At 44.0% G+C, this 72,089-nt stretch overlaps 1 protein-coding gene across 1 annotated transcript; it reads right to left on the reverse strand.

Moving 5' to 3' along the window:
* Window positions 1-9,440: 9,440 nt before the first annotated feature.
* On the reverse strand, window positions 9,441-54,148 carry LOC308160418 (polyhomeotic-like protein 2; the record flags this gene model as incomplete). Its single annotated transcript, XM_080534333.1, has 14 exons — window positions 9,441-9,595; window positions 9,934-10,220; window positions 12,513-12,653; window positions 19,164-19,272; window positions 21,603-21,732; window positions 22,380-22,585; window positions 26,124-26,286; window positions 26,778-27,217; window positions 40,731-40,759; window positions 41,237-41,432; window positions 41,590-41,931; window positions 48,608-48,899; window positions 49,037-49,126; window positions 53,966-54,148. The coding sequence occupies 14 exons, from the start codon at window positions 54,146-54,148 to the stop codon at window positions 9,441-9,443; spliced, it is 2,763 nt and encodes a 920-aa protein (XP_080390459.1).
* Between the last annotated feature and the right edge of the window lie 17,941 nt (window positions 54,149-72,089).

Here is a 72,089-nt window from a genome sequence, read left to right on the forward strand (position 1 = left end):
TTTAAAGGGAGGCCAAAGGAAAATCCCAAACCTAACATGTATAATAGCTTTGGAGCAAAGGCACACAGCAGCCAGAGCAGCTCCCAGTGCTACACATGTGGTGCCGTGCCACACCCCAAACTGGAGTGTCCGGCCAATGAGGTGAAGTGTCATTCCTGTGGAAAAACGGGTCACTACAAGCGTGTGTGCCTTGCAGGTAAAGCTGTGCACGGTATTGAAGAAGAGGAGGAGGGCTGGTTCCTTGGTTCTGTGACGTCAGATGCTGATCCATGGATTGTAGAAATAGAAGTAATCAAATCAAATCAAATCAAATCAAATTTTATTTGTATAGCGCATTTCTTACAAGATGCAACTCAATGCGCTTCACATAATGAACATTCTCAATCAATCAATCAATCAATCAATCAATCAATACTGACAGAGCCGCAAGCAGGCAAAAGTAAAAACCTGTACACTATGTAGCCAGGAAAATTCCCTTGCAGCCCTCTACACATAGAGCGACTACTAGCCAGTTTGCCTACCAGCACCCAGCGGTTAGATCTGGGTCAATTATGACACCAAGATTCCTAGCCTGACACTTAGTGTTAAGAGCTAGTGTTTTCAAGTGTGCAGAAAATTTCTCTCTCCCAGTTTTCTCGCCAATGATCAATACCTCTGTTTTTTCTTGATTGAGTTGGAGAAAATGTTGTGTCATCCAAATATTAATATCAGCAATACAATCGATCATCTTGTAGTCGCTGGGAGTTACTGAGATATAAAGCTGAGTGTCGTCAGCATAGCTGTGGTAGCTAATGGACAAACAGGTCACCTTCAAGCTCGATACTGGAGCCGATGTCACTGTTGTGTCACAGGCTGTTTTTGCTAACATGTTTTCTAACACACAGCCACCCGTTCTCCACAAAGCAGAGAAACCTTTGTTTGATCCAGGACAAATGCCGCTGGACGTGGCAGGGTTCACCAAGCTGCAGCTGGGGAGAGGGGGCAAGCAGATCACGGAGAAGGTCTATGTGGTGAATAACCTGAGCACGCCTTTGCTTGGGAGGCCAGACATCTTAGCCCTGGGCTTACTCCTCCGTGTCAACAGCGTCGACATGGAGACCCTCAAGACGACCTACCCCAAGCTGTGCAGTGGCCTAGGTGAGGTACAGCAAGCATACACCATAAAACTCAAACCGGGTGCCATTTTCCTTGAAAACCCCCAGGAGGATTCCGCTGCCTATGATGGGGAAAGTCAGAGATGAGCTCCAGCACATGGAGAACCTGGGTCTCATCAGCCGCGTGGAAGAGCCAACCGACTGGTGCGCCGCCATGGTGGTTTTCCCCAAAAAGGACGGTAAATCAGTGCGTCTATGTGTGGATCTGACCGGCTTGAACGAGTTTGTATGCAGGGAAAAGTACATTCTGCCGTCGATAGAGCAGAGCCTCGGGATGCTTGCCGGAGCAAAGGTGTTCAGCAAACTGGACGCAAACATGGGGTTTTGGCAGGTTCCACTTGCAGCAGAATCAGCCAAGTACACTACGTTCATCACCCCATTCGGAAGGTTTCATTTCAACCGCCTTCCTTTCGGAATCGCCTCAGCACCCGAACATTTTCAGTGCATGATGGCGGAGGTAACCGAGGGGCTGGAAGGTGTGATATGCCACATCGATGACCTGCTGGTGTGGGGGCGGGATCAGGATTCTTGACTTCACGCAGTACTGAAAAGGGTGGAAAGCGCCCACATCCCGCGACAGCATTCAGAACACTGAAGGTAGCCCTGTCCTCTCCTCCAGTGCTGGCGGTCTATGATCAAAAGAGAGACACCAAAGTGTCAGCCGACGCATCCTCGTTCGGCTTGGGAGGTGTTCTGCTCCAGAGGTGGGGGGTTGAATGGAAGCCTGTGGCTTACGCGTCTCGGTCCCTCACTCCCACAGAACAACGATACGCACAGATCGAGAAGGAGGCCCTGGGCCTCACATGGGCCTGCGAACGGTTCCAGGACTTCCTCATAGGAAAACACTTCTGCCTGGAGACCATAAACCCCTTCTCAGCTTACTGGGAGGCCAAGCCCTGGATCTTCTGCCGCCAAGAATCCAGCGTTTCAGGATGCGGTTGATGCACAACTCATACTCTATCGTGCACGTGCCAGGAAAATCGCGCTCCCCAGTGAGAAGATCCATGTCTACATCAGAAGAGGAGCTAATGGAGAGCACCAATATATATGTGGACTGTGTAATGGACAATCTACCCGTTGGTGCCTCATACTGTATATGGAAAACCTGAAGAAGGAGCTAAATGCTGACAGTGTCTGCTCACGTGTTATGATGCTGTGCACAGAGGGATGGCCTGACCACGCAATCCAGGAACCTGTGCTGAAGAGCTACTGGCGAGAGCAAGCTACGCTCACAGTGGAAGACGGTCTACTGCTGAAAGGCACACGACTGGTGATACCTTCAGTAATGAGGAACGACATGCTGGCCAGACTCCACGAAGGACACCAAGGTGTTGTGAAGTGCAAGGAGTGCGCCCGCCAGTCTGTGTGGTGGCCTGGACTCAGCCAACAGGTGAATGAAATGGTGCTCAATTGCAGGGCATGCATTCAGGAGCGACAGAATCCCCGAGAACCTCTCATGCCGTCAGAGTGCCCTGAAAGACCATGGCAGAAGTTGGGGGCCGACCTGTTCGTCCTGGAAAAAGAGACATACCTACTCGTCGTCGATTACTTCTCCAGGTATGTTGAGATTGCCCAATTGTCTCACACCAGGTCCACTGACATTATTGTACATCTGAAGTCCATGTTTGCCCGCCATGGCATCCCGGAGGTCCTGATGTCGGATAATGGGCCTCAGTTTTCTGGTCAAGCCTTCACCTCCTTTGCTGCTGCGTACGGGTTCAGACACATCACCAGCAGCCCAAGATTTCCACAGAGTAATGGTGAAGCAGAAAGGGCAGTCCAGACTATGAAAAACCTCCTGAAAAAAGCGAGCGACCCCTACCTGGCTCTACTCGACTACCGAGCCACACCCCTTCAGAGTGGGTACAGCCCAGCCCAGCTCCTCATGGGCCGACATCTGCGCACCACGGTGCCAGTGCTGCCCTCTCGACTGGTCCCTGCACTACCGGACAGTGACGCGTTCACACAGAAAGAGGAGGTGAAAGGGAGGTCGGATGCGGTAAACTACAACCGGCGACACCGTGCAAGACCCCTCTGTGACCTGTCATCGGGAGAGCAGGTATGGGTCACGGATGCTAAGACGTTGGGAACAGTGCTCCGAAACCACTCTACTCCGAGGTCCTACCTGGTGGGCCTGCCCAGGGGGTAGTGAGACGCAACCGACAGCATCTGATACCCCTACACACACCTGCACAAGACAGGGGCTCCCCGCCGCAGCAACAAGCCTCGGAGCCGGCCCCAGACCTGACCCCTGGGCAGGCTCCCATGTCACTTGCAGTCGGAACACAGGCCCCACCTGCAGAGACTCCCACGCTCAGAACAAGGGGGGGGGGGGGGAGCAGTGAAAACCTAGGAGGTTTGACATGTGAACTGAGAAATGTGAACGAGTGTTTGTATAAGTTGTTTACCCCAAAAAAGGTACAAAAAAACTGTATATGGGTAATGTTACTGTTGTATCTAAAGAAAAGTTATTCCATGTTATGTTGGATGGGGTCTAGTTTGAGCACTTTTAGTAGCCCTTGAGATTTATGGATCACAAACCGCTATAGTTATAACTTATGTTCAGGATTTAGACAGGGACAGACCTTTACAACACAAGAGGCAGAATAATCCTCTATGGTCTGACGAGGCAAAGGCAGTCTACCCTTTGTCTCTAGAAAGGGGAGATGTGGTATTATGTTAGTTAGAACATAATGATAATAATTATATGGTGTGACGCTTATGCTGTAGACCAATGGGAATGAGTTGGGAATAGAGGAGAGCATGCGCAGTGGGAGAGCGGCAGTGATGGATTGAATGGTGGAACTGATGGTTAATAAAGTACCAGATATTAGTTAACAGTTGTCTCACGCGTTTATATTAGCAAACACGACACATAGCAAGACACTTGCAGCTCTCGTTGTTGACGAGACAGACGCGGTGATAGCTAGTTCTACCTTTGCTGAAAACGCAACAGGGCAGTTATAGCTATCTTGTATTAGTTGAATCACTGAGATCTGTGATGAGGTATGTGGTTGTCACTGGTTTGCTGGCGAAATATTCATAACTTGGCTGTCATTGAGCGCATTGCTTGACATTTATTGATGTCCTGACGAGATCGGACAGAAGACATTGGATTGTATTAACAGTAGCCTACATGATAATGTGGAAAGATTTTGAACTGGCACATTTGTTGTGTGTGTCTGATGTGTAGTGGGTTATTGTCTATAAAAAGTCTGTAAGTGTTAAATTACTCAAACTGTAGGCCCTACTATGACATTCAAATACTGTATGTTGCATGGCTTAAAGTGGGAAAAAATCCTGTGCCTGAAACTTTTTCTTGGGGAGGGGGGTCACAGTTTGAGATATTGGGAGAGCGGGTACAGAAGACAGCTTCTTGTCTCAATGTTTAAATGCATTAATACTATTTTATAGTCAATACAAAATATATGTCTCAATGTTAAAATGCATTAATACTGTTTTATACTCAATACAAAATAAAATCATATAGATGTCTTTAAAAGAACAAACTGATTAAATCACTTAAGGCCAAACTGATTGCATCACTTATTAAGCCACTATCACTATAACAATAGATCTACATCAAGTAGAATACTGATGACTAGTGACCAGTCAAGACCATTGGATTCCAGGATATCTTTGAGCTCCTGCATGAGGGCTGACGAGTTGGCGATGTTTACTTTCCTGCTGGCTAGGTGTTGTGTTGTTACTTTGGCCAGATCATCATCAAAAAATCGAACAAGGACATTGAGGATTTTGTCCATGTTAAGATTAGTAGCTTCGTCGATATTCATTGAAAACGTTGCTTTTTTAAGCTTTTCACACAGCCGTTTTTTAAATTCCGGGGCAAGGCCATGGGCCTCATTTATAGAACGTGCTTAGATTAAATGTTGACCGTGTCGTACTCAGAAATCCACGTCAACGTAGTGATTTATACAATTTCAACGTGAGTCGATTTGAACGTGGAAACGATCAAATCTCTACGTCGTGTTTTTGACTTGCATACGCAAATCACCTACGGTTATGCAGTTATTACAGCCATGTGAGACGCTCTGCCTACTGTCATTCATGCAAGTGGCTCGTAATAAAATTAACGATGTTGTTATCAGCCGAGAAAACGAGTTTAATTCAAGATTGAAAGGGAACTAATGTTTATGATTGTATTTCAGTCTTTCTTTATATCCCTCCGGAGCTGTCTATCTCTCTTCAACATGCCTATATATACGCGCTCCAGAACGGACCTTGCCTGGCCACCCGCTAAATGATACTGGATTTCGAGTTGAGTCGGGATGAGGGGGAATGGCACCCCCCCTGAAATAAAAACAGTCCAAATCATCCCCCGTCTAAAACTGCCATCCCCCCTTTCCATCCCTTATGTCATTTTATCAATGAACGTGGTATTACTGCCCTCTCCCGCTTCCAGACACACGCCTACCCTATAATATAGTATTAACGCCCTGTGATAGCGACTGAATGAAGCCAAGTGCTATAATATAATATAATACAGACAGTACATAGCCTAATATATAATAATTATATTATTATATATTATGTACTGTCTGTATTATATTATAGCACTTGGCTTCATTCAGCCGCTATCACAGGGCGTTAATACAAACCTCATTCACCTGCGTTCAATTACAAGTATGTTTGGTATTTATAGAAGGAAGCACGTACGCAAGTTGAAATCATCTCAGCTCGTTTTATAAATGATGCTTACGACGGTTTAGAAAAATGTGCTTACGTCAAAGTCAAAGATGAATATACGTACGTATATATATATATAGGCCTACTATAATATATATATATATATATATATATATATATATATATATATATATATATATATATATATATATATATATACACTATACTGCCGTAGACGAGTTTCTTTGAGCACGGCGTACAGAAACAAGCACCCGGCTCCCTCAGTTTGAGGCACCACGTCCCATAAGGCTTCCCGTCACTACTCTCTATCCATGCCCAGCGCCATTTATTCCTTACTCTTCGTTCTAGTATAGCTGTGTCTTCGCCAGGTTTAATAAACTTGGCTTCCATTTTAATAGACTCTTACTAAAGTTAGCTAGATAGCGAACTGCTAAAAGCGAACGCCTCTACAAGCTAACATTACACTCATTCAAACTTCTTAAGGCCCGCCCCACTACTCTGCCTCCGATTGGCTAGAAGTCGTTGGTTGGCTTGAGCAATGTGATACCATTGGTAGGCGGAACTGTCTCTTTGCTGAAGATGACTTTAAATTACGATGTAAACAAATAGCATGTGATTAAAAAAAAATGCTCAAAATTCCCCCGCGCCGGAAATCGGGCACCGTGCCGGAGAACTTTAAGCCCTGATGTTGTGTAGAGCCTCTAACGTTATGAGTAGTTTTGGTATTTGATTGATGACTTGTAAATATTTTCCTGCAGCCTTATGTTCCTCAAGGAACGCAGAGGACCAAGTAAGTAAGTCAATATTTCCTACTCATCCAACCTATGTGCTCTCTTTGACTGCCAGCCATGTTCAGAGCGGAGAGCTCCACACTGCCAGACTTTTGGGGCATTTTCGCTGAACTTTGAAGACCCACCAAATATTGACTTTTCGGACGACATAAACATTGAACATATCTACCAAAACTTAAGACTCTCTTCTTTCATCAGAAAAAGAAAGTTTGTTTCTAGCCTCTTTGAGTGTTTAGAAATCGGCCGTAGAACATAGGGTGGTTTCAGCAAAAACACCTGATTGTGACCAATAAACAGAGAAAACGAGCTTTTTCTGCAGAACTTATTATTATTATTTTTTTTGCTGCACTTTTTCTGTATCATCCGACTCTGAACTGTTTGAAGAGTCGCGCGATGGCCGCGATGCCGCGTTTGGCACATACCCTGATCCGTTTCGCCATTACTACAACCCACAGCAAGCCACTTCCATCTCCAGGCTTTTATCGAACTACTGCCCCCATCTGGGACCGAAATACATTACACCCAAGTCTGAAATTCACTCGCTAGGTGTAGAACATGTCAATAACGCGATCCCCGCGAAAAAAAATCAAAAAAATCTATAAGAGTCTTTGGCAGTCAACGTTACTATTCTATAAGACGCCAATTGGCGTCTTTGGCAGTCAATGAGTTAAGAGTTAGGAGGGCCTTCTCAAAGCTCACATTGACTGTACCTTACCTTGTACTTACTTTATTTTTAATTTTTATATAAACCTGAGCCATTCTTTACTAATTACTCTCTCCTTGCAGGATAATATTATTTGGCTTGCAGAAGGCATACTATAGGCACAATTAAACACAGTATAAGGAATGGCAACATGGCTGGAAGTCACACTTCAGACAAATACAATCACACACTTAACATTTACATTTTCTTTTTAAGTAGAAAAATGTGGTACCCCAGAAGTAGTATCAGAAATACAAATATTCCAGCAGTAACTTTAGAACCAGAAGAGAGTTTAACATCATTAGATACTGTAGGGTATGAACATCACACACAGATGACACTTTGGTTTGACTAACAGATTAAGACAGTACTGGCCTCAATAAAGTAAACAAACGACAGATGTTTCTTGCTGATGACTAAAAAGCTATTTCATAACTTAAGAAAGTAAGAGTAGGGTGATTTTAGTCAGTAAACAAAAATCCAAATTGATTGTGTTGAACTGTTACTTAACTTAATTAAAAAGATGCTACAGGATTAATAAAATGTCTTTATCTAAACTTGATTATATGTTTCATGATATAATGTTAATCACTTCTCATTAGACCACAGTCCTCAGCTTCAGGCCAACAAACCATTGCAAAAAATAAATAAATATTTTGCTCATGGTAGTGTCTTGCATTATATCTCAAATCATGTAATTTATTTACATATTTCATTCTATTGGGATTTTGATTGAGCGCTCATTTTACAACTAGTAGCTGGAAATATACAAAAATCCTGTAGCATCACTTTACATTGATGTTAAAAGGAGGCTGATCCCAATTGTAAAGTGGTACGGTAAATAACACACAGAAAATATTATTAATTTAAATGTTATCACCCACTGTTCCCTCATTGTTTTCCTACCAATCGCTGGTCAATACATATTTCCCACTTATATATGCAGAATTGATCAATGTAAATAAATGTTTCATTACTACTAATTAAAAGCCAGGGACACTAATTGTGGAGGACAGTTTTAAAAAAACTAAACATGACCATGGCTTGGCACCTCTCCATCAGCAAAGACACAATACTTTTGTTTAAGATAATGAAAACATTGATTGTAAACTAGGCACATATTGAAGAAGTTAACACAATGGCAAGTATTCACTGTCAGTGTGATTTTCAAAAAGTACAGGTAACTATACCCCTTCCTTACAAAAACAATTTCCAAATCTGGATTGGAACGAAATCCAGAGACAATGATAACAGATTAATAATTCACTTGTTGAGTATATTTGTTTCAGCATTCTGTTGAATCGATTACAATTACTTCAGTAAAGGGGCACTCTTGTTTTTGTTGAAAAGACAAGATATTGGTATAATATAACTTCACAAAGTATCACCCCACACAAGGCATGAAACGCTAGCACCATAAAATAAATTGTGTTCAAACTGATACTAAAACAAATCATAGGTATGATAAGTATAGGTTGCTTCGTCTCATAAAATACAGCACCAATATCAGACCTGTCCCAGTACCAGATGGGCAGTTTGACATTCTGGGACAATTCCATTGAGTATGCCTGGCAAAATGGAACCAATCAAGCACAGCTAAGTATTTAAACTTGTTTAAAAAAAAAAAAAAACTATTTGAACCCAGGTCTTCCAATTATACAGCTTCATCGGTCATCTGAACCATTTTGTGTTGATACCAAAGGTTCTACTCAAGAAACAAACAAAAAAACGTCACCATGGAAGTTATCCAAATGCAACTAAACTTAAATTTGTATAAAAAACTGACAACTACCAGTAAAAGGCATTCCTGATCTTGTGTGACACACCTCATTGTCCACTTGGGTGTGCCAGGGTGAGGCTACATACTGCTAACATCCACAGTCCAACTCACAGAACAGCTAAAGTCTCCTGCCTGGTACAGTACAAGCTCAGCGCTGCTGATATCCAATAGAAAACCATCTTTTTAGTGGCGCCACCCTTTGTTCATCTCCCATCTCTACCACTTCAGAACCCAACACAACATTGGACTTAGGACCTAGGAGTAGGAGAGGTCACTGTTGGACCACCTCCTGAGCACCTGGGTCCTCTTCTACAGAATGGAGTGGCTCCAGGAGGAGTGGGGGGCTAGGAGTCTTTGAGCATACTGATCTGAGCATAGATCTTGAGTGCAGGCCCTAGTTTGATGTTCATGGTGGCCATGAGGTGGTCCTCCTTGAGCAGCAGCAGGGCCTGCCCGTCGATCTCCTGCAGGCGGAACTCCTCAGCGATCTCCAGGCAACCTGAGGACCGAAACAAAGACCACTCGTAACACATCGTAAAACCACAAACCTATCAGTAAAGTCTCTCAAATATCACCTGTGTCAATAATATGTCATTTGAGTGAAGTTTTAAGTCCCTATTTATAAAAAGAAAGAAAAATATTATTTATTTGTACATATTAAAAGGTGCATTTGTTTTTTAATCTTCATTTAATTTAACCAAACCACTGGCCCTTTGGGCTAAAATTGTAAAGCCTTATTCACATGCAGTGGAAACAGAAGAGGCTAAACATTGAATCCCTTTTAGAATTGCTCTTAAGAGAGTCCCCCCCCATCTCTTTAAATGTGGGAGTGCACACCTGGGAGGGAGCCGATGAACTCGTACACGTCCTCCACATTCCACTTGGCGGGGTCACTGGGCAGGAAGTGGTGCTGGGAGAAGAGGGGCACCTCGCGATGCTCCGGCCCTCTGCCTGTCTGCAGCCCCAAGGCTCCAGAGCTGGCAGCAGACAGGGGAGACGGAGGACCCTCGTAGTTGGACATCTCTGAACAGTGGCTGGACTCACCCTGCCTAGGGTAGGAGTTGGGGCGGGCAGACGACACAGAGCCACCTACAGGTTGTTGGGCAGCAGTGGAAGTCTGAAATCACACAAGAAGTTAGCTTTGTAGTAGGGATGGACGGTTTCCAATTCTTGAAACCGAAAAACCGTCAAAGACTAAAACCGCGGTTTTCCGGTTAACCGAAAAGGTAAAAAAATAAAAAATAAAGTGCCAATTTCAAATAATTGAGCCCTACTGCTACAATACACTCATGTCGAACACCATTAAAACACCGTAAGCACAGTCGCAACATATTTAGGCTACTTAGTTTCACAAATATAAGTGGAAAGGCAGACTTTTGTAAGCTACACCATACATGAAAACACATGAACACTTAACACACCAGCTCCGCTGATCCAGGGTGCACGCCTGCACGGAAGATCATCTCTTGGAACAGCGTCTTCATTGAATGAACTGCTTTCTCAATATCTTGGTTCTTAGACAAAGTTTCAGCTGCTGCTCAATGTATTTAAATATTTGAATACTACTCAATAATCACTGAAATATTAGACTTAGAATTATGCAGTGAACATACTTAAAGCTTTTCATAAAAACCACATGCCGCGAGACTGACTCGTCCTGAACTGTCGTAAGTCAATCAACAAAGAATGCCCCATCAAAATAAAAGTGCCCATGGTAGAGCTGTCAAAATAGAGCTTTCAAAATAAATGTACTAATACAGATAGAGATAAATACAGAACTACCTTTGCGTCACTAAGTGACCGCGTATCTTCTGAGACATGCGTTCTGTCATCACTTTCAGTAGCGCCTTCACACACAGTGGCGCTGTGCACAAACACTCTTGATCCGTATAGCTCTTGTTTTATTATATTGTGGTTTAGTAAATACTGCACTTGGAGTTACATTCAATGCATGATTTGTGCTATAGAACATAAATAAAGTTTGATTGATTGATTGATATCAAATCAAATCACATTTTATTTCGATAGCGCATTTCTCACAAAAGTGACCCAATGCGCTTTACAGAGAGCAGCGAAAATTATCTTATTAAATGTAAGCGAGTAATTGTAAAAAACCTTTCCTATCTACCAATAACTGAAGGCAACTATCTTTCCCATAGAGTGATTCGTTACCCTTAAATATAATCCCAATTAGATATTAATCCTCAGTTATTCTTCACAACTGACCAAACCTCTCACTCATTGCGCGGCAGATTCAGACTGTATCATTGTTATTTTCACACACGACAAACATGTGACATGTTCCAGTTTTATTCTTTGAACAACATAGAATATACAATAGAATAGAAAACGTAAACAAAAACATCTATAAATATAAATACAAACGAGTGCAAATTGAGTGCAAGCAGGTAAAACAATTGTGCAAAGATATCACTGATCACATTCATTCTAATTCTAATTCACAACCTATGGCTAATAACTAAATAACAAAAACTGGCAGTAACAAAAAATGAGCATAAAAGCTATTAAATAGTCCGTTAATCGAGGTTCTTCGCAAGAAACACGAGCATGTTCACCTTTTCAGGATTCAGCTGCGCTCGGAACGGACTTACAATTTTGCCTGCTGCGCTGAACACCCGCTCTGAAGGTGAACTTGTGACACACAGTGGCGCTGTGCACAAAGTACACTCTTGATCCGTATAGCTCTTGTTTTATTATATTGTGGTTTAGTAAATACTGCACTTGGAGTTACATTCAATGCATGATTTGTGCTATAGAACATAAATAAAGTTTGATTGATTGATATCAAATCAAATCACATTTTATTTCGATAGCGCATTTCTCACAAAAGTGACCCAATGCGCTTTACAGAGAGCAGCGAAAATGATCTTATTAAATGTAAGCGAGTAATTGTAAAAAACCTTTCCTATCTACCAATAACTGAAGGCAACTATCTTTCCCATAGAGTGATTCGTTACCCTTAAATATAATCCCAATTAGATATTAATCCTCAGTTATTCTTCACAACTGACCAAACCTCTCACTCATTGTGCGGCAGATTCAGACTGTATCATTTTTATTTTCACACACGACAAACATGTGACATGTTCCAGTTTTATTCTTATTCTATTTTATTCTTCTAAAAAAAAAATAATAATAAAAAAAAAAAAATCCGGTTTCAGACGGTTTTGATAAAAAACCGTTTCTAATTTTAGAAACCCCGGTTTTCGGTTTAACCGAAAAACCGTCCATCCCTACTTTGTAGTTGGTGTTGTTTTGGAATATGTGTTTGGGACTAATTATAGCTAGACATCTAAGCGAACAACACTGGCGCTAATACCAAAATGTTGTAGAAGCACAGGGCATTCTCCCTCAGGCTGTTGAATGAAAATATTTTTTTGGGTCTGTGATGTTACTTGAACTCTGCTTTCACCTGTTTTTTGGCCTCCGGACTACTGTTCTGGTGGTTTCCGTTGGACGCCCTCTGCTTCTTCAGTTTCTCCAGGGTAGTTCGATTTGGAAAGAGGCCCACTCGTTTGGTGCAGCCCACATTGTACCTGCCCAAGTAAAGAAGGAGAAAACAAAGAAGGAAAATAAACAATGTGTCAATGAGCACTTTCTGTTGTCAGGTAGTTGGAGCATGCATTGCAATTTCACAATCATTTACTCAAGAGTGTAGAAATGTCAAACATTAAATAAATATCTAGTTAATTGCATGTTTGGCTGTGATTAATCACACATTATTAGCAATTTCTGGGGTGTACATGTCATATAAAATGAGAAAATACTAACACGGTGTGTTTATCTGCATCTTCTCAGCCAATAACAATTCAGCCAGGTGTAATACAAGTCTCTGTACTAACAGAACAGATTAAATTAAATGCATGTGAGTATTCATTTATCTACTCTCCTATATCAATGTCAACATGCTACTGTATACAACAAGGATGGGCTGCAGGGACCTTCTCAGCTGAGAGCTACAACAACACAAACTCCTCCATGTTTCTGACTGACTAACTAGAGAAACTTGACTAGCTGTCCCATCACTTCAGCCTGTAACAAGAACTAGGCCTTTATCCAAGACATTTAAATAGAACAGAATTACCGTACTGTTTTTTATTTCATTTATTTTTTACTGTTATTTATTTATTCTTTTCAGCAATGAGATCGGTCAGAGTAAGGCACTGCGCAGATCAGGGTTTCCGTTAGAAAAAATTGCCGCCGGACATCGTGTCCGGGAAGATTCCGATTTACCGGACAAACGTGAGATATTACGGTCATCATATTAAAATATAATATAGCTGTTTGTCGCGGTGATTACTGTTGTGTAGCGGCCTATATATGCCATTTAATGTCTATTTCTCATCCGATACGATTAGATGCGAGCTATATAATATATAATAATATAACATGATTCGCATGCGCGCTATGCCATTATGTCCAGCGCTGAACGGGCGCCTCACTGGGAACTGAACAGACAGCATCGATCAATGAACGGACTCCACATTACGTTAACTGAAGTTTGTTAAATTGTTTGGGATTAATGTGAGTTTTCTATTTTCTCTTTCCAGTTTTACCCTTTTTTAATCAATAAAACAACGTCATTTCTATAACCAGGTCTCGCTGGTTGGGAAGACATTTCGTTTAGCTGCCTGTCAAATCATACTTAATCGGACTCGGGAGTATGACAATGAGGAGAACATAACTGCTGGGATACGTATATAAAGAAATACCACAATGTCTGCAGTGTTTCCTCTACATGCATTTATTGGTGGCGGGCCGCCACGAATGAATTTCCTCCGCCACAAATTGATTCAGTCCACAAAAAAATCTCAAAAAAAAAGAAGAAAAAAAATAAAATAAAAAATAATAAAACATCTGAACATTTTAGCTGATTAAAATATATCTGATCCTAGATCAGCGCTATAATGGATGTTGACTAAAAGTGCACCTAAATCCACGCCCATCTCTCTCTAACCGCTGATCCAAAATCAGATTAATGACATTCAGTTGACGACGTGACACAAGGGCTCCTGATTGGTCTAAATGTGAACTGTGGTATTATTGTTATTGTGTACAGGCCACTGTAGTGACATCAGGGGGGTATTCCATCAACATCGCTAAAGGGAAAATCCAGGTTTAGTCTGATAAATCTCGCGAGAGTTCTTAAAAATATCCAGGCATATTCTGATAGGTCTCGCGAGAGTTATCAAAAATAAGCCAGGATTTTCCTTTAGCGACGTTAATGGAATACCCCCCAGGTCAGGTGGGCAGGTTACGACGAGACAACAAGAGACCGGTATTGTAGAGCTTACAGAGCGAGTTAAAATAAAGACACTTACCGTATTTTTCGGACTATAAGTCGCACCCGAGTATAAGTCGCAGCAGGCCAAAAATGGGTCATGAAGAGGAAAAAAACACATATAAGTCGCACTGGACTATAAGTCGCATGGTTCAAGGGAACGGGCTTGGCGGAATCAGCGGGGAAAGAAGACCCTGTTGAGCTTGACTCTAGTCTGGCACTGTGAAGAGACATGAGAGGATTTGTAAGCCCAGGAAGGACATAATTCACGTTAAAACTTCTTCTGAAAGGTTAGAAATACTTAAATTATCGAGTGTAAAGCCAGGGCTAGCTAGCGCGTTGCTAACGAAGGTTAGCAAAATGGCGTCGCGGGAGCAAGCAAACAGGATGGAACAGCCTCTGAAAGGTAATAAATGACTTTAATATCGTGTATAACGTTCATAATAGCGTGTATAACGTTCATAATATAGTGCTTAATGTCCACATTGTCGAGTGTAACGACTATTTATCGTGTATAAGGCCATGACAAAGATAGCTTGGTGAAAAACGGAAGTAGTTAGGATGAAGGGCGGCCTACAAACAATGCAACATTGAACAGCCTCTGAAAGGTAATAAATGACTTTAATATTGTGTATAACGTTCATAATATCGTGTATAAGGTCCATAATATCATGTTTAATGTCCACATTGTCGTGTTTAATGTCCACATTGTCGAGTATAATGGCTATTCTATCGCGTATGTGGCGCTAGCGGAAGTAGCAAAATAGCCTCGCGGGGGTAATTTAGCAACATAGAACAGTCTCTGGAAGGAATAAATGACTTTAATATCGTTTATAACGTCCATAACATTGTGTATAAGGTCCATAACATCATGTTTAATGTCCACATTGTCGTGTTTAATGTCCACATTGTCAAGTATAATGGCTATTCTATCGTGTATGAGGCGCTAGCGGAAGTTACTCCTTGGTTCATGTCAGTCAGAGATTACCGTATGTCAGTTCATGTCAGTCAGAGATTATGAATTATTGATATATAAGTCGCACCTGACTATAAGTCGCAGGACCAGCCAAAGTATGAAAAAAACCGCGACTTATAGTCCGGAAAATACGGTACATTGAAATACAGAAGGACTCACGTGTATGTTTAATAGAATAACACAACATGGTGTCAGAAGTCCTGTAAGTGAGTGTTAAGAGTTAGATCGGCCGACAAGTGTCATTTGAGCTCGTGACGGTGAGAAGGGAGAAGAAAAGATGGATGCTAATGCTAACGCGGGAGCAGCTGCAGTCCAGAGAACGGCGCCAGTTTCAAGTGCTACGTTAGCAGACATTAGCAAGTCCAAAAACGATTCTTATGTGCCGTCACTTTAGCAACGACACAGTATTGTCAAGGGGAAAAGAAGGGGAGACGATTTTTTTATTGACAACGGAATTACATGCTGGAAAAACATGCAGCTAAAATTCAGGGAACATTTGGACAATAAGAGACACACGGGAGAAGTACGGGAAAACAGGGCTCATGTGGGTCTCATCAAAGGTAAGAGTTTGTTTTCTTTAACTCAGCTGATACTCAGCTGTTTACCGAATGCTCCATCTGACTGTGATTTTACTTCTGTAATGTGGTGGGTTGACATAATTCACGCACGGAACTATAGGTTGAGACTATTGTTCCGTCCGTAGTACCCAAGTAGTTTAGACTGTTCTATTTACTGCTTGAGTGTGTTGTTGACAATCGTTCATGTCCTTCATTAAACGTTTAGCTTTGTCATTTGATACGCCGCCTACGACTACCATCTCTCTGCACTACAGTAAACAGTTAATCAGTAACGTTAGCCGCTTTTGTGCTCATGTAGGCCTACTTCGTATTATATTATAGCTGATGATCTTTGTGTGTGTGTATGTGACTGTCAGTCACAAGTTTATATTCTGTATATTCATATTTTATTTTTTTTGGCCATCCTCTAGTTTTGGCTGTGATTAGAAAAAAATAAAAAATAAAATAATGCGCGTGCACGTGAAAAAAATTCGCGCGCGCGGTCACGGACATCCGCCACCATTGTACAAATTCCTGGAGGAAACACTGAGATGTATAACATTTTATTGAACAGTGCAAGCATGTAGGCTTCTGGCGTGACATCGTACCCCTAACGTTCTTGGGGCTTGTTTGAAAAGCTTAGACTGAAAGTTAGTGCCCTGGTCAGATTGTATAACAAGAGGAAGACCGAATGTGGAAAAAAACTTTGTTAAAGCTTTCACCACTGAGCTGGCTGATATGTTACGCAACGGAACAGCTTCGGGAAAACGAGTAGCAGCGCACATAAGTGAGCAAATACTGACTTCCACTTTTAGTCCTAGGCAAAGGTCCAACACAATCAATTATTACACGTTCAAATGGCTCCCCTATAGCAGGAATGGGATGCAATGGTGCGGGTGGAATGGATTGATTAGGCTTACCCGCCATCTGACAAGTATGGCAACAGCGGCAGTGCTTGGCAACATCCGCCTTCAGTCCGGGCCAAAAGAAATGTTTCAATATCAGCTGATAAGTTTTAGTTATACCTAAATGTCCTGACCACTGGCTCTCATGTGCTACAGATAACACCTGTTGTCTATAACCCACAGGCACAACCACTTGTTTTACAGTATTCCACTCACAACCATTTGCATTAGGAGGAGACCATTTACGCATTAATATCCCATCGTTAAGGAAATAAACTACGTTGCCCCCTATTTCAGATTCCTCACTAGCTGCATGTAAAAAACATTTGTTTAATGACTGATCAGCTACTTGAGCGACACGCAATCGCTCGCCGGTTACAGGGAGAGATAGGCTGTCAGCGGATGGTATGGTAGGACTCGGGGAGGATGGTAACTCTACCACTTTCTCCCTGGGAGAAGCTGAAACAATCGGGTTCTCATCCCTTTCAGAAAAGGCTTGCATAATCACACTATCACAGAGAGAAACATCGCTATCCTCCTCTCTGCCTCGACTCGATTGTGCACGAGTTATAGCGCACACCGGAAACAACCGCTGTTTCGCATAGGCCAGCCTACACATTAGGAGTCATCATCATGCCGGTGTCAAATCATATCATAATAAAAGAAATACCGTATTTTCCGGACTATAAGTCGCGGTTTTTTTCATACTTTGGCTGGTCCTGCGACTTATAGTCAGGTGCGACTTATATATCAATAATTCATAATCTCTGACTGACATGAACTGACATACGGTAATCTCTGACTGACATGAACCAAGGAGTAACTTCCGCTAGCGCCTCATACACAATAGAATAGCCATTATACTTGACAATGTGGACATTAAACACGACAATGTGGACATTAAACATGATGTTATGGACCTTATACACAATGTTATGGACGTTATAAACGATATTAAAGTCATTTATTCCTTCCAGAGACTGTTCTATGTTGCTAAATTACCCCCGCGAGGCTATTTTGCTACTTCCGCTAGCGCCACATACGCGATAGAATAGCCATTATACTCGACAATGTGGACATTAAACACGACAATGTGGACATTAAACATGATATTATGGACCTTATACACGATATTATGAACGTTATACACGATATTAAAGTCATTTATTACCTTTCAGAGGCTGTTCAATGTTGCATTGTTTGTAGGCCGCCCTTCATCCTAACTACTTCCGTTTTTCACCAAGCTATCTTTGTCATGGCCTTATACACGATAAATAGTCGTTACACTCGACAATGTGGACATTAAGCACTATATTATGAACGTTATACACGCTATTATGAACGTTATACACGATATTAAAGTCATTTATTACCTTTCAGAGGCTGTTCCATCCTGTTTGCTTGCTCCCGCGACGCCATTTTGCTAACCTTCGTTAGCAACGCGCTAGCTAGCCCTGGCTTTACACTCGATAATTTAAGTATTTCTAACCTTTCAGAAGAAGTTTTAACGTGAATTATGTCCTTCCTGGGCTTACAAATCCTCTCATGTCTCTTCACAGTGCCAGACTAGAGTCAAGCTCAACAGCGTCTTCTTTCCCCGCTGATTCCGCCAAGCCCGTTCCCTTGAACCATGCGACTTATAGTCCAGTGCGACTTATATGTGGTTTTTTCCTCTTCATGACCCATTTTTGGCCTGCTGCGACTTATACTCGGGTGCGACTTATAGTCCGGAAAATACGGTACATAGCCTATATATTCGTCTTTTTTAAAATAGAAGGAATCAGAATGTGAACTTTAGCGAATTGTATTCAAATTGTGCTTAGAGGGAATTATTTTCACCGGACATTATGTCCGACGAGTTTTCAATTTGTCGGACTTCAACAAATTTTACCGGACAAAGACCGGTAATTACCGGTTAACGGAAACCCTGGCGCAGATTCGCTAACCGTCATCCCATCATCGGTAGTGGTTTCTTGCCACAGATTATTTGTAGCCCAGCGATTCTGCACAGCACTTTGCACCGATTCTCTTAAATGCCTCCTATGGTACAGTACATTACAACGGTCAAATTAACAGCGTTATGGAACTCATAAAATAATGTGTTAACTCTTGACAGCCCTATATAAAATACTACGTCAGAAATATTTCCACACTCAAAAATACTAATTTCAATATTTTTGGGGGAAAAAAGCAAGCCAGCTCATTGATCCTGTTTTTTAAGGGATACAAAAGCTTGTGGGAGCAAAGAGCTAGCTAACGCAAAAAATAAAATGAACTCATATTTATCATTCCTGAAAGCTTCAGCCTCTCTTTTAGCCATGTCTCACCGTTTGGCACACACTGTGGAGCAGAACCTCTTGGACCTCTTGAAGTTGCAGGCAAAGTCCACCCTGCCACACAACTCACACGACAGGGTTGGCTCCTGCTCCTTCAGCTCTGCAAAACACCACAATATCATCAAGTCATGAAACCGTAATATCCCCTTTATAAGGCAGACACAGATGATTCATGTTGATCATATCCTTTATGCAGTGTTCATTTGGGCAGTTTGGAGTTGTTGTAGACTAAAACTACACTATGTTTTCAGTTTTCGTCAACTAAAACTAAGATGGATAGAAATGATTAAATGTGACTAAAACTAATGTGCATCTTCCTCTAAAGACTAAGACTAATGTAAAATATCCTGCCAAAATTAACACTGCATTTATGATCAAATGATATGCCATGTAAAGAGTACCGGTAACACAAAAGTTCAGTCACTTTTGGCAATATGGAAGACCTGTTAACACCCTTTACATAGTAGGCTATACAATTGCTTATAGGTGATTTATCAATAATTCATGTATGGCTTATAAAGGGCTTATGAATGTTTCAGAAAACCTGAGAAATTGTCATTTGTTTGAAGTTGGACCTCAAATCATTTAATAAATGTTCTCTCTAAAGGGGGAATTTTTGGGGCATATGCAGAGTGACAAGCAGATGACGGCGCAACATATAAATAAACGTTTCTATCAACAAGGTGGTGTGGCCTGCTAACATGATAGGTGTTTACAACAGGTCCCTGTTGGAACACTTTAACACACCATATAAACCACTGTGAGCTTAAAACACAGGCCACTGAACAGTAGGGGTGCAACGGTTCTCGGTTTTTTTACGGACGGTACGGTTTGCGTTCCACGGCTCAATTCACTAGTGAACCGTGACGGTTTTCGGTTTATGCTGCGATTTGGCTGCGTTCGTAAATTAGCTCTGAGAGCGCCGCAACAGTTTGAGGAAGCCCCGGATTCCTACAAGTCTGCGGTGTGGGGTCATTTCGCTTTTCCCGTTGAATACGACAATAAGGGGGGGAAAACAGTGGACAGAAATATTACTGTCTGCAAGCTCTGCTTAAAGCGTGTGCCATATGCAAATGGTTGCACCTCTAACATGAACCAGCATATTCGCCGCTACCACTCAACGATAACACTGACTGGGAGCAGGAAAGCCAGTCAGGTAGCGTCAGTGAGCAGACAGCAGTCTCTCTCTGATGCGTTCGGACAGACGTACACTACCACTTCAGAGAAACACAAAAAAATAACCAATGCAGTGGGGATGTTCATTGCAAAGGATTTGCAGCCCTTTTCGGTGGTTGGAGATTTGGGTTTTCGAAATCTGATAAAAACTCTCGAGCCCCGTTACAGTGTCCCCTCCCGTACATCATTCAGCACCAAAATAATCCCCGGTATTTACCAAACAACGCGCAGAGGCATTGAAGACAATTTGGCAAAAACACAGAGCTTTGCACTGACTACGGAGGGTTGGACCTCCCGGGCAACGGAGAGTTACCTCACTGTCACGGTCCACTACATGTCACCGGATTGGGAGATGAAGAGCGCAGTACTGCAAACTCGTCCACTATACGAAAGCCATACCAGCGCGCACCTGGCAGAGGAACTAACAAATGCAGTGACTGAGTGGAAGTTGGAGAGGCCAAACATAACAATTCCCGTAACAACAGACAACGCAGCAAATTTCGTAAATGCGATCCATGAAGCTGGTGGACTGGGGCCACAGATCGGCTGCTTTGCGCACGTCGTAAATCTCGCCGCCAAGAAGGCAGTGGCAATAACCCCGGTGTCCCGCCTCCTGGGTAAGATCAGACATGCAGTCACTTTCTTCCACAAAAGCACCACAGCCCACCATATTCTGACAATTAAACAAGATATGTTAGACTTACCAAAACACAAATTAATCCACGATGTCGCAACTCGTTGGAATACAACACATGACATGTTGGAACGCTATGTGGAAAGTGTTACTTTTGTAGTGTGAATTTGTTTTCCTCCTGTTTGTATACGGGCTACCAGCTGTCAAGGCTAAAGTGCACTTTTACTTTCGAAAGTGTTTATTTATTTTTGGACATTTGAAAGTGTTTTTTGTTTATATACAATGATATATACATTATATACATAACATATACGTGTATGTTAAAGTTCCATATTATGTATAAGCAAAATAAAGTAAAGTAACAGTTTGTAAATAAATAGTAGCATTTGTTTCTGAACCGAACCGTACCGAAAACCGTGACCCAAAATACCGAACCGTACCGAACAGTGGGCCAACTGAACCGTTGCACCCCTACTGAACAGCACACCCAAAAGCAACTCCAGTCCTGCCAACATCTACCAAACAGCAGCTTGAACACTGAGCAAATGAGATCTGAGCAGAGGCAGGATAAGGAAGCTGGTAGCCACTGAGTGGTTTGTGGTTCTTGGCCAGCCGTTTACCTTGGGGCGAGAGTTCCATGTCAGAGTCGGTGGTGTTGCAGGCGTTACTCTGGGGCGGCTTCTCTGTGTCGGAGTAAGAGTGCTGCTTCTGCTTCTTCGGGTACTCGATCAGCAACGACGGATGTTCCACCTGCCAGAGCGTTAAGACGGATATGTAGGTTGTTTTTTCACCGGTGATGGTGAAAATGACATGACATGATCCAAAACGTAAGCTGCTGTGGCAGCACCCTGGTGAAGCAGTGTGTGGACCAGGTCCTGACTGAAAGCTGACCCTACGTAGCAGCAAGGCTAAAGAGCCCCTTCTAATGTGTTTTTAATGTCCACAGTTTGCCCAAATGAACTTCAGGTTACATACCTTAAAACACATGTCTGTCATGTATTCAGGTGCACAGCCATTAATGATTTATAGACCAATGAAATCATTCAATTTTAAAATCTACAGGCGACATATGGAGGATTAGTGGCCCATTTTGTCCACTAGAGGGAAGTAACACTGTTGCGGAGTTCTAAGCACATGTTCTTGTGTTTCTGGTTTTTTTAAGGGGTAAAATCAGCTTTGAAATGAATATCTAGCATTTCAGTTCTGTCCAATATAATTGCTTTTTTATGTGGAGTATCATAGTATTGGTTACGAACTGTGTGTGTGTGTGTGTGTGTGTGTGTGTGTGTGTGTGTGTGAGAGAGAGATTTGATTGGACATATTTGATTAGAAGGCCTTTCCAACTATACTCCAAGATAACAAGCAAAAAATAAACCGCAACAGTATCTCCTACTCACGGGAAAAGGTTCGGCTCCCTCCTGGATAACGAATCCCTCGATGACGTGGGTGAGGATCTGAGGCTTGACTATGGCCTGGGGGGGTTTGGTCTCGCCATTCTGCGGGGTGCTGCCGGTCACCGTGGGCGCATTGTTCCCATTCCCCGAGGTCATGACTGGAGGTGAGCCCGCACCTGGTGGTTTCAGCCCCGCAGCTTCCCCCTTAGCTGCAAGGAACATGCCATTATTATGATGATGCATAAGTTAGACAAATAAAACATACACATTTTAATTATCCACTCTGTATGACGTTTGAATGATCAAAATGCACCACTTAGCCATGTGGAAAAAATCACTACGGGAATAAACAACGTCGTTATTGACTCAAATCATACGAGCGGTGAATAAAAGTGAACGCATCATGGACACATTATGCACACTTGTCTGGTTGCGCGCTATGGCTTGTTGATTGATAACAGGGACATGGAAGACATCCTACTGTTTACTACGCTGGGAAACGCAGGCCCTGTACTGAACTTAGCAAAAAGCTGGATTTCATTTTCGACAGAGGACAGTTATTGCGGAAGAAAAAAAAAAGTGATCGACTTTTCTTTGCAATGTATAAAACATAAGAGTTTTCTTTTTCCGCTCATTGCGCAGAGCCCTACAGTCGTATTCCGTGTGAATTACAACAACGGGGAAAAGTTTCGTCGACACTTGCGAAGTCACTTTAGTTTTAGTTTTTATTATTATTGTTATTCTTTCATTCTGAAATCCGACACATGAATGTACATGTTCGGTCCCTGTAGTTAGTACAAGCTTTCTGACAATGGTCAACAGGGACGAAAAGCACACCCCTTTGTTCGACTCCTCCAAACAACGCTCCCTTTCATATTCCCTCCGCCAAGGCAACGCCAAGCAAACAAAGTGTCCCAAGGACTCCACAATATCCCGTGTACGCACCCTTTGCATGAGTAGAAGCAAAACACGCAATTCAGTCACATCCAAACTTGTTGTAGTGTTTTCCCAATTTGTTTGGGCTCGATTACTCCCGCATAAACAAAATACGTATAATCCCCTTTGTATGCTGGAACTGAATAGGAAATAAAGCGCCCCCGCTATTGGCCCGCGAGACATGGAATGTAATCCAATGGCGGCGGCGATCCACAACCAACTCCCTGTTTGATTGGCTGAACGGGTTGAATCAGTCGATTTCTACGACGTCACGCCCATGATAGATGCTCTTTTCTCTGTTTTCTGACTGCCACTTTTAGCATGTTTAGAGGAAAAGCAGTGGTGAAATCAAACAAGCAAAAAATAAACCGCAGCAATATTATATATAAAAAATAAATAATGACATATTTGCTTATCAAAGATAGTAATTCGCCATTTGGTGTTGGTGGTAGTGCTGGTAACAGAGTGGTGGATTGACATTCACACATGGTGTTCTAATCACATGGTGCTGTAGTTCAGAGCAGACAAGTGGGGACTCTTCAGTATCGGCTAAGTAAACATAATACCAGCCTCTTGGACACACTAGCCAGACAGATTGGGCGAGAGCACCTTTCTCCCACCCCGCCCTGACTGACCCCCAATTCCTCCCCGCCCCGCTGGAGTGACGGACTGGAGACGGCCGTTGTGGCCACTAGTGATGGAGGGGAGAGAGGGGGGGGGAGTGGACTGTGGCCACTAGTGATGGAGGGGAGAGAGGGGGGGGGGGGGAGTGGACTGTGGCCACTAAGGGCGGCTACACACTAGACAACTTTTCAAGTTGTAACATCGCTGAGCCTCTCACACTAAACGACCGTCGTGCTGGTGTCCGCGTCTCAGCGGCGCGCAGACTGCGCAGCACAGCGCACACTACAGGATGTGGCAACGACGGGGGCTCACAGACTACACGATTCTTCACTTGGTGAGGACGATTCGCCAAGCTGTAGTGTCGCGATATCAGCACATAATGACGAGACGTTGACAGCTGTCAAAAAAAGATGGAGCTCGACACGCAACAACAATGCAATGCACATGCAATTGCACAATGCACATGCAATGCACATGCAATTGTTGCAATGCAATGCACATGCAATTTGCACATGCAAAAAGATGGAGCTCGACACGCAACAACAATGCAATGCACATGCAATTGCACAATGCACATGCAATTGCACAATGCACATGCAATACACATGCAATTGTTGCAATGCAATGCACATGCAACAACAATTAGCTGCACTTGTTGCATGTGCATTTATTTGCTCAGAAAAGCCTTCCTTCCATCTGTTCACTCCACCGAGCGCTGACAACTTTTTTCTTCGGAGCCATCCCTTCTTTCACGCCTCCTTCGCGCTGCATTTCCTCGACCTCTCATTGGCTGTGCTGTCCACACGGGTCGTTGCCCATCTCAGACTAGCAGAATGTAGATTCCGTCGGCCGATAAAATGAAACATGTTTGAAAAGATCTGGCGCCCTGCGACGGCCCCTCCGACGGGATCGGCGGTCCTCCGATTGCGTCTCTGAGCCTGTCACACTAAACGAGAGTTGGAGGCGGCGCGTCCCCGGGTTTGCAACGACTGGAGGATTTTGTCGCCGACTGCAAAAACTGGTCGGCGACAGCTAAATCGGGGTTAAAATCGTCTAGTGTGTAGTAAAGTGATGGAGCGGAGAGGGGGGGGGGGGAGGGGAGTGGACAGATGTCTTAGTAGGACAATCTGCTCTGTATGTCTGCAAGATTTCGGGCGGAAAAGCGGCGAACAGCGTCCTCTCTCGACTGGCATTTTTTTTAAAGTGAAAAGTCTTACGAGTATGGTCAATTTAATGTTAGCTAGCTACCTGTGGTAAACACATTCTGGCTATCACATCTTATCTGTCTGGCTAACTTATCTGTGTAGTTCTGAGTTTCTCTCCAGAGCCATAGACAGATGTCTGTAGTGTCTGTATGTGTGTCTGTGTGTCTGTAGTGACAGATGTATTAACAACACAACAATATTAATAACAGTCAAGTAAGCTTCTTGTTTTTTGATTCACTTTCAGTCAAATCAGTTTGCAGGTAATTGTGTGGGTCATTCTCTGGAGCCATACTCCATACCGCAGATAACCGCATATTTGTAAACATAAACATCGTTTTTTACTCATTCAGCAACAGCTGATCAACAAGATATATATTTTTATAGAATCCAAACCATGCTGAAGGATGGAGTAGACGACAGCAGCATCAGCATAAGTGCTCAAGGACAAACAACAGCAGTGGATCTAGAATTGAACCATGTGGAACACCTTTATTAATATTGAGAAAACTAGATTGAACTCCATCAACCGAACTAAAATCCTATCCTATCATTGAGGTATTTAAAAGTCATCAATCATAATCAAGTACAGTAATAAGACATGAGAGGTTGTGCTTTGTGAATACAGTCAAAGCTGAGGGGGGGTGCTAGGCCTGGTGTGAAGCAAAGGATGGTGGTTTCTGTCCTGTGCTTAGAAATATAGCTCTCCAAACGACCACTGTTGTCAAGGTAATGTGATAAACAAATCGTAATTTGAGTGTTTGCGCAGGGATATTATTGTAACGTATACGTGGTACATGTACGTGTACGTATACATGTATGTGGTACGTATACATGATAAACAGGAAAAATGGGTCATAACCTGGGTCATAACTCATAGCTTCAAACGCCCCTCAGCCATCATAATTGCTGTTCTGATTAACACATTAATAATTATACATTTCTGAAAATGTTACTATTTTAAGTGCTTTAGTGTCGTTCCTACCTTGGCTGTGAGTAGTGGGGTTGCTAGGGTCTGAAGGACATAGCTCAGTAGTGGGAAGGGCTGATGGCTGCTGCATAAAGGTGGTGGAGCTGGTTTCCATGACGACCCCAGGTAAAGGCGGTGTTTTACTGATACTGTCCTGTGTCAGAGTCAGCTGACTAGCCTGCGAGCACACCAAATGAGAAAATGGCAGTCAGAGATAGAGGAAATGACTACAACAGGTGTGGGACATGGGCAATACACCACTTGTGTTCGAAAAGAAATCTGTCAAACCTTGATTCGAAAATGAGCTATCAAGTAAATGGTTCCGGGGTTGAATGCATTTAATGTGTGTTGCTCTGGATAGGAGCAGCTGCTTAAAGGCTCGTTTATCCATAATGTAAATGAAAACACATATTAAGTAACTATACCGCCAATTCAATCAACTTCAGATTGAAAAAAAAAGAAATTATTCTTCTTGCATGGCATTCATGATGATCTGAATCCATGTCCTCACAAAACAGTGAATCTGAATCTACAGGGTAAATCTGAAACAATGCATTCGGATTTTAAAAAGCTACGCAAGAAAAATACATCATTATGTTTGAGCTTTCTTGGCTAACTTGGCTGCAATTGATTGAATTGGGTACATTAAAAAAACAAGGTTTCTCTCACTGAGGATGGAGCTGTTGGCTGGGTCTGGAGGTTGACTGCAGCCAGCTGCAGTGGTTTAGCATTAGGCTCCATGGTCTGGGTTGGCCAAGTCTGGGTTGGCCCGTTGTAGTGCTGGGTAAGGGATGGCCCGTTGTGGGCCAGCAGCTGGGGACTAACAGTGGAGTGGAAGATGGTGGCCTGCTGGATGGGGACAGGGGGTTTAGGCAGCACAGTGACAAGGCCCTGCCTCGTCTGGGGATGTGGCTGGATGGCCAGGGCTTGCAGCATGTGGGCCTGGGTGTGGAGGGAGGTGGTGTGGATCACTGGAGCTTGACTCTGTTGGGGCAGGTGAGACTGCTGCTGCTGCTGCTGCTGTTGCTGAATCTGTCTCTGTTGCTGGAGGACGTACTGTTGCTGCTTGTGCTGCTGCAGGAGCTGGTGTGTCTGGATCTGTGTGTACGCTGGAAGAAAATAAAACAGAACCGTTCCTCAGCATTATGCTTTGACTGCTTTGAAAGAGAGATGTCACGTTTCTTTTACCAAAAAAGGAAAATGTTACAGTCGTTAGGGAGTCATTGTGCATGTTTTAAGGTTAACATTCTCAGTAATCTGTGTCTCATTCTATAAATCACAGTCACAACCTGAAGAGTGAAATAGCTCTGGTCATAGCTCTGGTCATTGCAATTCTTTTGAATGTCCCATGTGTACAGATGCATTGGAGGGCCTGTAAATGGCAGTTATTTCTGGAGGTGCAACTCTTCTCATAGTCTTCAGCCTTAATATTCCTCTGGTGTGGCCCACTTATGGAATGCCTGCATAACCAGTTCTACGCAACCTCAGGCACCAAAACAATGGAGACAGTTAAACTTTTTTTTTTTACTCACTATGCTGCTGTCTTTACTCACTATGGGGGATTATTCTGTGGAAACTATTCTACCTTCACTGCTTAAGTGACAACTCGTTTGAGGGGGTGTGGAAATCAAACATCTGCGAAACGATTTATGGCAAGAAGAGAGGAAATGTATTACATAAAAGAAAACGACCTCTTCCTCTCATCGACTCAGAACCTCTGAACACACAGAGGACAGACCGTTGGAACGTCCATTTGACAAATGTGACTGTCGTGGCTGTGCAGTTGGGTTGTTGAGAGAAATAAAGTAGCACCTTAGCTACAAAGCTTTTGAGAACAGGGCCCAGAGATCCCCCATGTGCATGAGTGCAGCAACTGCTGGAGTTAAACCGGGATGCTCTGCACACAACCTGCCTAGCTGCTAGAATTGTACACTGTTATGTGTCCAACTACTGTATGTGCGCAGAGCCACTTAACCTAACACCTAACACAACATGTTCCCCCAGCTGTAAAAATGTTTAAATAAAATACATACTGTACTAAGGAATATTAACAAACTCCAACTTTGCATTGGGGCCTCCACATACCAATGTATGAGGACCAACCACCAAAGTGCTTATATTCTGAGGTACATTTAAGAAATGGAAATGAGGTCATGAAACTCCACCCATCATGAGTCGTGTGTGACCATAGCAGTTGGCTTTGGAAACAGAGGGGAATCGGCAACAGCTGTACTGTTTATTTCATCTTAATTCCTTTTGACAAATGAAAACAACGCCACAAACACACCCTTTTGGGGTTTCTGATTGTTTGGTGATTAAAGGGACAACCTAGCATTTGTTCTGCTGTTCAGTGGTCATTTCAATTCATGATAAAAACCCAACTGTCATTTCAATATCATGGACTGTTAATCCATGCATTCAGAGCTTTGTCTAAGAATATGTGACCTTGTCCCCAGGCTAGTGCCTACAGTGCATATAAGCCTGGAATAACAACGATTCAAACCAGGACGTAGTGGGAGTGAACTTACTGGGGGAAATATTTGTCATTATTTGATTTCGGCGAATCACATGACTGTGAGACATGGCTCCAACACAAGTTTTGTGCACAAGCACTGGGGGGAAGTACTGTGTGTGATGATTGATGTGAAGTAAAGGCAATGGCTCTTTATACTGGGTAACGTTAGTCCACGTTAATCCACCAGATCTTTAGAGCATTTGGGCCGAAGTGTCTGGGGACTTAATGAAAGTGTCTGGGGAGATTAATGAATCAGAGAGGTCAAATTCCCCCTGCCCCTACTTCTTACCAAAATAAATAATATACACCATTTAGCTGACACTAATATCCAAAGCGACTTACACTGCAGTGAGTGCATTTTTCAGTATATATGGTCCCAGCAGGAATCGAACTTAGCACCATTCTCTACCCACTGAGCCACAGAGGAGCATCAAAACAGGCGATGGGTTAGCCATTTCATCCCCCCCAAAAATTATAATTACGTATTGCACCTTTAATTCTACATAAACGGGGAAAAGGAACCTATTGTGGAATAGCCTTGATGAATATTAGACTTACAAGAATGAGCCTGTCATCATAATCCAATACTCCAATTTAAATAAAAGAAAATATCACCTGAACTTTTTTGTTTGTTTTCAAAACTATCTCAACTCCTTCTGGCATGCATTTCATGCAAACAGAAGTTCCTGTCCCTAGTATATTGATTTTGGGGCCCTGAGATGGGGGATAGGTTTCCTGTAAACACATGGTTGGTGTCATGGAAGATGTGCCACACTGAACAGCGCCCCCAGCCCCCCATCTGGTAGCTCATTAGGAGTAGCTGGGATGTGGAGCCCCCTCAAGTTAGACCTTGAAGCCATGACCTCCACTGCAGCCCTGCACTCCTCACCTTTAGCTTCCCTCAGACGGAATCTGGTTCTGCTTATTGGGCTGCTGGCCGCGTCCTAACGATTCCCACCGTGGTTGGGCGCTCCGCCACGCCCCCAGCGGGCTCGACGCACGCGCAGCGGGCTCGACTCCGTCGCCACGCCCCCAGCGGGCTCGATTGCGAAATGGCATACATTTTGCCGGACTGCATACATTTTCGCGCACTGCGTGGCTATTTTAAACATTACCGTTTCAATCAACCACGTAATATGTCACTGTCAGATATTTATTCACCAGAACTAGTAAAACAGAGGTAGAGGACAACAGAGGGGCCAGAAAAGTGAGCTGTAAAAAAATATTCCCTGACCTCTCTTAACGAGACGAGCGATAAGTTACATTAAATTACAATATCAGAGCATAAAAACATCACAGGAGAGACATGGCAAATGTGCGTCCATGAGTGTGAGTCCATCCCACCAGCTAAGCAGTTTTTGAGTCGATTACCCCTACCAGCTTGTCTCCTATCTGCCATGTCCAAAACCAAGCTCTGCCTCTTGTTTAGTTATTTGTCAGACAATGCCACCACGTGTAAACTTTCCTTTTCACTATTGGTGGTAGAATTCTGGTAGCATTCTGTCACAAATCATTCTTAAGACACTTCTCCACCCACTCCACCCAGCTTGCACTATCTTCTTCACCTCTATTTTACGCTCTCCATTACTTTGGATTGTTGACTCCAAGTATTTCAACTCATCCACATCCTCCTTGTTACCTCACCAATCCACTGATTCCCTCATTCACTGGCTCAAACTTAACATAATGTTGATATGATTCTGTCAACAGCTGCAAGGACAGACACATGCCTGACTTCCCATTGGAAGTCAGGGTAAAGAACACCCACAACCACAACCTGTTTGTGGCCGAGGCCCTTGGGCACAGAGATGTGGGGAAGGCATCAATTGAGAGCCTGACGAGGCTTTTTGAAATCGGCCACTCTCCCACATCAGCACTTTGTGTGTTGAAGCACGACCTGCAAATGCAGTATGGCGTGAGATATGTCCATGCCTCAGCGAACAGAGAGATCTGCCCAGACCTCCAGTTTGTCCAAAGGTGCACCTTTTTTTTAAGATCATATTGTAGTTATTATGTATGTATTGTCAAAAGACCCCTCACATGATTGGGGTTGAGACTGTATAATACTATGTTGATGATGGTTGTGTATGTGTCACACATTTGAACACATATGAGCAGTGGAGTGGGATGTATAGTTTGAAACGGTATACAGCATGCATATTATAACTTTATTGGCTAACATTTTTTTTTTGTTCAGACTCTTCCAAAAGGTGTGCAGGGGAGAGTATGGTGCACAGCAAGGCCCTTCTATGCTGGAAGCTCTGGAACGACAGGTGGTGGAGTACAACACCAAGTGTGGAGAAGTGTGTGACGCGTGCCAGGATGACCACTTCCTCTGCTGGAGCTCCTCTCATCGCGATATAATCGACTCAAAAACTGCTTAGCTGGTGGGATGGACTCACACTCATGGACGCACATTTGCCATGTCTCTCCTGTGATGTTTTTATGCTCTGATATTGTAATTTAATGTAACTTATCGCTCGTCTCGTTAAGAGAGGTCAGGGAATATTTTTTTACAGCTCACTTTTCTGGCCCCTCTGTTGTCCTCTACCTCTGTTTTACTAGTTCTGGTGAATAAATATCTGACAGTGACATATTACGTGGTTGATTGAAACGGTAATGTTTAAAATAGCCACGCAGTGCGCGAAAATGTATGCAGTCCGGCAAAATATGAAACGGTAATGTTTAAAATAGCCACGCAGTGCGCGAAAATGTATGCAGTCCGGCAAAATGTATGCCATTTCGCAATCGAGCCCGCTGGGGGCGTGGCGACGGCAAAATGTATGCCGTTTCGGAGTCGAGCCCGCTGGGGGCGTGGCGGAGCGCCCAACCACGGTGGGAATCGTTAGGACGCCTCCTGGCCTGGAGGAAGGGAGTGAATGAACAAAACGATGTTTGAACAGGGTTGAGGTCAGGGGAAGATGGGGGCCACACCATGAGTTTCTCTCCTTTTATGCCTATAGCAGCCAATGACACAGAGGTATTCTTTGCAGCATGACATGGTGCATTGTCATGCATGAAGATGATTTTGCTACGGAAGGCACAGTTCTTCTTTTTGTACCACGGAAGAAAGTGGTCAGTCAGAAACTCTACATACTTTGCCGAGGTCATTTTCACACCTTCAGGGACCTTAAAAGGGCCTACCAGCTCTCTCCCCATGATTCCGGCCCAAAACATGACTCCGCCACCTCCTTGCTGACGTCGCAGCCTTGTTGGGACATGGTGGCCATCCACCAACCATCCACTACTCCATCCATCTGGACCATCCAGGGTTGCACGGCACTCATCAGTAAACAAGACTGTTTGGAAATTAGTCTTCATGTATTTCTGAGCCCACTGTCATGCTGCAAAGAATACCTCTGTGTCATTGGCTGCTATAGGCATAAAAGGAGAGAAACTCATGGTGTGGCCCCCATTTTCCCCTGACCTCAAACCTATTGAGAACCTTTGGAGCATCCTCAAGCAAAATATATATGAGGGTGGGAGGCAGTTCACATCAAAACAGCAGCTCTGGGAGGCTATTCTGGCATCCTGCAAAGAAATTCAAGCAGAAACTGTCCAAAAACTCACAAGTTCAATGGATGCAAGAATTGTGAAGGTGATATCAAAGAAGGGGTCCTATGTTAACATGTAACTTGACCTGTTAAGATGTTTTTGTTTGAAATAGCTTTTGATTTCAGTAAATATGACCTCCTAATATGACCTCCTAACCCTAAATTCATCAAATTACCATTTTTAGTTCTTTACAACCTATAAAATGTTTTGAAACTATTATGTTGTGCATAATAATTTGGAACAGTGCATTTTTTTTTTTTTTTTTTACTGTTATCATTGGGAGGTTTGTTCAATAAGTTTGAATTATACTCTAACGGTTGATGACTTGAAAATTATACTGATTGTCATTTGCATCGACTATTTAGGAAAATCTGAGAAAAATATAATTTGCATAATAATTTGGAACGAGGTGTAGTAGACTAGTTTAGATCTCGCAACCAGGGAAATGCCGACATGAAATACCGACACGATTCTTTTTTTATTTCTCCTGACACGTTGAGCACTGTGCTTTTTTTGTTGGTGAACTACCGTAATAAGCCTAAAGAAGTTCAACTGTTCAAAAAGTGCAACTTCTCTGCTTTCAGAAACTGTTTGAATTTTTTAGATTGGGCATATAGTTCATGAATTACGATAGTTTGAAGGAACGCTGTAAAATCCTGTCTGCACCTACAGCTCCGGTTTCGGAGCAAGACGCGAATCTATCGGTTAGTCAAATACATGCTCACATCCAGTCATCCGCTCACTGCTCTCCATCAAAAAGGGCACATCCATCAATAATATTACATAATAAGAACTGCTCTGATTAGATTGCTTAGATTGTTTAATACATCAACGGGGGGGAAAGCGAGATGAACTCTGAGCGAGTATCATGCTTCCTCCATTGAATTCCATTCAAAGTGTTTTAGCCTTCCCCCTTTCCACTGGTAATAAGGACTTGGCAAGAATAGATCGATATAAATAGATCAACATAATGCAGCACGACATGTGTTAAAGGGAGCAAGACGCGAATCTACCGGCATTTGACTGCCGCTGGACTGAGGAACAGCATAGGCACATATGGCATATATTTTGTTATGCTTGTTGTAAATAAAAGTTCTATGATGCATTGAAATGACATTAAACTAAGATAATACGATGGTTAGCATAACTTTTCTAATCTTTATTAATAAGTTATTACAGAAACAGTAAGTGACATTTTCCTAGAGCGAAATCTGTTGACGTATTTAAAGATGGCGGTTAGCGAAGAAATCTATGAACATGGGATGACGATTTCCATTGACCAATCAACGGTGTGCAGCGTCACACGTCACACGCAGCCTGGCAAAAAGGTACCTTTCGGCCCTGTAGTTCCTGCTCGTGAAGGGTAGCTAAAGAACCGAGCCGAGCCGAGTCGACCCGGGCCGACAAATGGAAAAGCGCCAAAGAAGCAGGCCAGCCCGGGCTGACCCGGCCTGGCCCTGTAGTGGAAAAGCGCCATTTGTGTGTCTGTGTGTGTATGTGTGTATCTGTGTCTGTGTATGTGTGTGTGTGTCTGTGTGTGTGTGTGTGTGTGTGTGTGTGTGTGTGTGTGTGTGTGGAGAGAGCCCTACCCCAGACCCCCCCCCCCCACCCTGACTTATTTAAGTGGAAAACCACACAGCGTTTCAGGCCTCTCTGATCAGGATGAAAACATAGTAGTACAGCGGCTTAGCTCTCATATTATGAGGAATTGTGCACTTTTTGAAGAAAGCATGACATTTCTACCATAGTTAGTACATACCATAAGGTTTGTTTTCAGATGTGGAGGGAAGTCAGATTTGACCCCAGAGGCCCGGGAGAGGTCAAATTCAAGATGGCCGCCAGGCCACTGTGTCTAATGTTCAAACACGCTTAATTTTAGAACCAAATAGAGTAGAAAAACACTTTAGGTGTCCTTTCCAACTAAGTTAGGGATGCCCATTCATTTGGTGATACGTTTGAGATCGCCAGAATTCAAGAAAATGCATTTAGGTCAAGGTCTATGTAAAGATTTTATTTATGAACTCTGTATTTAAGAGGAAAAAAAGTTTTTGCCCTGCATTATTCAGTTATTAGTTATTATTTACTGGGATGTGTGGTTATTTTATTTTATTTATTCCTGCTAAGCACAGAGTTATCAGCAGATGGCCCTCTAGGGCACCAGTAGCTACGGTTACCAGTAGTAACGCCAACACTCTGTGATATGCAGCATCCGTCACACACCCATGGCGGAACTGATCGTGGTGTAATAGTGATTAGTCAGTATGGTTCTTCCACCAAGTCAGTGACACCTCTGCCATCAGCCTACACCATTGTGCCACCAGCTACTCTCAAGACAAAGGAATTCAGTGCGCCGGCTGTACAAGGTCCCGTGAGACCTTCCAACCTCCTGGTTTCTGCTGCTGCCAGAGAAGATGAGTATGCATGGCTCAGAAAAGTCAAGACAGCTGTTGAAACATCTACCATGGATGGCATGATATCGTGGTCTGCCTACCACGCTGATGCTTCCAAAGCTGTTATCCCACCTGCAGCAATCAACGCACTATTGCCTCTGTTTCTTGACAACACACATTCAGTGGCAATGATACGGCACTCCATGGATATCATCAAGGCAGCAGTGCAACACGTGAACCCTGGTCAGATTCCTGTCTTTGCTGTTGACCAACCACTGTATGCTCTTGCTAAGCAAGTCCAGTGGACCTGGCCAGACACTCACGGAGAAGATCACTTTGTGATCATGTTCGGTGGTCTACACATCGAGATGGCTATGTTGAAGTTGCTGGGAGACTGGCTGGAAGACAGTGGCTGGACCGATGCCCTAGTCCAGGCTGACATTGCAAGTTCCGGGACTGCGAATTCCTTCATACATGCCAGCCATGTCACCAAGACCCGCCATGCACACCAGGTCATAGCTGCAAGCCTCTACACACTCCTCCAACAAGCTTACAGTGAAGACTGCTCATCTGATGATACTGATGCCGTGCCACCTGATAGTCCATCTTTTGATGAGTGGTGCATACAGCGAGCAAAAGCCAGTGTTCACTTCGATTACTGGCTTAAGACCCTGTCATTGGAGCTTCTCTTGCTGCGGTACGGTCATCAGGTCACTTCGTGAAGGTAACTTCCTGCTGTACGTGGAATCCCTGAGGCAAATCATATCCTGGATGTTCGCCCTAGATCACACACACTATAGCAGATGGCTTCCCATACACATCCGTGACATGATGACTCTTGCTGAAAAACACCCAGATGTCCTAGCAGAATTCAAGTCTGGAAATGTTGTGGTGAACAAAACCAGCAATAAGTTCTCTGCCATTGCACTTGACCAGTCCCATGAGCAGAACAACGCAATGGTGAAAGGTTCTGGTGGGGCTATTGGACAGACTGGCAATCCAGGAGCGCTCAGACGCTGGATGGTAGCAGGGCCAGAAATCGCCAGGATCACTAAAGAGTTTGAGGAACAGGCAATAAAGCAACAGCATGGAGTTAGTGACACAGGACACAATCACCATGACCAACACCCTGGTGTGCAAGCAGCATTCCTGAAGGAGGTTAAGGCACTTGTGACAGTGCTGGAAGAGATGGGGAATCCTTTTCTAGAACACAGCCAAGACCTACTAGTCATTGACACATAGTCATCATGGACACCCAAGTGGCTGAAACTGTGAGAAGGATCGAGACCCTTGGTGAGGAGCAGTACAGCAAGTTTGTGACAGAAAGGCTAGAACAGTGTACAACACCTGTCACGCAGACACTTCGAAAGAACAAGTTGCCACTGTTCAGTAGGCCACAAAATAAAGTCAAAAGACAAGGCACAACTTACAGCACTGAAGAGTGACTGTGGTCTCTTTTCAAGGCTGTACATCTCCTGTCAAACACGAGATGGAGACATACAACATTTCTTCTCCCATGAAAACCAGGCAGCCCCACCAGCTCTGTCAACTGGAGGAAAACTTCGGATTGGGGTTAAAGCAGATCTACTTCGCTGCCTGGAGTCAGATCTGCTCGAAAACAAGAGTGTGCCTGTAGCTGATGCAGTAATTCTTGATGGTGCAGCGGTGGTTCAAATGCTAAATCCTAGCACATCAAGAACATTTGAAGAGTATGGAGAAACAGTGTTTGCACCATACATCTCTGCTCAACATCAGAAAAGCACCCGCGTTGACCTTGTCTGGGATGTATATCTACCTGCCAGCCTGAAAGCCTCAACCAGACAGAAGAGGGGAAAGGGCACCAGGAAAAGGGTGGCTCCTCCTACTGTGATGCCTAAGAACTGGAAGGACTTCCTTCAATGCGATGAGAACAAAACAGAGTGGTTTTCTTTCCTGTCACACAAAGCTGTTAATCTACCTCTACCACAGGGCAAGGAACTGTATGCTACAGTTGGAACTGGAGTCCTCTGCTCTCCCACTGAGTTATGCTTGGCCTGCCTTGCCCCATGTTCACAAGAGGAGGCAGACAGTCGTCTACTTCTGCATGTGGCAGATGCTGTGCAGAAGGGGTGTAAGAAGGTGACCATACGTACCGTTGATACCGATGTGGTGGTACTGGCTGTGGCTTCATTTAGCAAAATAGCTCCTGATGAGCTGTGGGTTGCCTTTGGTGTCGGGTCAAGCTTTAGGTACATAGCTGTTCACCAAATGGTTGCCACAATGAGTCCCATACAGTGCCAGACTCTCCCAGTCTTTCATGCTTTCACTGGGTGTGACACTGTCTCTACATTCTCTGGCCGAGGAAAGAAGACTGCCTGGGAGACTTGGAAGTCTTTCCCAGAGGTCAATGATGCTTTCAATGAACTCCTGTATATGCCAGGTGAGGTCAGTGAAGAGTCAAAATTACTGCTAGAAAGATTTGTGGTGCTAATGTATGACCGAACCAGTGAGAGCACGGAGGTGAATGATGCCAGGAAACAGCTCTTCACACAGAAGTCCAGAACTTTAGAAAACATTCCTCCAACCCAGGCAGCCCTCAAAGAGCACATCAAGCGCACTTGCTACCAGGCCAACTGTTGGAACCAGGCACTGGTCCTGGATCCAAAGATGCCCGAGCCATCTGACTGGGGCTGGACAAAGGAAGAAACTGGTTGGCAGCTGCTCTGGACCACTCTCCCTGAAGCCTCTAAATCGTGTCATGAGTTGATCCGCTGTCGTTGTGAGAAAGGGTGCACTGGACGGTGCAAGTGTGCCAAAGCTGCACTTAAGTGCACTGATCTGTGCTTTTGTTCTGGAGATTGTTAGATTTTGATAGTTGTTAGTTGATAGTTCTTACAATTTGCCCTGCTCCACCTTGCCCCGCTCTGTGACTCCGCCCTGCTTCCTTGCTGGGACACTTGCCCCTGTCTCCTCCCATGACAACATACTGTGAACCTAGCCCTTGTCTCCATCATTATAGACTCTTTTCCCTGTCACCCTTCCGAGACTTTGCCACTCCCTTGCCCCACCCCCCAGGACCTGCCTCATGTCTGCTTGAATGTTTGCTCCCTGTATATCCCCTCATGTCTTCCCTTGTCTTTCGTCGGTTTGTCATTAGTTTGTTAGTTGTGTGTACCTTGAGTTCCGTACAATTTTGTTTTGGAAATAAACCACCTTTTTGCATCCTTCGCCTGCCTAAGTCTGCATAGTGTGTACTACTTCTCTACACTAACCATAACAATAGTATCAAAATAGAAGCAAAGTTTCATGTAATCACTTAATTTCAATGTAATTTGACCTTGACCTTGACCTAAATGCATTTTCTTGAATTCTGGCGATCTCAAAAGTATCACCAAATGAATGGGCATCCCTAACTTAGTTAGAAAGGACACCTAAAGTGTTTTTCTACTCTGCTTGGTTCTAAAATTAAGCATGTTTGAACATTAGACACGGTGGCCTGGCGGCCATCTTGAATTTGACCTCTCCCGGGCCTCTGGGGTCAAATCTGACTTCCCTCCACATCTGAAAATAAACCTTATGGTATGTACTAACTATGGTAGAAATGTCATGCTTTCTTCAAAAAGTGCACGAATATTGTGCTAAGCCGCTGTACTATAGAAAAGTATTCTCAATTAAATGATATGTATATTTTTTACTTTTTATAAACTATTTTTACACTTTATATCTTAAAGTGTGTGTTTGTGTGTATGTGTGTGTGTGTGTCCTCTTCCCACCACTTTTCCTGCATCTCGTCTCTGTCTCAGGGACCCCCCACACACACACACACTTAATAGGCACCGCCTATTAGGTCACTCATACATGAAAATTATGCAAACAGGAAATATACGCAATCTTTTACATAATCTGATTTACAGTTCATCCTTTCTTGACTTTCAGAGCTCTAAATCCATTCATAAAATACAACCGCTTACACAATTGAACACTAATGACTAATAAAAAAGGACCATGTATTGGTAGGTACAAAAAAGAGTAATGCAAATTCATATCATTGAAATAAGAAGCATAGCCTACTGTCATATTATAGTGTGGAGTCCCTCCTCCTCTCACATACACACATACAGTATATCTATATATACTGTACATCAAATCTATATTGCAGACATTTTCTTTGCTTAATGCCGTACATTTAGCCTGATCTGCTCACACACTGGTTTCCTCCTCTCTCTCCTCCTCTATCATCTCTTCCCTCTCCTCCTCTCTCTACTCCTCTCTCTCCTCTATCACCTCTACTCTCTCCTCCTCTCTCCTCTCTCTCCTCCTCAGGGTCCTCTGATAGGGCTTACACACCGGCAGTTCCGAACGCCGGTTCGCGTTCGGAAACTTCCGAACGTTGGCGCTGTCTGGCGAACGATACACTGGTATGAACGCGGGCTCGTTCGCCAGACAGCGCCAACGTTCGGAGGTTTCCGAACGCGAACGCGAACCGGCGTTCGGAACTGCCGGTGTGAAAGCCCTATGAGAAGCCTGGTCTCTTCTCCTGACCTTCAGGTTCACAGCGACCACAGCACAGACCTGCCCCAGCAGACCACAGCTCAGCACGGAACACCACACTGCGTAGAATACGGAGTCGATGCCAAAGGGGTCCTTCTCCTGATAGACTAGGAGGGTCTTGTTTGATGAGTGACACAAGAAATCAAAGTCTACCACACCATAGACAGCACACCAGTACTGACCACTGTCCTCCAGTGAGAGGTTAGAGAGGACCAGGGTGGTACGGGACTGAGACACATTGATTCGTCCAATCAAATCTTCAGGAGGTTGTTCTTCCACCCATGGACCTGAGTGCTGAATGACCCCATCATGCTGATCAGTCTGTCTGTACCACACAACCCAGCCTGACTCAGTGAGACTAGAGTTACAGCTGAGACCGACCTCCTCTCCCTCTGAGTAGAGCGCTGTAGCGGGGGCGCGGGGGGAACAGACTAGTAGAAAATAAAGGTTGATGATGGCAATGACATATTCATGAATACAGGAATAAGCCCCTGTGTGGTTGAGCATCAGAGAGGGGACGACCAGGGAGTAATTTCCCTCCACACTTCCGTCGAGCACGTACAGTGCCTTGCAAAAGTATTCACCCCCCTTGGCTTTTTACCTATTTTGTTACATTACAACCTGTAATTTAAATGTTTTTTTAATCAGAATTTTATTTGATGAATCTGCACAAAATAGTCTTAGTTTTGAAATGAAATGAGAAATATATATACTGTATAAAAAAAGAATAAAAAAAAATAAAGAACTGAAAATTGGCATGTGCATACAGTATGTATACATTGTAAAGTTATGGTGCAACCAATTACCTTCAGAAGTCACATAATTAGTGAAATGAAGTCCACCTGTGTGCAATCTAAGTGACACATGATCTGTCAGTATATACACACCTTTTCTGAAAGGCCCCAGAGGCTGCAACACCTAAGCAAGAGGCACCACCAACCAAACACTGCCATGAAGACCAAGGAACTCTCCAAACAAGTCCGGGACAAAGTTGTTGAGAAGTACAAGTCAGGGTTGGGTTATAAAAAAATATCAAAATCTTTGATGATCCCCAGGAGCACTATCAAATCCATCATAAACAAATGGAAAGAACATGGCACCACAACAAACCTGCCAAGAGAGGGCCGCCCACCAAAACTCATGGACCAGGCAAGGAGGGCATTAATCAGAGAGGCAGCAGAGAGACCAAAGGTAACCCTGGAGGAGCTGCAGAGTTCCACAGCAGAGACTGGAATATCTGTCCATAGGACCACAATTAGCCGTACACTCTATAGAGCTGGGCTTTATGGAAGAGTGGCCAGAAGAAAGCCATTACTTTCCGCAAAAAATAAGAAGACACGTTTTGAGTTTGCAAAAAGGCATGTCGGAGACTCCCAAAATGTATGGAGGAAGGTGCTCTGGTCAGATGAGACTAAAATTGAACTTTTTGGCCATCAAGGAAAACGCTATGTCTGGCGCACACCCAACACATCCCATCACCCCAAGAACACCATCCTGGGGCTGTTTTTCAGCAACAGGGACTGGGAAACTGGTCCGAGTCGAGGGAAAGATGGATGGTGCTAAATACAGGGATATTCTTGAGCAAAACCTGTACCAGTCTATTAGTGATTTGAGACTAGGACGGAGGTTCACCTTCCAGCAGGACAATGACCCCAAGCATACTGCTAAAGAAACACATGAGTGGTTCAAGGGGAAACATGTGTTGGAATGGCCTAGTCAAAGCCCAGACCTCAATCCAATTGAGAATCTGTGGTCAGACTTGAAGATTGCTGTTCACAAGCGTAAACCATCAAACTTGAAGGAGCTGGAGCAGTTTTCCCTTGGGGAATGGGCAAAAATCCCAGTGGAAAGATGTGGCAAGCTCATAGAGACTTATCAAAAGCGACTTGCAGCTGTGATTGTCGCAAAAGGTGGCTCTACAAAGTAGGCCTACTGACTTTAAGGGGGTGAATAGTTATGCACATTGATGTTTTCTGTTATTTTGTCCTATTTGTTGTTGTTTGCTTCACAATAAAAAAAAACACATCTTCAAAGTTGTAGGCATATTCTGTTAATTAAATGATGCAAACTTTCAAACAATCCATGTTAATTCCAGGTTGTGAGGCAACAAAACTGAATACTTTTGCAAGGCACTGTACGTCTGCTTCCCTCCGGCAGAGAGGTCACTGGCGTCCTCAGAAAGGCCACTGGCGTCCTCAGAGAGGCAACTGGCGTCCTCAGAGAGGTCACTGGCGTCCTCAGAGAGGTCACTGGCGTCCTCAGAGAGGTCACTGGCGTCCTCAGAGAGGCCACTGGCGTCCTCAGAGAGGTAACTGGCGTCCTCAGAGAGGACGTCTCCATGAGGGGTGTCCCACCACACCTCTGTCACACTGGTGTCAGGCAGGAAGCAGGGCAGCACAGCCTCCTCCCCCCGGTGAGCCTAGAACATACTCTAGTCTGACGTACAGGTATATGTGACTGCCAACACAACGCTGTCCATCCAGGACCAGACAGTGGTAACGGTCTTCGAAGGTGGAGTTGGTGATGCGGAGAGAGGAGCTGTTGTCAACCAGTTGTACTCTGCCTCTTAGGTCCTCCATGAGGGGGTTCAAGGTACTGCTCTTGTCCAGAAACATTCTCTCCCAGTTCCTGGCGTCCCACCACCACCTCCCCCTCAGCCATTGGGCAGTCAGGTGGTCACCTGCTGCTGCCCCCTCACACGACAGGTCTACTGTCCCTCCAGGAGCCGGGGACATACCCTCCACAGTCTCACCACTGCAGACTGAGAGTCTGACGCTGCTGTTCTGTGACACTCTGCCAGTCTCCCAACACTCCACCCTGTAGAGCCCAGAGTCTGAATGAATCACATTGAGGATCCCCAGAGAGAGAACTCTCTGATTGTCACTCTCGAATTCAGCTGTTAATCGATTCCTTTAAGTCTTCAGCCAGCATAGAATTCTCAGGTGACGGGTTAATAATTAATTATAATTAATTAAATAATTAAATTTTGCCATTTAGCAGACGCTTTTAATCCAAAGCGACTTACAGACCACCACTACCCCAGGTTAGACGTGTTCCACAGCAGCAGGGTCTCTTCAGCCACGGACTTGAAGATCACACAGTAATTTCCGCCCAGAGGTATTTCAAAAGAATAGTCTTCACCTTCTTCTTCAATGTGGATTCTTTCTTGGTCTGCGTGGACGGTGATGATGAGAATAGCCAGTAGAACGCTCAGCTTTGTGGTTGAAGCCATGCTGGTCCGAGGTGTGTGTCCGTTGGTTGCCGACAATGTGTCTAATACTGTGTGAGCAGTGATGTCCTGTAAGCCAGTGGCTCAGTCCTTCCGCCCCGACTCTGTGTGTTTTTCAGTGTGTGTGCCTGTTTGTGTGTGTGTGTGTCTGTTGGCTCCTCCTGCGTTCCTTGTTAGCAGCACATCAATACTTTTACTCACCAACTAAACCACATCACAGGAAATATACTATACTGAGAAACAACAGGTGCGTTGGAACCAACACCCACTCATGCCAGGAAGATGGTTAATCTGATAATAATAATAATAATAATAATAATAATAACGTTATTTGTATAGAGCTTTTCCTGCAAACGTTGCAGCTCAAACTGCTTTAATCATTATATAATCTTAATTTAATTATTTTGTAACTTAAATGCAATATTAAAAGGATGGGTTTTTATAATCTTAATTTAATTATTTAGTCATTTAAAGGCAATATTAAAAAGATGGGTTTTTAGTCTTGACTTGAACATATTTGCTGAGGTTGCATCCCTAATGTAAACTGGCAGTGCATTCCACAATTTGGGTGCATAAAATGAGAATGCAGCCTCACCAAATCTCTTCTTTTGTACATGTGGTACACAGAGAAAACCAGCGTCAGAAGACCTGAGAGCTCTATTGGGTTGATATGCTAGCAAAAGGTCTTTCAAATATTCTGGTGCTATGCCAGTGAGAGCTTTATAAACAAGCAGAAGTAGTTTAGTAGTGCTTCCTTAGATACTGAGTGTTCATATTGTGGTCATCATTCATTCTGAATGATGTCAAAAACACCTCAAAATCAACTCATTATATCAACTCTTTCTGAATTGTCTGAAAAGTCGTTTTGTCATGTAATGCAGAAGATTTGACGACTCAGTAAGCAAAATATGTCACAAAAAACTGGTCTGGGCTAATTAACTAGTAAAGTCAGGGCCAAATGAGGAGATTGACTAATGAAGGCCTGGACTACATTTAGAGTAAGAAACTTCCCTTTGAAGAGCTGACAGCTCTGTGACTGGTGATGTGTTGAGGAAATAAGAGGCTCAAAAAGGCAGAGGGGGGGTAGTAGCCCGCCTTATATATATATATATATATATATATATATATATATATATATTATTACACTAAAGTCATCACTCCATAATCATATAATAACAATAACAATAACAATATTATTATAATTACTATTATTATTAATAATAATAACTTTTATTTGTATAGCGCTTTTCCCGCAAATGTTGCAGCTCAAAGTGCTCCAAACATTATATAATCATAACTTAATTTAATTATTTTGTCATATGCATGACATTAGCAATAGGCCATACCAATCACAATGTATTACCAATGTAAATACAATAACAAATTATGTACATTATGGTTAGTTTGACAGGTTTACAATTGTTTAATAAACAATGAAACTATAATATGCCAGTTTAGAAACAAAATACTTGAGCAATATTATAAGACATCTTTATCAAACATGTTGTTCTGATTTATGTCCCGAATGATCTAATACAAATGAGAATACTCTCATGAAGTAACTGGTCTTTTTTTAGACATACTGTGCTCATATTGTTATTGGACGGAGACAGTGTAGAGAGACAGGGAGACAGTGTAGAGAGACAGGAAGACAGTGTCAGGGGTGCAAACTGGTGATGGCCCAAAAAGGTGACACAACATTTTTTTGTGGCTAACCTTAGAGTGGGGATAGCTCTAGCACTAACGGTGGTCTAACAATGATGCATGTGTAAGTAGCAGCAGCCCTGACCTTAACACCTGCAGAATTACAGTTTTACGGTAAAAACTGTTTACCGTGACTGTACACTCTATGCTGTCTGGAATTGTACCTAGCTCCCTGAAGCTAAAAGTTATTTCAACAGCAGTTTAGTAGACAGGGAGATTAGTTAGCTCGCGCATCATGTGACTTGGATGAGACTTAGACCCCCCCTCCCCACAAAAAATATTGTTTTTGCAGATCTACACAATTCACATGGATGACATATTTTGAGATAAAAACGGCTAATTTAGCAGAAAGGTGACAAGTTTGCACCCCTTCAGTGTAGAGAGACAGGAAGAGGACTGAGGGAGCTGCTGTCTCCTCTCCCTTCCCCTTGGCAGAGCAGGAGCCATTGACCGTTTTTACTTTGTACTCTGTGTCTCTCTAGCTGATCTTCTGCACTTTCCCAATATCTGTATAAATATCTGTATAAAAGAGAGATACAGAAGGGGTATATAATCCACTAATCAAAAATCCTTTAGATTAGTTTCAATCTTTTTGTCATTGGACAGAGTACAACAAAAAGAATACAAAATGTTTTGATCTAGGCACAGGGTCAGCGATAGTCAGCCCCCCTGGAGCAATTAGAGGTTTAGTGCCTTGCTCAAGGGCACAATGGCAGTAGTAGGCACCTTAGATATGATGCCAGCAACCCTCCAGTCACCAGCTCTCATGCAGCTACCTCCTGAGGGGGGGATCAAACCAGTGACCTTCCGATTGCTAGCCGGCCTCTCTAACCTCTAGACTACCTGCCTCTCTAACCTCTAGGCTACCTGCCTCTCTAACCTCTAGGCTACCTGCCTCTCTAACCTCTAGGCTACCTGCCTCTCTAACCTCTAGACTACCTGCCTCTCTAACCTCTAGGCTAACTGACCTCTAACCTCTAGGCTACCTGCCTCCCTAACCTCTAGGCTACCTGACCTCTAACCTCTAGGCTACCTGACCTCTAACCTCTAGACTACCTGCCTCTCTAACCTCTAGGCTACCTGACCTCTAACCTCTAGACTACCTGCCTCTCTAACCTTTAGGCTACCTGCCTCTCTAACCTCTACTATTGCTGTTTTATCATGATCATTTTATCCAAGGGTCTCTGTATCAAATATCACATCACATCACATCAGGCCTATCACTTTCTCTATCTCTCCTCTAAACACTAACCATTATGTGGTTGCTAATTTCAACTATGGTTGTGCATGAAGAACTAACTGAAAATGCAAGACATTTTCAATCTGTCCTGGAGAAAAATAGACACATTCATTACTACTTAAAATGCATAAAATTAAAATCAAGCACCCCACATCAAGTGCAAATGATTAGAACATCGTTAGAGAAGATTTTGGAGGAGCCTGTCTTATTTAAACCTCAGACATTTAGTTTGGTTTGCTCTTGATTGTTGAAGTGAGTAGTATCACCATGGCGAGATCATAAGAGATCTCTGAGGCCTTCAGAAAGGTTGTAGATGTAGTCTGAGGAGGGATTTGAAAAGATCTGGAATCAGCCATTCCACAGTCTACACAGTGGAGAACATTTAAAACAACTGCCAACATGGCCAGGTCAGGCCGTCCTAGCAAGTTCAGCCCTAGAGCAGACCACAAGATGCTTAAAGAAGTCTCCAACAATCCTAAAATGTCATCACAGGACCTACAGGTAGCTCTTGCCAAAGTTGATGTGACATTTTTATGGGAGGTGTGCAAGGAGGAAATCCTTGCTGTAAAAAAAAAAACATCAGGGCAAGAACACCTAGACAAACACCATGGGCCCTATTATGCACTTCTTAACTTAATAATAATAATAATAATTTATTAAATTTATATAGCGCTTTTCCGAGGCTCAAAGACGCTGACAATATAGGATACACATGGGGAAACACAAAAACAACAAGTAACAACAACAAGTAACATGGAACACAGAGTCAGCGAACGGGGAGGGGGGGGGTGGTGTAGAGTCCGGTGTTGATGTTGCTGGGAGCCTCGATGGATGTGGCGGCGGCAGCGGAGAATGCCTGCCTTGGTGGCAGCAGCAGCAGTGAGGCGATGGTTGTGGTTCAGTGAGTGTAGGTGAGACGAGAGAAGGGCAGGGGGAGGTGGGGGGCAGGTGAGATGGCCGGGAGTCCAGGGCAAAACGACAGGCAGTGAACCAGAGCGACAGCGCGGTGCCGCCGTTGCCGTTGTCATCAGTATTTCCAGCCTGGGACCGAACCCGCGCGGCCGGCCAGCCTAGCCGTGCCATGCCAGCGACCAAATCGCGCAGCAGTGAGTGAAGGCTGGGAAGGACCGACACTCACCTGCGGAGATGGCAACCCCCGAACCGGGGAGGGAGTGGTGGCTACCTCCCGGGACGAGGGTAGTAGCACAGCACGGCCAGGCCAGCAATGTCTGAGAGCGGCGCGCAGCGGGTCGGTCGGCAACACAGAGCCGGGGGACAGGAACGATGAGGCGGTGAGTACTGCAGTCCGGTAGTGAAGGCGGTGAGTTCTGCAGTCCGGTAGTGAAGGCGGTGAGAGGCGGGAGATGGCGGGGGGGAAGGCAGCGGAGGTCGGCGGGACAGGATACAAAAAGGATAGGACAGGATACAAAAAGGATAGGACAGGATACAAAAAGGATAGGACAGGATACAAAAAGGATAGGACAGGATACAAAAAGACAGGATACAAAAAGACAGGACCGGGAAACAGAAGCGGCAGTCACAACGCGGACGCCAGCGTGCTCTGAACCCGGAAAAACAACTACGGCAAACGCAACAGGACAAACAGTCTTAATTAAGACGCACCGCCAGGTTAAGACCTACCGCCACCCTTATTATCGTTTCATACGCGCTACTGCTATTATGCAGGTGTCGATAGGCGCCCACACATAAGACGTAATACTCCCGTGCATATATTACTCATTGTGGGAGTGTTCATATGTTAATGAAGTGCACTAGGCGCCCCTGCTATTATGCGATCTGACTTTGCTCCTAGCGCTAAGAAGTGGTTTGAAAAGTTCTTAAGTTTAGACTTCATGCACGTTTTGAAACACGAGCGCGCCTCCGCGGTTTGCGCATGCATGTGGGCACACATGAACACGCACGTGGCTCCACGGCAAGACGTCAATTACGGTCACAGTATAAATGCTTTATTTCAGAAGGGAGAGGCCAGCGCTGTACAGTATGTTGCCTCCGCATACTGTGCACATACAGTACGAGCATGCCGTGCGTAATATAATGACATCAACATCTGTCATTCCTGCAGTCTTCCAGCGACCCCTCTGTAATACTTCTCAACTCACAAGCGGAGGTATTGCCGTGTTTATTCAGAAAATAATCATGCACGAGCTTGTTACTTTCTTCTGCAGAGAAGCGCGCTGACCTCCTTCTTAGGACTTCCATAATAGCATAGCGCTAATGACTCAACGCAGCCGGTTCTTAAAGGGAATGGCACCTGGCACGCTGATTGGGTTGATTGAGAAGACGCCCAAAACACACCCATGACTAATTTCTTTGCTTAGCGCCGGGTTTTAGGCGCCCACTACCGCACGCATAATAGCAAAATGGCCTTGACCACGCCTCCACGTCTTAAGTTTAGATCTACCGCCTCGTCTTATTGCTTAAGACTTATGAAGTGCATAATAGGGCCCCATGACTTCTGGAACAATGTGCTTTGGACAGATGAATCCAAAGTTGAATTATTTGGACACAGTAAGAGAAGACATGTTTGGCGCAAACCAAAGACAGCATTTGAGCACAAGTACCTCATACTTAGGCCCCATCCCATTACATTATGGGGCGATTGTGGCACAGGAGGTAGAGTCACCGTCTAATGATCACAAGGTTGGCAGATCAGCGGTTCGAGCCCCGACTGGCCACATGTCGAAGTGTCCTTGGGCAAGACACTGAACCCCAAAATTGCTCCCAGTGAGGGGGCCAGCGCCTTGCATGGCAGCTTGTCGCCATGTGTGTGTGAATGGGTGAATGAGAGGCTGTTGTAAAGCGCTTTGGAGCAGCAAAAAAGGGGCTATATACCGGTAAGTGCAGTCCATTTACCATTTACACCCCTTACCCCTACCATTTAGCCCTACCGCTCTATTTTGAGCATTCACGTGTAGAGGTAGGGTGTCCTGATTCATGTTGGCATCGAGAGTTAGGGCGAAGTGGTAGGGCAATTTGGCCCTCCAAACTGATTTCTTTCAGAGGCACACTTCAAAGCGAGGGTTCAAATCGAGTGTTGAAATCTCCCGGAATGTAGACTAATAATCTAATTCAGAAATGCAATGGAATTTCAAACAAGATGTAGGAGAATGTCCTAAACTGCTAAACTGAAACTGGTCAAGTGCTCCTTTGGAACTAGGAACTTAGGTCGATTTTGTGTAGGGCTCCCTATTGGTTGATTCAGAGATTCTCTGTGAGTGGAGAAACTTGGGTATCATCAATGTGTAACACACATGTTTTCCAAGTCGAGGAGCACTTTGAACACAGCGTGTGTGTGCTCTGATGGCCTACCTGTACCTGGGCTGAAGAGGGGGTGACTGCTGACAGCTGTCACACTGCGGCTAACGCTCACCAGGCGTGCAGTCAGCTCCACCGGGCCCTCCGTCTGTCCTCCCTCTGAAGGGGGCTCCTGGAGGGCAGCCTTCCCCCCCGGCTGGGCCCCCTGCTGAGTGGGGGTCCTGAGCTGGGCGCAGGTCAGGGAGAGCTGGGCCCCTCCAGGGGTCTGTTTGAGACACAGGTCCTGGAGGTGAGGCTGAGACAAGAAGGAAGAGGGAGCCCCCTGCTGGCTGTGGAGGGCAAGGCTCTGCACCTGAAGCAAAAATCAGGAAATCAAACAACATACAGTAGGTGTGTAGGTACCCTATAGTGCTTGTTTGCTTGTTTAATAGTGTGTAGGGCCATGGTGAATGTGTGCTATGTATGTGTGTGTGTATGTGTGTGTTTTACCTGTGCATTAGCAGATTGCTGGTTGGCCGTGGACTGTGCCAAGGCATCTGATTGGACAGCAGCAACAGCTGTGGTGGGAGTGAAGATGAGCTGAGGGGAAGAGAACAGCCTGGCTTTGGTTACTGGACACTCAGACAGAAACGTCATGTTCCTGTGGAAAGACAACTTTGGTATTTTCAAGTCACCTTTCTTTCGCTGCATTTTCAGTGCATTTTCGGTGCACCTTTCTACACAAACTTTACCCCAACATTGGACCAGTACATTTGAGTGTCCGGTGGATGTGGTTCATTGAAATCATTTTGAAATCAGTTTTTTAGAATGAGATCCTGACACCTTATTCAAATACCCCACCCATGCATTATCAGAGAAACACATTCATTAACACTTCCCGAAACTTTGTTGAAGGAAAATCCCAAAGTTGCATAGATTGTTTTTAAATGTTCCACTCGAATTCTTTTTATAATTTTATACAGACCACCCCAATACTAGCTTCTTTAATGAACTTACAGCGCTTATCTCCATCATTACTACTGAATTTAATGGTCTGATCATTGCTGGTGATTTCAATATTCATGTAGATAACTCAGAGGACAACAAAGCCAAAGAACTCTCTGTTCTGTTAGATGTTTTTGAACTTCAACAACATGTGAACCTCCCTACTCATAATCGAGGTAGGGCTGCCACAAACGATTATTTTCATAGTCGACTAGTCACCGATTATTTTAACGATTAGTCGACTAATCGGATCATAAATTACAGCTTATCGCACAATTACTCAATCGCTCTTATTTAGCTATCATCTTCTAAATCAGCTTCTAAATTTAGCTTGAAGTTGTTAGTTGTTGTTGTAGGCATGTGCTAACTAAAAATAAAGACAATTAAAATGATTGTTCACTCAAAAATAGATATTTTAATGAACTTTGCAGATTTATTTCTGCCATCACTTGCATGTAATGTAATGTAAAGAGTAGTAGAGAGTGCAAACTGCTGAGTAAAATGAGGTAGGCTAGGCACTAGGCAACCAAAAGAATACAAAAACAAAAATAAATACTTGTACAGAGTACAAAAGTTTTGCTTTGCTTCACTCATCTCTGGCATCAAACATACATTTTAAATGTATTGAATAGTGCTGCAAAATAAAATGAGGTAGGCACTAAGGCAACTAAAAAAGAGCAATTATCCACAAAAAGAAATGTTTGTAGAGAAAAGGTTTGGTCTCAATCAAATAACATAACAAAGAAAAGTGCAGGAGACTGAGCAAAGAAATTGTTTCTCTCCTGTGTGGACTATTCATTCATAGCGAGGAAAGTCAGCATTTCCACATGTTCTGGAGAGAGGCTTGCTCTCTTTTGAGAGCAGATGTTCCCTGCTGCAGAGAAGATCCTCTCGGATGGGGTGGAGGTTGCAGGGATGCACAGAAAAGATTTTGCCAGCTTTGATAGTGTGGGGAAACGCCCCTAATGTGCGTTATTTTGGCAGGCGAGATGTCAAACTTTTCTACCACCTCCTCCTACAGCACATAACGTAAAATAATGAAAGATGGCTTTTAACGTAACGATATCGTTAGCCAATAACAAGCTAACTAGCTTACCGAGACGAGCCATCGTCTTCCTCGTCATCTGCCACAACGTGCTTCCTTTTTAGATGCTCGCGCATCATAGACGTGCTGCCATGATAAGCGAGTTCAGCTTTGCAAATTGTATATTTTACATTGTTTTTTTCAACGTTGTGGTTGAAATGCTCCCACACTTTAGAGGTACGAGGACGGGAAGACATTTCTCTGTTTGTTTTTCCGGGGACGTCACGTGTGCCCCGGATGACCGACACTGCGCATGTACATCAAAGACACTGGGAGACGCTAGCCAGTGGCAGCTTCAGGGAAGAAGAAAAAAAAAAAAGAAGTTTAATAAAAACTTATTTCAGCTCCAAAAAAACATGCGACGACGTCGATTACCAAATATGTCGGCGACGATTTTGGTAATCGACGTCGTCGCGACTAGTCGACTAATCGTGGCAGCCCTAAATCGAGGTCACACTCTGGACCTTATCATCACCAAAGGCTTAGATATTTCAAATGTTGTTGTAACTGACATTGCCCTGTCTGACCACTGTTGCATATTCTTTGACGTATCTATCTTTCCTGTTATTCAAACTATGTCTAAAACTATTTCCAAACGATATATCAATGAAAAGACCAGTGCACTGTTCACACAGGCCTTTTCCCTAGCCCCCCCTCCCAAACTTCTATTCCAACCTCAGTAATGACCTTCTACACGATTTCAACTTAAAAATCACAAAAACCATTGATGATATTGCACCCATTAGATCCAAATGCATCTCTGGTAAGCAAAAAGCTCCCTGGAGAACTGCCCCATCCGTAAAGACCCAAAAAAGAGAATGTTGTAAAGCAGAGCGCAGATGGAGAAAAACAAACCTTCAAGTCCACTATGATATCTATAAAGAGAATCTTCAGAACTATAACTTAGAAATAAGAAGTGCCAGGCAATCATTTTTCTCTAAGATCATAAACAATAACATCAATAATGCCCGCATCCTTTTCAGAACTGTTGAAAGACTAACAAATCCCCCAACACCCATTGCTCAGGAATTTCACTCAACTAGTAAATGCAATGAGCTTGCATCCTTTTTTAACATTAAAATAGAAACCATTAGACAAGGCATTAGGTCTTCTGTGTCAGGCATGAAAAACATGTCCCCATTAACAACCCCAAATAGGGCGGACATAACAACCATGTCACAATTTAACACCATTGATTACAAGACCCTAGATAAAATCATGTCACGTCTTAAACCATCCACCTGTGCCCTTGATGTCCTGCCAACAAGCTTTTTTAAAAACATATTTAGCTGCATGGCAGGCGAACTAATACAAATAATTAACACCTCCCTTTCATCAGGAATCTTCCCTGAAGCCCTGAAAACTGCAGTTATTAAGCCTCTACTAAAAAAGAACGGCCTAGACCCATTTGTACTAAACAACTACAGACCCATATCAAACCTTCCCTGTACAGGAAAAATTATTGAAATGGTTGCCCACGAACAACTTAGCAATTATTTGACCCTAAATGATCTCTTTGATGACTTTCAATCAGGCTACATAGCACTGAAACGGCCCTTATTAAGGTCCTTAATGACATTCGCGTAAACACAGACTCCGGAAAAATCTCAGTTTTGGTACTACTAGATCTTAGTGCTGCCTTTGACACTGTAGACCATGACATTCTAATAGATAGACTAAAAACCTGGGTAGGACTTTCGGGCACTGCCCTAAACTGGTTTAGATCCTACCTACAGGACAGAAGCTACTATGTCTCCATTGGCAACTTTGTATCTGACCAAATTAAAATGACATGTGGGGTTCCCCAAGGGTCAATCCTTGGCCCCCTTCTATTCAATCTCTACATGCTTCCATTGGGACACATCATAAAAAAGAACAAAATTGCCTACCACAACTATGCGGATGACACTCAAATCTACATAGCCCTCTCACCGAACGACTATAGTCCCATTGACAATCTCTGTAATTGCATTGAGCAAATAAACGCCTGGATGACACAAAACTTCCTCCAACTAAACAAGGACAAAACAGAGATAATTGTATTCGGTGCACCTGACAAAAGATCGAAAGTCAGTGCAAAACTTGATTCTCTCTCTCTTCACAGTAAAAAACAGGTCAGAAATCTTGGTGTAATTCTAGACTCCGATCTAAACTTCAACAGCCACATAAACTCAATAACTAAATCAGCCTACTATCACCTGAAAAACATAACAAGAATGAGAGGTTTCATGTCCAAGCAAGACCTTGAAAAACTCATCCATGCATTTGTTTCGAGTAGACTTGATTATTGTAATGGTCTACTAACAGGCCTATCTAAAGGAGCTGTTCGTAAATTGCAGCTCATCCAAAACGCCGCTGCTAGGGTCCTAACAAAAACAAAGAAATTTGAACACATTACACCAATCCTGAGATCCCTGCACTGGCTACCAGTCTCTCAGAGAATTGAATTCAAAATCCTCGTAATTACATACAAATCACAAAATGGTCTTGGACCAAAATACATATCAGATCTCCTCCCACCCTATATTCCCGCAAGGTCCCTAAGGTCAGCTGAGACAAATCAGCTAATAATTCCAAGAGTAAAAACAAAACACGGTGCAGCAGCTTTCAGTCACGCTGCTGCATGCTCCTGGAACAAACTCCCTGAAGAAATCAAACAGGCCCAAACCCTTAACATATTTAAATCTAAGCTAAAAACCTTCATGTTTTGCACCAGTTATGATTAAACACAAACACTTCTATCAATGTATTTTTTCCATTAACTATTGTCTTTTTAAATGTTTTATCTATTTACTTCTTATATTTGCTTTTATTCATTGTAATTTTTATTTTCTTATGCTCCTCTTGCTGTATTTTTAAATAATGCATGTAAAGCACTTTGAATTGCCCCTGTTGTATGAAATGTGCTATACAAATAAACTTGCCTTGCCTTGCCATGCCTTGCCTTGCCATGTCAACTAAATGAAGGAGTTAAAAGTGTGTTTTGCTGAAGGTGTTTTGCACTTGCAATACGTGGCCCATGGTCATTTTAAGCCTCACAAACTGCAAAATGTTGGGTGTATACATGTGAGTGTGTGTACGGGTGTACATGTCTGTGTGTGTGTGCAATCGTGTGTGTGTGTGTGTGTGTGTGTGTGTGTGTATGTATGTGTGTGTGTTTGTGTGTGTGTGTGTGTGTATGTGTGTGTTTATGTGTGTGTGTGTGTGTGTGTGTGTTTATGTGTGTGTGTGTGTGTGTGTGTGTGTGTGTGTGCTTATGTGTGCTTATGTATGTGTGTGTGCTTATGTATGTGTGTGTGTACCGTATGTACATTTGTCTGTGTGCTTGCATGTGGGTCTCACACCCTTACCATCTGAGCCCGCAGATACATCTGAGCCTGGCTGGCAGTGAGGGCGGGGCCGGAGGTGTTCCCCAGGAGCACAGCCTGCTGGGGGATTCCTGTAGAGGCGGAGCCAACACTCTGGGCCCTGCTGATCAGCTGGGCCGCTGCCTGGGGGGAGGTCAGGGTCATCTGGGCCAGGAGGACAGACATGCAGTCATGAGAAGATGTACAGACAGACCATACTGCACCATCACACTACCCAACCCAACCGTGGGTTGAGCTGGGCTGGGCTGGGCTGGGCTGGGCTGTACTGGGCTGGGCTGGGCTGGGCTGGGCTGGGCTGGGCTGGGCTGGGCTGGGCTGGGCTGGGCTGGGCTGGGCTGGGCTGCGCTGGGCTGGGCTGGGCTGGGCTGGGCTGTAATGGGCTGTACTGGGCTGGGCTGTACTAGGCTGGGCTGTGCTGGGCTGTGCTGGGCTGGGCTGGGCTGGGCTGGGCTGGGCTGGGCTGGGCTGAGCTGAGCTGAGCTGTACTGGGCTGAGCTGTACTGGGCTGGGCTGGTTACGCCTCCGCCAGAGTGGCTGTAACAGCACTGGGAAGGACGATGTGTAAAGAAAAGCTCTGCGCCAGCTCAGTGTGGTGTGAACGGGCCCCACAGCCATACACACATAGACATAGAGTGAACAAACAAGAGCACAGTATACAGAAACAGCCCCAGTCAGAGCAGAAATGGCGGATCCGGCCCACATCTGTTTTCTACCGGCATCCAGATGTGGCCCAGGTCCAACTTTGATCCCCGGGCCGGAAGTGGGCCGGCTCTGGCTGCCTCTCCTGAGCCTTGTTTTTGCCATGAAAAGGCCAGACCCTGGCCAGCATGTGGCCCAGATCCCAACCACACTCGGACCAAAGATGGCCCAGTAGTACAATATATCTGGGCCACATTCCTCATACCAGAGCTGGCCAACAGCAAATTGCTAACTCTCAGCCAGGGCTGACTCTAATACTTGCCGTTTCCTATAATACTAGCCGTTACGTGACACGGTCTGGTGAAAGGGGTAACAAGTCGGCAACCAATCAAAATGTTCTGACTTTTATTTTGAAACACGAAATGCATTTCGACGTTGTTGAGAATCACAACACACACTCGCTAGTCAAGCTAAAATACTGCAATGCAATGGATTGGGTGAGTTATCCCCACTGCTACCTAGTTAACTACAACACTACTTTACAAGTGAAACTTACTCTCTCTGTCCTTCGTCGTAGGCGGTCGCATTTTTCGCTCTCTCTCTCTCTCTCATTTTTCTCTCTCTCTCTCTCTCTCCACACCACCGTTGTCTTGTCTTGTGTCTGCTTTCTGCTGGAGTTTTGCACTGTTTCTTCGAAACTACAAACTACAAACATGGAATTGATAAGCTGGTCTCTCAACACAATTGACAAAAGAAATTCTACAAGAAACTCAGGACAAGGCGAACCTGCGTGCCCGCATGGCACTTTTGAAGACGTCGAAGACGTGTACCTATTTGGATTAATGATAGCAGGACATCTGCTATTTGGCCTGAGCATTGTCCTGGTCTATCGAAAAATTGGAGACGGCAGCTGCACTTAAGCTGGCCGGCATATTAAATGACATAGGCAGAGTGGTGAGTAATCAAACTGTCTTGACATCTGAACAAAATCACAAGATGGAAGGCCTGAAAAACTCACTAATCTGCAAGAAGATCTAGTGATTTTAGACAACAGAGTAGACTTATTGTTCAGGGGTTTGAATGATGTCTATCACTTGGATTTATAGCAGGTCATCTCAACCTGCTGTGCTATCGAAAACTTCCCAAGAAAACTAATCTCCATTGCGACCCCCCCCTGCTCGGCCCACAAGGTCGTCTGCAGAAAACTCACATGCAAAACCCGTCTACACCCCCCCCCCTCCCCCATGGACACCTGGACTACACATGGACATGCACACCCCCCTCCCCCCCCCGACATGCACACCCCCCTCCCACCCCCGTCAAGGACTCCTGGCACCCCCATCCCCCCGGCGTTGTTGACTTCCGTCAAAGACTATACATGGACAAGCACCACCACCCCCCCACCCCCCCACCCAATCCCGCTGCCTTCGCCGCCGCCGCCCCCCCCCCCTCCCCACAGTATGCTTATTTAGTGACATGTATGCTTGTGGCAGCACAGTGCGCCGATTAGAATCAACATTGTTGTACAAGGCAGTAATGTGCTTATTATTATGTTTAGTAGACATGTCAACATTACAGTTCTTTCATAGCTACTCTTGTATCTTTAACTTTACTTTACTGGTCCCAGCGGGCTCCCTCTCATTTTGTTATTATTATGGTATGCTTATTTAGTGTAAGCAAAGTAGATGGTTATACAAGGCAGTAATGTGCTATTATTACTATGTTTAGTTCAGGGGTCTGAATGATGTCTACCATTTGGATTTATAGCAGGTCATCTCAACCTGCTGAAAACTAATCTCCATTCCGGCCCGCCCCTGCTCGGCCCACAAGGTCGTCTGTTATTATTAGTAAGCTTGATGTAGTTATACAAGCTTGTAACCCCTCCCTCCCCTCCCTTCCTGTTGTCTCGTGTCCCCCCCCCCATCTCTGTAATCTTGTTTTCAATCATTGTTCTATTCTGTAATCTTGTTTTCAATCATTGTTTCTATTGTAAAGTGCTCTGAATTGCATTCAGTACAGTTCCAAGGTAGTACTACCCAAGTTCTATCAGCATGTTAAATGTGCAACAAGAGGAGAAAAAACACTGGACAAGGTATACACCAACATCAAGCTTGCTTACAAGGCTAGACCGCTAGCTCATCTAGGCATGTCTGACCACGTGTCAATCCTCCTGATCCCAGCCTACACTCCCATGAGGAAAAGTGCTCCCATCACCACTAAGACTGTCAGAACCTGGCCAGCAGGGTCCGCTCCACTGCAGATCTGCCTGAATGACACCTCATGGCAGGAATATGAGCATGAGGACCTGGAACAGTTCACGTCGTCGGTTCTGAACCACATAGTGAACTGCACCAACTCAGCCACCGTGGACAAACGTGTCCGGGTCTACCCCAACACGAAGCCATGGATGACTGTGAAGGTCCAAAAACTGCTCAAGGAGAGGGACAACGCCTTCTCAGCGAAGGACACACTGCTGTACCGCACCACCAGGGCTAACCTAAAGCGTGGCATCCGGGAGGCCAAGGCAGACCACAGAGAGAAGATTGAGGAATGCTTCCTGAGCAACGACTCCAGGCGGGTGTGGCAGGGGGTTCAGCACATGACAAACTTCAGAGCCAACAGGCTCACAGCCGCGGAGGACGACCCCCTGCTGGCGAAAAAGCTGAACTCCTTCTACGCCCGGTTCGACGAGGGGCGAACGGAGGTAACCACAACACAAACACCACTCTCTCCAGCTCTCAGCAGCCTCACCCTCACAGAGCATGAAGTGAGACGCGTGCTGAAGGCGGTGGACCCCAGAAAAGCCTCAGGGCCGGATGGCGTCCTGGGACGGGTGCTGAGGGACTGCGCCGACCAGCTGGCCGGGGTTTTCACCAACATCTTCAACCAGTCCCTGTCCCAGGCCACCATCCCACCCTGCCTGAAAACCTCAACTATCATCCCAGTCCCGAAGAAAAGCACGGTGAGCTGCCTAAACGACTACCGCCCGGTGGCACTCACACCAATCATCATGAAGTGCTTCGAGAAACTAGTCCGGGCCCACATAGTCACACGCCTCCCGCCCAACCAGTTCGCCTACAGAGCCCACAGGTCCACAGAGGACGCCATCGCGACGACTCTCCACTCCACTCTATCCCACCTGGAGAGGGGGAACAGCTACGCGAGACTGCTCTTTGTGGACTTCAGCTCTGCCTTCAACACCATCCTTCCAGACAGGCTAGTGACCAAACTACTAGACCTGGGACTATCACACTCTATCTGTGCATGGATCAAGGACTTCCTGTCTGACCGCCCCCAGAGGGTGTGGGTGGGCTCCCACACCTCCACAGCCCTCAGACTCAGCACTGGGTCCCCCCAGGGCTGCGTGCTAAGCCCCATCCTCTACAACCTCTACACCTACGACTTCACCCCCGTCCACCCCAGCAACTCCATCGTAAAGTTTGCAGACGACACCACCGTGGTGGGCTGCATCTCGGGGGGGGACGAGGCGGCGTACAGGGATGAGGTGGAGCAGCTGGGCAAGCTGTGCAAGGTTAACAACCTGCTGCTGAACCAGTCAAAGACCCAGGAAATCATCGTGGACTTCAGGAGGAAAAAATCTGAGGTCCAGCCCCTGCTCGTCGATGGAGGGAGCGTGGAGAGAGTCTCAACCCTCCGATTCCTGGGGGTGCACATACAGGATGACCTGTCCTGGAAGACCAACACAGCAGCCATCATCAAGAAGGCATAACAGCGGCTCTACTTCCTGAGAGTCCTCAGGAAAAACCACATCAGACAGGAGCTGCTTGTGACCTTCTACCGCTGCACAGTGGAGAGCATCCTCACCTACTGCATCTGCGTGTGGTTCTCCAGCTGCACAGCCGCAGAGAGGAATGCGCTACAGAGAGTCGTGAGATCGGCCCAGAAGATCACCGGCGCCCCCCTCCCCTCTCTGGAAGAGCTGTACAACACACGCTGCCTCAGGAAGGCCTCCAAGATCTCCAGAGACCCATCCCACCCTGGGAACGAACGCTCGAACGCTGCCCTCGGACAGGCGGTTCAGGACCATGTTTGCAAGGACAAATAGACTGAAGCTCAGCTTCTACCCCAGAGCCATTCAGGCCCTGAACACAGCAAAGACCTAGGTTCTAGGCCCTGGACAATCTAGACAATTTGATGGCAGCTACTAGATTGTAATCAAGTGCAATACTGAAACACAACTGTGAACATTTCAAACCTGCAAACTGCGACACTTTAAAATGAATGTGCAATAACACGATGTGCAATATGACAACCCTCGGGTACATAAGGTTCAGAGATAGGAAATGTTAGAATAGGTATAGCATAGCATAGAGTACAGCACAGTGTTTTATTTGTATAGTATAGTATAGTGGATAGTGTACATAGCCTTTATTTATGTAAACCAGCTCTTTTCCCTTCTTGTTTTTTGTTTTTTTCCTAGCACCAGGGGAGCCCCCCCTCCCAAATGTCGTTGTATGGTACCTGTACTATATCAATGACAATAAAGACCATTCATTCATTCATTCATTCATTCATTCATTCATTCATTCATTCATTCATTCATTCATGTACGAAAGGCGCTATATAAATAAAGTTTCACTTCACTTCACTTTCACTTCACTCTCTCGCCCCCCTACTGGTGACACAAGCTGTGTTAGTTGACTAGCGAGTGAGTCATTGATTTTCAACAACGCTGAAATGTATTTACATTGTTCTAAATAATAGTCTGAACATTAAATTGGCTGCCACATGTGTCACACCACTGTTATCAATTGACTATCATCCCCAAGCACACCCCATGCATACGGACTACCTTACCCTTAACAAGCACACACCCGTGCATACAGACTACTGTAACCCTTAAGTTCATAGGCACTTTACTACTTGAACTATCTGTTTTATTACTAGTGGTCCTGCTAATTGTATCCTGTCTTATTTGTCACTTATGTCCTGTACTATTGTCACTTTTTAAAAATCTTGAATTATGCCTAGTGCCTTATTGTTTTGTGCTGCAATGTCAGGAACCGAAGCCTAAGAATTTTACTCTCTTAAGGTCTTTGCACACCAATGCGTGCGTTTACGCATGCGTATTTTTAAATCCGTCATCCGAAAAAAACGTTACGCACAGAGACCTTGCACACTGGTCCGTTGCGGAGTCCGTTGCGTTTTTTTACGTTGCGAACTTTTTTTGAAGAGGACAAGCGCGTCTTCAACCTCCGCCTGTCAAGAGCACGCCGCATCTCAGAAAATGCATTCGGCATTCTGACCCAGCGCTTCAGGGTTTACAAAAGGCCAATGGAGGTGAACCCTGACCTGGTAGACAGTATAATAAAGGCAACCGAGCATCTGCAGAGGCTCTACTAATTTGCGACACCTTCAAGAGGTATTTTGTCTCACCTGCTGGCCAACTAGGAGGCCAATTCAACCGTGTGCGTCGTGGACTCCCGTAGAGAAAGACTTTGTTACAAATTGAAAATTGAACACTTTGTTATTAGCTACATTGGCTATTGTTACTGTTACTTGTTACTGTTATATTTTGTAAATACTACTACACTTAACTTAAGTAAAAGAACAAAAGACCAGATGACTTTGTTTGTTTATTTTGCATTAATTATGTATATTTTTAATTTCTCTCTTTTCCAATGGCGCCCTGATTACATAAAATACAACTATACTACTACTACTACTGCTACTGCTACTACTACTACTACTACTACTACTACTACTACTACTACTACTACTACTACTACTACTACTACTACTATAACACTACTACTGCTACTACTACTACTAACACAATTATACACAGTAAAAATAACATAAACACAGGAAACTAATTATGTAATATGTAATACTCAGAAGAGCCCATCAAAAAAAAAATCACATATTATGATATGTTAAATATTCAGACTCCCCCCCCAACTCAGAAGCCCCCCCTAAAGGCAGAATCATGGACCAGCTCCTGCATCTTAATTTTAAGATACGAGAGCTTCTCTGGGGGGAGTTGTCTCATGGTGGGGGCCAAGCTGCTGAGAAAGGAGGACACATGATCCACCTTTTCTTTCCTCTCGTCCCTCTCTTCTCTCCAACGGAGGTACCGGTCTAGCCCATCGCCACACTCTGCCTGCCTCTGCACCCGTTTGGCACCCTGGCTACCTGGAGGGGCTATATTTAGAGGAGAGGTAGGGTCACACTCAAAGAAGAAAAAATCTGAAAGTTCTCAGTACTTGATTTAATCCATAGTTTTGCATGCACAGAGGAGGAAGCACATGCATGCAAAACGATGTATTAAACCAAATGCAGAGAACTTAATGACTTTTTTCCCCTTCTTTGAGTGTGACCCTACCTCTCCTCTAAATATAACTAATTTTGAGTTATACACACCAGTGGTAGGTGCAAATGATGTCTCAACTTGTTATACCTGAAGAGGCTGAGCTGGTCTGCTCTGTCTCCATCCCTACACTGGAGCTCTCCCTCTCTGTCTGTGTGTCCTCCTCATCCTCTGTCTCCATCCCTACACTGGAGCTCTCCCTCTCTGTCTGTGTGTCCTCCTCATCCTCTGTTTCATCCTCCTCATCAAATTGAACATTACTGTCTGATCTGTTGAAAGAAGGCGTTATCTGCGTTATGAAACCATACTGTGTGGCTAATAAGTTGCACTCTGCTGTAAGCATCATCATTGTTGTTGTGCATTTCTGGATAGGATAACTTTACCTTCTCTTTGTTGTGGACGATTTTAGGAAGGACATTGCCTCCATGTATTTCCATTTTTTATTGACGCTTGCTCCCTGACCGCTTCTACATTTGTCATCCCTCTTCTTGAGGATGTATGTGTCCCGCAAGTTGCGCCACATTTTCTTCACTTCCCCTGCTTTATACAGTAAAACAAGACAGCTTATTGCTAAATGGCATTCATACCTAACTAGCTAGCTACCCAGAACACAATCACTAGTCTACGAATGAATGAATGAATGAATGAATGAATCTTTTATTTCGAACATCATTTAAAAATAAAAAAATAAAAACGAAAAACTAATAATGACCACTAGTCTAATCTTTCGTAATCAATACATACCATTCCTGATTCCAGTCTGCTCTCCAATACTCTGCCATGTTCTGTCTTTATATTCTGAATCTTTGTAATCACGACTCTGTTTTTCATAAAGAGCTTTGTGACACAAGTAGGATGAGCTTCTCTTTCTCTTATCTAGTCTCACTTAACTTTACCTCAGTGGTGTCTCTCACTGTTTACCTCAGTGTACATTCGTGATTTCGTACGGTGGCCAGAGTTGGCCAGAGTTAAAAAAAAAACTACTCTCAAAACGCTTTTGACGGACGCGAAAAACGCAGAAAATCGAACCTGTTGCGTTTTTTTTTTTTGACAGACGAATATTTACGGATTGGTGTGCACGCGTGGTTGACACAACATGAGTTCTAATTTATTTTTTTAACGGACGTAAAAAACGCACGTAAAAAACGCATTGGTGTGCAAGGGCCTTTACACTTGTGTAATGTGACATAACAATAAAACTTGAAACGTGTTACTCACAGTGGTCTGTGTGGTTCCTGTCTGCAGAGAGGGAGCATTCTGATTGGAGCTCTGTCTGCCAGCCACTAGACTAGCCTGGAAACACAGATACAGATACAGATAAAGATAGAGACATACAGATACATATCTATACGTAGATAAAGATACTAACATAGAGATACATATCTATACATAGATAAAGATAGAGACATACAGATAGATAGATATTTTATTTAGCACAGAGTAAAAAAAATATTCATACACACAATAACCATAGTGTATATTGATTGAGTGATCGGTAGTGCATCAACCTTGGAGAGTCAAACAAACTGGAGATCGAACTCCCAACCATCTGATCCCACAGCAACCTATTCACAGTCCCAAAAGAGTGGAGATGTTTCTAACGGACTAACCAAGGCTAGGGTTGTTACGATACACATTACTGACAAGCTTTTTAAGCTTGCTGCTTCTTTAGCAACCAACGAGCAACTGTGAATCTCTAAGTTCAGACTTCCTGGTACTGGTCAGGGCATTAGCCTAAAGCGGGGTCTTCTCAACCTGGAATGTAAAGCACCTCATGCTCACTATTTGATTGACCTTTAACCTTTTGCAAGTCTGGATGTTAGTTATGAGAGAGTTTTGTCCTTCCTTTCCTGTTATGATTAATTATGTCTATTTTGCTAGTTTGCTTGCAAATAAAGGAGTCGAAAATAAACACAGACATGTGATAAGTGTGTGTGTGTGTCAGGTGTGTTGGGGTGAATGTAGGAACTAAAAGTTTTCAAATTTTTAAATTGCAAATGCAAATGACTTCATCGATTTACTGAAGTGAAATCAAATTGACCCCAACCCTGGTGTCTGTCATAATTAGATACCTCAAGATACCCTACCTCAAAAGTGAATTAAAAGGTACACCTCTTTCCAGGTCCCTGATTCTTAGAAACAAAAGAATCCTTTCTCCCATGGTGTAACTCTGACTTTGAGGTGAATCACACATTGAGGTAATTTAGAGATTTGCACCAGACCTGAGACGTGAGTTATGTTAAGTTAGGATTCTGCCCTTAGTGTGAGATTTTGTTGTTTTTTCATCTGGGTTTCCCCGGGCCCTGAACTCTCCCAGGTAAACAGTGCTTCATCACTGTCATAAGAGCAGGAAGCCAGAGACAGCTCTCTCTGAGAGAAGCACCAGTTGTGTTTAGTGTTTCCTTTTTTTCGTGGGATTACTTGCCTGGTTCAAAGGAATTATTAAACTTCTCACATAAGGGCTTCCTCCGATCTTCAATATTGGTGAGCGTAACAGATTTAGTTTGTAAATTGCTGATTGACTCTCCTGCCTCATATGGGATTCAAAATTGTATTTTGGGGGGATCTAACTAAGAAATATTGGGATTCTGCATTTGGAGCACATTAAATTTTGGTTAAAAAAATAAAATAATGTTTTTTTCAGTTGAGCTGGATCTCATTAATAACTTTTAACTTTTGGGACTATGGACTGGGTGGACATTTGGATCTTGTCTTGATATTACATGTTATCCATTAGCAGACGCTTTTATCCAAAGCGACTTACAATTAGAGATTACAGGGACAATCTCCCTGAAGTCATTTAGGGTTAAGTGCCTTACTCAAGGGCACACTAGTGGTGGTGTTCCCAGATGGTATTTGAACTCATGACCTTCTCATGACCTTCACTATCCACTAGGCCACCACTAACCCTATTCCCCTATCCCCCTACTATGTGAGTGTTTTATCCCTCCAATATAAATAACCTATACCTTATTGCATACTATTTTGAGCTTATGTATTTTCTGATGATTCTATATTGATGCTTAAGCATTAACAATGAATAAGTTAAAGGGGTAGGTACCAGGTTGTGAGTGTGCATATTAAGGCTATCTCAATATAGTATAAAGGTCTAGGGTTCAAATGATATGCTGCACGGTTCCCACTCCTTGTTTTGTACAGCACATCCTATTCAGGAAAGAATAGTTGACTGTTATAAGGTGACAGGAGACATTCTAAAATAAGGTAGTTCAGATCAATAAAACTGTTGTCTCGGCTGTTATGAACTGTCCTTAACACAGAAAACCTGAGGTGGCAACATGGCAAGTTAGCATGATGTAATTTAAATAATTTAACAATGATTTAACAATCCAATGCCAGTGGAGTCGGTAAATCTGTATTGAAACAATTTCAAATTGTACAACAAAGACTGCGGCTGATCCACCCTTCAAGGAATGTTTCTTTTGAATGAGAGTGTACTGTATATGTGACAGCAGCTGGTGAAAGGGGGAACAAGTCGACAACCAATCCAAATGTTTTGACTTTTATTCGGAAAAAGTTGTGCTAGTCCGCAGTTTGAGGATGTTTTCGAAGAACATTTTTAATTGAAGTTTGCTTGCAAGCTAATCTTGTTTTGTGAGCCAATATTGCAATATGTTGTCTTGTCTAGCGAGTGTGTCATTGATTTTCAATTGAAATCTATTTACATTTTTCAGAATAAAAGTCTGAACATTTGGTCGGTTGCCGACTTGCTCCCCCTTTCACCAGCTGCCGTCACATTTTATTTCTATGACCCTACATGCCTCTCTGTGTGGGAGTTAACGTGGAGTGAGGGCAGGAAGGAATTCATTACCATGCTCTATCAGCTAGCCAATAGCACTGATGGCTGTTTGAAAATGTTGTTGAATCCTCTCTGGTATAGAGAATTGTCTGGACACATACTCTATGTACACAGGACTTCTAACCAGCTAACCAGAGAAAAATGGGCTAAAGCATTATGGAATTGTAATACTGTGCTCATCCCTTTCGAGTATGGTTCAAGGTTTCCTCCTATGAAGGCACCACCATCTGCTTTCACTTTGGGGGGCCTGGGCTCCATGATGAATTAGTTATGAATTAAATCAAAACAAATTGACCAAAGACCAAAATCATGCAGCTCAACAACCAAACAGAAATCCCATATTTATCAAGTCACTTGAAGAGGTCGACAAATTCCGTTACCTAGGAAGTGTCATAGCTGTGGACGGTAGAACAGAGGTAGGCGTAAAGGCAAGAATAGGGAAAGCAAGAACAGCATTTAACATCCTAAACAGGATCTGGAAATCCAGAAATATTTCACTCAGGACAAAGCTCAACATCTTCAACTCCAACATTAAGACCATACTGCTATATGGATCAGACCCCTGGAAGACTGTGGCCTGGGGCGGTCCAGTGGTCTAGTTCCATTCCATATGGCCAGGGTCTGGCCTTTTCACGGCATAGATAAGGCTCAGGAGAGGCAGCCAGAGCCGGCCCACTTCCGGCCCGGGGATCAAAGCTGGACCTGGGCCACATCTGGATGCCACTAGAAAATCTGCTGCACCGCGGTCTACAGTACACACATACTGTAAATGACCCATATATTTTATAACATGTATAACAAGGTTAAGATAAGGACTTTTAATTATGGTACTTTGTATACCACATTATTTGAATATCAACATGTTATTACAGCCTACCGCCTTTAATTTGAAGAACACAAGTATGTTCTCCCTTTTGTAACTGCGCATGCGCGAGAGAGTTAGAACGGAGTAAGAACGGAGAAGAAAGAAAGACGGTTAAATTGGTCTATATAAAAATACGAATTTGTGAAGAAATACCGTCTCATTATCGTTTTATAGCAACTAGCTGGAAGGCGAAGAGGTACTGTATGTTTGTATTGACTGTCAATTTAACTTATTGTTGTGTATGATTTGAATGTATTGATGAATGCTAGCGGATGGATGCTGATTGTAGCTGTGTGTTATTCTGCTTTCAGCTCTTACGGTGTGTCTATGGTTTTTGATTGATTGATTGATTGAAAACTTTATTAGAAGATTTGCAGAAGTAGGTACATGAAAGTACATATTACATACAAGGTCAACTAACAGGATAAAAACCCAAGAAAGCCACTGGCTTATTTCAATTGGGGTCCTTGATTCTCAATTCATCGTTAAAGTGCTTTTGGTGCACGTAGATAAAAGGTTAAACTGCATCATTGACAATCAGTTATTAATAAGGAGTCACCGTCTATACTAAGTCCGGCTGGAATGCTACAGTAAGAGCTAGTCCCCCTCATCTATCCTGCCTCCACGCTGCATTAAGGAGTGTCTACGACGACGAACCGCGGGGCAACGTTGCTACTACAGTGCGGCGCCATCTTGTGGGTCTAGACAAGGACTACGGTCAACGGGCAGCTGGCCAAAGGATTTGATGCAACGGTCAGATACGGTGGACATTCACTCGAAAGGAACAATTCATCTTCATCAAGAACATTAATGTCTTCATCTTCATTTACGGTTCAAGAAAAAACGGACGTCAACAACTGGACAACAAACGGTATCTTTTATTTTCTTAAGTAGCCTATGTTCCAATGTCAATGATACCCTGGTTTGATGTATTTGTTATTTTATTTAATGTTGAGTGACTCAAGTACACATTGTGATTTGATATACTGAATGTTCTTTATTTAGTATATATTTCAAGGACATAGAGGTTTGCTGTATATTGCCATTTGTTTATTTAATATTACAGTTATACAGTTAAGATATACAGTAGGTCTATATACTGGGATTTAACATACTGAATGTTGATGCATTATCATCTTGATATTTTGCTGCTTAGATGTCATATATAATGTATATGTGTTTGTTTTCCAATGCTATTGAGGGTCAGATTCATTAGATCAGATTTATTATATAAATATATATATTATATTTAATAAATTAAATTACATTTAAAAATGACAGAGCCAAGTAACCCTCCTCCTGAATTAGAGCTAGAGAAGCAGATAACTAAATTGCAGCATAACATTCAAAGTCTTAAAGAGGCTCTCTCAGAAACATTAGAGACTACTGAGATAGACTACTGAGACTACACATAGAGAAGGATATTCAACTCAAAGAAGAAACTCTAAATAGCCTCCATAGTCAACTTCAGGAGTACAGAGGGGAAGGCCCCCGACGCTCAACCCGGCCAAAGAACCCGACTACCAAGATGCTTGAACTGCAAAGGGAAGAGGCACAGAGGAAGGAAAGAAGGCTTAGCTCAATGTACGAACAGTGGAAGGTTCAAGCCCGTAAGTCAAGAGAGCAGCTCAAGTCGGACCTTAACGAAAGTGAGCTGGCATCTCTAGTCGATACTCTGGAAGAAGATAAAGAGGCTGTGATGAGCAGGTACGAGGAACTACGAGGTCACATCACACCGTCAACTGAATTGAGACGTTGTGTCGATGCATGTGAGGCAGTTACAACAGATATCAGGAAAATTGCCTACGAGAGGCTTACAGGGATCGATGGAGATTATGATGCAGAGCAAGCACAACGTCCTCTCAAGGAGCTACTTCAAAGGAGCTATGCTCGCTCCATCTATGGGTCTACGGCAGGGGTCCCCAAACTTTTTTTCTGTGAGGGCCACATCATTTTTCCTTTCTGTGATGGGGGGCCTGGGTCGGTCTCTAACATAAAATAATATGGAACGGAGTGAAATGGAGGCGGTTGCGCAAAGCAATTGCGCGCAGGAGAGCACTGGTGGATGCAAACAAAGTCTAAACAGTTGAATTTGGATGGAATATATACCTATAGTGATATGTCAATGAAATATAATCAGTTTTACAGTCTGATACATGAGGGAGGACCCTCATCATACACGGGGGGACCCATGAAGCAGGGCTGTCTGGGGGTCCTTAAACGAGCATCAAACACTTAATTTCTACCATTCTGGTGAATTGATATGCACCAATTTGTGACCTTTCTGCATCAATTTATGGTGGAAATGTCATTATTTATGTGAAGGAAAACACAATATTCAGGCACCAGATGATCAAAATATAATGTAATATAATGCAATATAAGGCTCTCAGGCATTCTGTACTTTCAAATATGTATTCTCCAGTGGCGGGCGGTGCATTTCACACCTAGGCCTTCAGTGATGTCCGACACATTCCTACCTGAATTATTCTACCTCTTAATACCATCGTTATGACGCCATGGCTCTAGAAACTAGACAGAAACACAGTATAACCGGGCGTTGCATCACCTTAACATAGTCAGACAAGTACAACAGAGTTATATTAATATTTCCGAAGCATTTTTAATCAATAAATCCGCATTTACAATGAAGAGTGTTAAACTAACATCTTTAAGATCGCTACATTACCCACGTCTGTCGTCTCGTCCACCATAATAGCGACAAAGGGTGCCTTTTTAATCTCCATTTTGATCTCTTCTCATCACTTCAGCAATAGCAAAAATCAGGTCGTTTTGTATTTTGCCTGACGTCCCAGTAAACACTTTGTTTGTGGACAGGTGGTAATGTAAATCTGGGTTGTTTCAGCCAGAAAAGAAAGAAGCTCAACGTAGTTTCCTCTGTTCGTGTCCCCTAAATGAAAGTTATTGTTTACCCAAAAACAGGACACAATCGATCAGTATTATCGATCAGTCAACGAAAGCTTTCGTTGTGGAACTCCGTTTCCCTGCGCACTTTCAAAAGTTTCACATCTACCGGCATAGTTACGCACCTCAATAGTGAATATCAATAGTGCGTATCAATAGTGCGTATCAATAGTGCGTATCCAATCAAAAGACGTTCTGGGTGCTGACATCATTGAGCCTTACAGCAGGCGCCGTTGTTGCTTTTGCTCGCATCTACGTAGGTTTACTAGGTACGCCACAGGTTTTCTCGTTCCAACGTTAAGTTACAGGTCGAATTCGCGGCATCGTTTAATGTGCAGGCGGGCAGATTTTGGAGCCCCCTAGCAACACATTTTGATTGGATAAAAGCTCTAACATAAAGGCCAGCCCTCCAAATCTCAATCGGAGACTGGAAGCAGCGCAACCAAGAGGAAAGCTATGAAATGAAGAGAATAGACTATGGGGAATCATTAATACATATTTGTGGAAAAAATATATTAAAATAAAATGTTTAGGCCAGCAGAGAAGGCCTTGCTGGCCCTGACGGCACACCACTGGTATTCTCCTTGAGCAGTCAACATCAACTATCAGCTATTTCGCTAGCAAAAACGAAAGCTAACTTATTTGTGAAACAGCGCCCCTGCCACCACGTCGGCGCAGTGCCGCTATTGCAGTTAGAAATGACAGAAACGCTTGTAGAAAATACGACCGTCAGAGTTTTGTTGAGAGCTGAAGGCGGCTAAAATATGACGGAGGCAGCCGCCTCATAATTCTCTATGCAGGAAAACCCCTGCTTGACACAGATCATGAACAAATTATTTTGTTTTCTCCTGCAGCTGGGCATCTACATTATCTATCCCCCATTGTTTCAATTAATCTGGTGCCGCGGGACACACCTCCTCCGAGATCACATTCATACATTTATTGACAAACTTCTTTGCATTTAACAATAATAATCACTTGTGCACTGTTGGTTAAAAACCCTGCATTCTGAATCAACTTTTCTCTTTACCAACCGTTTGGCCATTTTTCATCTCTCTGAATTTTCGTTCTAGCTCGCGTGCACCTGCTATAGATCCGCATTCTGTGGGCGGGTGAAACTAACTAATAATGTTATTAATGAAAATAGTTTATAACTAAGTGACATTTTAATTTGAAAGCCAACCTTTAATATCAAATACAGATATGATATGATTAAAACATATATTTAAAGTTTCATTTTCAAAATATGTTTCTGGCATTGTTGAGAGTGTGTGGGGGCGACGTTGTTCAAAGGGCCGGTCCAAGTGTGGGGGTGGGCCGTGTTCGGCCCGCGGGCCGTAGTTTGGGGACCCCTGGTCTACGGTCTCAAGAATGAGTCGTGACTCAGTCACCAGTCATCACAGCGGCTCATGTATGACAAACAAACACGTGGACGCTGCGGCAGAGCTGGCAGCAAAGGAAGCTGGGTACGAAGCGTTGCTTGAGGAGGGAAAACAAAGGGAAAGGGTGCAAGATATGGAGAAGCAGCTTGGAGCTGAGAAGCGCGAACTGGACCGCCTACAGGCAGAGAAGGAAGTAAGGACAGCTCGGGCCAGGCTGCAGGTCTACAAACAGGAAGCTAGCCCCCCTACATCCGTCATTCCCGAGGAAGAGCACCATGCTTCCCCAGCTACTGGCAGACAACCCCCCAATGTTCCAGCATCATCAACTGAGGTAAATGTGTCGTCCCTAGCCCAGGCCTTCCAAATTAGTATGGCTCTTAATAGACTACCAGTACCAGAGCCATCTGTATTTAACGGCGATCCAATCCAGTTCCTCGAATGGAAATCCTCATTTATGTCTCTCATTGACACAAGAGCCATCTCCTCAGCTGACAAACTCTATTATTTGAGAAGGTATGTAGGAGGCCCTGCTCGTAAGACTCTGGAAGGAACATTCTATAGAAATGACGACAAGGCTTACAAGGACGCATGGAACAAACTGGATCACAGATATGGCCAGGCCTTCGTCATACAGAGAGCCTTTAGAGACAGGCTCGCAGATTGGCCAAAAATCCAACCAAAGGACGCTGTGGGACTTAGAGACCTTTCAGATTTCTTGAACGCCTGTCAAGATGCGATGTCACACGTGAAGAGTCTCGAAATACTGAATGACTGTGAAGAGAATAGGAAGCTAGTCCAAAAGCTGCCAGACTGGGTAGCCTCTCGTTGGAACAGAAAGGCTACAAAAGCCTTGAACAAGAGTCAAGAGTTCCCTAGCTTCCAGAACTTTGCTACTTTCATGTCGATGGAGTCAGAGATAGCTTGCAATCCGATCACCTCATTCCATGCTCTCCGTCCCTCAGAGTCCAGCACAGAAAAACCAAATAACAGGGATCCCAAGAGGAACAAGGCCAGTGTTCTTAGCACTCAAACTGAAGCCACTAGTGACAAGCAAAGGCCAGCCAAGGGAAATGCAAGGCCCCCTTGTGCGTTCTGTCAAGACAATCAGCATATGCTACATGGCTGTCCCAAGTTCATGGCTAAGACTCTGGAGGAGCGACAAGAATACGTGAAAGAAAACAAGCTTTGCTATGGCTGCACCAAACCTGGTCATAGTGCAAAGGACTGCCGCCATCGACATTCATGCAACACCTGTAAAGGTAAACATCCCACTTGTCTTCATGATGACAAATATGTCAAAAGGGAGAGGGCTACACCTCGGGAAAATACCTCTCAAAGCAATGTAGAGGAGACAGAAACTGCTGTAACTTCAATGTCAGTCACTACTGCAGGAGAAGAACAATCTACTAACACGTCAATGATTGTGCCAGTATGGGTGTCGTCAAAGAACAATGCAGGAACAGAAAAACTAGTCTACGCCCTGCTGGACACACAAAGTGACACCACATTAATTGACCAGGAAGTGAGCAGCACTCTAAAAGCAGACTCCTGTCCAGTTAAACTGAAGTTAACCACTATGACCGGACGCGACACAGTCATAAAAAGTGAAAGAGTATCAGGGCTTCGTGTGCGAGGTTACAGCTCCTCCCTCCACATTGACCTTCCTCCTACCTATACTAAGGATTGTATACCGGTGAACCGCACCCACATTCCCACAAGTGAAACGGCCAGACAATGGAATCATCTCTCCACAGTCGTAGACGAGATTCCACCACTGAAGGATTGTGAGGTTGGTCTTTTGATAGGATACAACTGTTCAAGGGCAATGGCACCAAGACAAGTTATAGCAGGAGGAAATGATGAACCGTACGCGGTTCGAACCGACTTAGGATGGAGCATTGTAGGGTGTTCCTCGCCATGCCTCGACACTCCAAGTGTAGCGAGACGGTGTTTCAGGGTCGCTGTCAAGGAACTCCCACCAGTCACTCCAGCAGATGCCATTCGCATTCTGGAGTCCGACTTCAAGGATGCCAAGGAAGATGGAATAACAGTGTCCCAAGAAGACATACTGTTCCTAGACAAACTAGGGAGCCACATTAAGAGAAATGGTCAAGGACATTACGAAATGCCCTTACCCTTTAAAGAGA

This window comes from Nansenia antarctica (assembly GCF_963989245.1).
Source record: "Nansenia antarctica genome assembly, chromosome: 6".
NCBI lineage: Eukaryota > Metazoa > Chordata > Actinopteri > Argentiniformes > Microstomatidae > Nansenia > Nansenia antarctica.